The sequence below is a fragment of the Juglans regia genome, chromosome 11, assembly GCF_001411555.2.
Source record: "Juglans regia cultivar Chandler chromosome 11, Walnut 2.0, whole genome shotgun sequence".
Lineage (NCBI taxonomy): Eukaryota > Viridiplantae > Streptophyta > Magnoliopsida > Fagales > Juglandaceae > Juglans > Juglans regia.
In genome coordinates, this window is record NC_049911.1 from 20,528,637 (window position 1) to 20,600,725 (window position 72,089).

Below are 72,089 nucleotides of genomic sequence, written 5' to 3' on the forward strand. Positions count from 1 at the left end.
ACGTCGTTTCAGGTCTGTCTCTCATATTCTCTCATCTCACTCTCATATGTCTTTCCGTTTCACCATCTATCATGTCTGGCTATGTCTCTCGCGTCTCATTAAAGTACTTTTTTTTTTAAATAATCCCAAACAGTTCTTATCCCATGTGTTAAGTTCTTTTGGTTTTTCGGCAAAAGTTTTTCAATTGATCCTTCAGTGTGTTACTACGCCATGGTATTCGGTGGTTATGAATGGGACAGCTAAAGGGTATTTCAAGAGTGGTAGGGGTTACGTCAAGGGGACCCTCTTTCTCCATACTTGTTCATTCTTGTGGAGGCAGTTTTCTCTCGGCTTCTTAAACAAGGTTTTGTGGGGGGAAAGATTGGTGGTGTCACGCAGCCAAGAAATGAGCCATCTATTTCTCATTTACTCTATACGGATGATATGGTGATATTTGCAAATGAGAGTAAACAATCGGTTCAAGAAATCAAAGCTACTCTTGGTTTATATGCCTCATGGTCGGGACAAAAAGTGAATGCGTCAAAGTCATCAATTTTCTTCTCTAAAAAAATTCCGGCTCGTAGGCAGCGTGAATTGTTGGATCTAACGTATTTTTTGGAAGAAAAATTTCCGGCTAAGTACTTAGGGGTGCCAATTATATCGGGGAGAATGAAGAGAATTTATTTTGAGGAGTTGGTGCAACGTATTCAGCAAAGGATAGAAGGGTGGAAAGTTAAGTTTCTTTCTTCGGGCGCTCGATTGATTTTATTGAGAAATGTTCTATCAAGTATGCTGGTACATTTGTTGGCTGTCACTAAGGTGCCGAAATCGATTATTGCATCGCTAGATAGAATGTTTAGTTCCTTCTTCTGGGGCTCGGTTGATGGTAAATCTAAAAGAAAATGGGTGAGATGGGACAACATTTGTAAACCAGTTGATGAGGGGGCGTAGGATTGAGGAATTTATTGGATGTCCAAAAGTCTTTGCATTTGAAGTTTGCATGGAATCTGATTAATATGGAATTTGATTAATATGGAATCTTTGTGGACAAGGTATTTCAAGTCCAAATATGTGAAAGGGCAACATATTTCTCTTGTGTCTCAATCGAGAGGTACTTGCTTTTGGAAGATGGTGATGAGTGAAGTACAAGTTGTACTAAAGAATTTTAAATGGCTGGTTAAGGAAGGCCATCTTTCTCTTTGGAGGGACAAATGGATGGATTTTGGTCCATTATGTGACCATCAGAGGGTTGTGGCAGATCCGAATTTAATTGTAAAAGACTGTATGAAAGGAATTCGATGGATGTGGATGGTTTAAGGCAACTGGTAGGGCAAGAAAAACAAGAGTTAATTGTGTCAACAGTTCCTGGAATACGAGCTAGAAAGGATAAACTGGTTTGGATGGCTACATCGAATGAGTGTTTTACAACAAAGAATGCATAGAGCCTTGTTCGTGAGGTGGCCCCGAAATCTCTATGGTCTGAGTGGATCTGGCATGCAGCATTACCAAAGAAGATTTCGGTGCTAATGTGGAAAGCTCTGTCCTAGAGTCTTAGTGTGGATGAAAGAATCAGACAGCTTGAGATTCTGATGGTGTCTAAGTGCAAGTGTTGTCCACAGGGAGCATTGGAGGATTTGAATCACGTTCTTTGTGGGAGAGAGATAGCTACGGCTATTTGGAGATTTTGCTCTCATGTTCTAGGTGTCCCATACGTAGTTAACAGGTCATGGAAAAGAACGGTTGAGGCTTGGTTTAGACATTCAACGAGGTTGTCGATGGTTGGGAATTTACTTGGTCTAATTCTGAATATCATAACGTGGAAGTTGTGGTGTTGGAGATGTTTGACCATAATGGAGGGAAAGAAGGACTCAATTGGTGTGTTGTGGAGGTCTGTCAAATTTTGGATCAACTGGGTTGGCTTAAAAATAAAGGAGAGCTATCGATTGGGACAGAGGGACATTCAGATCCTTACGTTGCTGCAATTGCCGATTAAGATAAGAAATAAGGGAAGAGTCAGAGCAGTTTCTTGGCATAAACCCGCTACTGGTTGGGTCAAATTGAACACTGATGGAAGTTGTGTACAAAATCCAAGTGAGTTGGGCGCTGGTGGCATATTGCAAGATAAACATGGAAATTGCATTTGCTGCTCGTTTGGGCAGGAGACTAATACACAGGCGGAGCTTCAAGCTTTATTAATGGGTTTACGTAAATGTCGAGTTTTGGGTGTTGATAACATTATTTTGGAGCTTGATTCTTTATTGGTGATCAATTGGCTGAAAGATGGGAAGTGCAACTTATGGTATTTGGAGGATTTTTGGGAGGAAATTAGTAGGATTTTATCAAGAATAAATTTCCGATTTCAGCATGTGTTCAGGGAAGGAAATAAGGCAGTAGATTTTCTAACTAGGATGGGAAGTAGTGGATGTAATGAAGAATGGTTTTCACTAGAGGACATTCCAATTTCGCTTAAGGGAATCCTTCGAACTGATTGCAGCGACTTACCTTATTTGCGTAAGTCTAAGAAAGTTGAGTGAGGTTCACTGAGTTGATGTTTTACTAATTGAGTTATTTCTGGATTTATTTGTTGGCAGTCTAGTTGTGTATAAGGTATTTTTCTGCCAAAAATGAGGGTTTTTTAATAAAATGGAAAATAGGTCACTCTTGGACATGTGACATTCGACTATTTCTTAAAAAAAAAAAAAAATCCCAAACAAGTACTAAGTTATTTGTTGAGCAGTTCTTCTAGGTACAGTTGGGCCGTGCAAACGGTCTACATTCGGCTATGCCACGTCAGCCATTACATTTTTTTTTAAAAAAAAAAGAAGAGAAAAATGTGGAAAAGAGAAATCTGAAAAGAGATTTTGGGTGGATTTTGGCTTGTCTTTCAACTAGACGAAATACACGAAACCCAGATTGATGTTCAGCTTAGGAAATTCAAAGTTCGTGGAAGTAGAAGAAGCTAAGAAGAAATTCCAGGCCATCCTGTACCCATCATGCATTAGTCAAGGAAGTTGAAAGTTTTCCAGGTTTGAACCCAACAAGGCAACAATTACGTGTGAAGTCTCTTTGTATCTTCTCCCTCTTTTTCTTCTTCTTCTTCTTGCTTTCTAGCTTTTCCGTGTTCCCAGCCCTCTTACAATATCGACTTGACTGAGAGAGAAATGGTGCATCATACGATCATGAAACTACTCACAAAAAGTTTTATTTACATCGGTGGGTCACAACTAGTGAAAATGGCTCCTTGTTGCAGACTCATTTCACCATTCCACTATTATGCTCATGTTCATTCGTGTTGAAGATCATTTCACCATTCCACTATTATGCTCATGTTCATTCGTATTGTTCTTCAACTGCTTTCTTGCAATAGCTGTGAAAGGGCATGTAATTAAGGAAGAGTGAGGAAGGGAAAGTCTGAGGGAGGGAGCTGGTCTTCAAAGGGAGCTCGGGGAGGGAACGATTCGTAGAGGGAGAACAGGTTCAAAGAAGAATGGGGGAGAATGGGGAAGATGAGGGAGGGAGACTGGGAGCTCTGGATTCAGAGAGAGGGAGAACGGGAGCCATCCAAGTCCAAAACGAGCAGTTTCATTTTCCACTTGGATACCATTTGCATAGAGATTACGTATGCCGCTTGTATCCAGCATTTTTCTTTGTTGAGAGCCTGCGCTACTTCGCATCTAACATATACATGCACACACACCAAGAAAGAAAATAAAACACAATAAAGGAAAAATTACAATGATGGTATTAGCTTTTGATTGTTTTCCAAAGAAGTACATGAGGCAAAAAGTATTTCAAAACAATTCTAGAATTAACAAATCTTTTTTATTAATATTTTGAGGTTTTTTTTAAGATTTTTCTAATGTTCATATTTTTTTTATTTGAGATTTTTAAACTTTGAGCCGTGTTGTGTAGCACGAGACAGTCTGATAAGGGTAAAAATGTTTTTTTTTTCATTTATTTTTTATATTTTTAAATATTTTTAAAAAAAATTCACAATATCATTAAAAAATATTTCTTTAATTGCTAAATAAAACAAAAAAATTGTCGATCATATCGGACCCAACTGTGATGAGAGTAGCATTTTTCTTAAACTTTTTACTTCTTTAGTTTGAGTAATGCTAGAGAGAAGCTACTATAGCAATGCACACTTTGCACTCACTGCATGGCTGCTTCTAGTTAATTATTACTAACACTCACTTAGGGAGATGTGTGGTATAGATGATGCCATATCATATGTGCAAAATGGATGCTCCCAATAGTGGCTTCTATCTATATTTATTCATTGATAAATCATAAATACTTTTAACTTCCTTTTTTAAAATATTGATGAAAGAGTCTATCATAAATAATTTTAATTAATAAATTGATAAAATTTGTAAACAAGTTTTTTATTTTATTATTATATTGGGAGAGGGGGTCCATAATCTCTATTTTGAAAATGTGAGTTTTGAAAAAGTTATTCATATAATGTCAAGAGAAGGCTCAAATTATATTTTTGAATTTTGAAACGTAATTTAAAAGCACTAATTAATTGTAAAATAAAAATTGATTATTTGAATTCTGTATTTTAGAACTTTTTTAACGAACCCACAATAACGAATTTTAATAAAATTCCGAGTAACCACTGCAGTAATTTTTCATAAAATAATAATAATAATAATAATAAAAAGTTAATAGGTAAAATCTCTCTCAATCTTAAACGGAGCTCAGCTAAGCCACTGAGTTTTCAGCCTCCAGCGTCTACGAAACATGCTAACCATTTTTGCTGCGGATTTTGATTTCGAGATCTAAACTAGACCACTCAGTTTGATTCACGAGGAAGCAAGGTAGTCTCTGCGATTTGTTTCTGTGTCTTCTCCTTGTTCTTCTTCTGTATCTTCTTATAGGGTTTTAAGCCTCTTCGATTTGTGATTTTGTCGTGTTTTTTAAATTCGATTTTCCGCCTTCATAGTTGGATACATTTCTACGAACTTTATTTCATGCAAATTAAGTTTCTTGGGCTGAGAGACAGCATGGTTGGGTAGTTAGGGTTTAGGGTTTTGTGGGTTATGTCGCTATAAGCTTATTAATCAAACATTCAAATTTTTTTACCAGTATTTCGAGGAGCTTTGGGATCCGCAAGATTGTTTTTTAAGTGAAAATAAATTTCTTGAGTTGATATGCAAGCTTGAATGAAGATTAGGATTTAGGCTTGCGTGGGTTTTATTCCAAATGCTCTAATCAATTGAAAAGCTTTAAAGTGGTTAGATTTAGTTTTAATGCGTTTTATGATAATGAAGTCTATTTAGCTTGGATAAAGATCTGTGGGTTCTGTTTGTGGTTACATATGGTACGGAGTATTTCCAAATTCGAGCCATTCTTTCTATTTGATTAATATGTAGGTGTTAGATAGAAATCCTCGGGGAATATAGTCTATGCATTTTTTTCCAAGGAAAAGCAGAACCTTTGGATTCATTGAAAAGCAGAACCTTGGAATTGTATATTGTATTTTTCATCTCATTTTTCTATTGTTGAAAAAAGAAAATTATTCGTAGTCATTTTGTGAGTGTATCTTTGTTTGAATTTCGAATGCCATTGGTCATTGGTCAGTCTCATGTTTACTTCCTCGGGAGCTTACTTCCTTTTCTTCAGATGAAAATGAACACTAGTGTTGATCAAGACTCATGGTTGAAATATCTAGACTTATCAAGTCTAATGATAATGAAAGCATTCCAAATTAACCTTTCTCAAGTCAATATGAGTGGACAGTTTTGGTTGTATAAAATATAGACTTGAACTTCATATCAAGAATCACTGAAAATAATGGCTGTATATTTGATGGTGATTTCTTTCTGAAAATCCAGTGTTTTTGAAATATTTGAAATGACGGATGGCATTCCAAAGCATAAAATGATGTATGAATTTATTTATGCTGCAATGTGTATATTATATTAACTATAGCCTTTTGTTTTCTTGTACCAAGTTTACTTGAACTGAGCAGATATGAGTGAGAAAAAGAACCCGTTTGTGTTCTTAGATGTGTCGGTTGATGGGGACCCTGTGGAACAAATTGTGATTGAGGTGATGAAATACCCCAGACTTGTCTTGTCTTTTCTTTCTTGTTTTGCAACTTGAAGGTTCCATTTCAGTTTTGGATGGAGGTAAAAATTTTTTATAATGAATTGTGCAGCTTTTTGCTGATGTTGTTCCTAGGACGGCAGAGAATTTCCTGGCACTCTGTACAGGTATGATAGAATTTCTCAATTTTGATTATGATTTAAGCCCTCATTCCATGGTTATGTATGTCGTGTATGGAGTTGAACACTTCTTAAACTAAGTGGTTGCTATTGCCATGTGATGAATAATTGGCTCTGATTATATTTCAAGTGGCTGGGTTCATTGGGTTTGGAAGACTTATAATTGAATAATCTTGAGTCATGTTATTATGCTGTTCTACTGTAGGAGAGAAGGGCATTGGAAAGTCTACTGGGAAACCTTTGCACTTCAAGGGATCACATTTTCATCGAATAATTAGAGGATTCATGGCCCAAGTATGTAATACCTTTTATCTATTGATCTTTTTAATCATCAAACTTCACTTCCAATGATGGATTTCCCTTAACATTTGTTGGTGATTAAATTCAAGATGCTTCTAACAGTTGCAATCTTGTAACGATCAATCCAATTAGCAGTTAATGTTCCTTGATTCTTCATGGTCCCAATACTATCTCCATATTAATTACCTTTGCATGTGAGGACAAGAATCAGCTCTCTTTGCATGGGCCACAAATGTTTCTTAGAGGCTGGCAATCAATTATATGTGCCTCATCAAAAGAGATCATCTCAAAAGTTGACCTGGTTAGGACTTATAGATATCCTTACTGTCCCCTTATTACAGTCAATGGACTATGGATATCTGAACCCTTTAAATGTCATTCTGAGGTTTGTTTTGGAGTTAATCTCAGAGCTGCAGCCATAATCTTTTCTTATATACGATAGACCACCAAGCTCCTATATGACGGCAAAAGACTTTACCTTCTAAGCTACTTCTCCCACAAATAAGTAGTTTTTCTTTTGAATTTATGATGCATTGATGCTTGGGGCCTCATGTCATGCTGCCTTCATTTTGGATAGTATATGACAATATGTTAAGACCTTTGATGAGGCTTAGAGGTCCTTTGATATGAACAAGTTCTACTATGTTTTAAAGGGCACATTTCTTATGATACATACTTGGCAGTCTCCCTGTTTCCTGTTCTACACTTTCTATGCTTTGTCCTATTCCTTGCCAGCGACCAACTAAAGCACTGTGCTTGTTTTTTCAGATGTAGTTCCTTGTAGTTACTTTCCTCTTTTACACCACGTTGAATCTTGTGTGAACCTTTTTTCTGAGAGACTAAAATTAAATTGCATTGAATATTATAAATTAAAATTTTATAGAAATAGAGGATCTCACTAGAGTTTGTCGAAATAGAGAAGGATGAATTTTTATATTATTCCCATCTCTTCACAATAGGGCAATTTTTTAATTATCTTTTTCTTCTTAAGTATAAATCTATTCATATGCAACTTTATTCTCAAACATATATCTGATAATAGATAAATTGTTAAATTTCTTTTGTTGTCCTTACAGGGTGGTGATTTTTCAAAGGGAGATGGTATGTTTTTTGTTCGCTTGATTTATCTCTCTTGATTAGTGTGCATTTCTTGTGTTAACTTCTATGTTTATGCCCAGATATGTAATGAACGACCTTTAATTGGTTTGCAGGCACTGGTGGAGAAAGTATATTTGGGGGAAAGTTTGCTGGTAATTTTCTGCATTTGACCAATTTTATGCATGCCCGATGAGTTAGTTTCGCAATTAATCATCCCAATTAGCATTCTACATGCAGATGAGAATTTTAGGCTGAAGCATGATGGAGTAGGTCTTCTCTCTATGGCAAATTGTGGTCCAAACACAAATGGGTCCCAGTTCTTTATAACCTTCAAGCGCCAACCCCATCTTGATGGGTATTTCACATTTGTTTGTTATGCTCCTCTTTGTGTTACTCATTACTACCTAAGCATATTTCACCTGTCATTCCCGCTCGTCAATTTGCAAAACTTGATAATATGTTAGGTGGGTGCTTCATACATTGAACTAATGAGATCCTTATTCTCTCATAAGATACTTTCACCTATTTTGTAGGAAACATGTTGTTTTTGGAAAAGTTGTGAAGGGAGTAGAAATTGTGAAGAAAATTGAACTGTTGGGAACAGCTGCAGGGAAGCCTGCTCGACCTGTGAAAATTGTAGATTGTGGGAAAACTTCAGAACGTAAGATTCAGGATGCAGTTGGGAAAGAGAAAGGTAATTCTAGTTCTCATGGATGATTCCACTGAAAGGATCTTGTGATTTAGTTTCGACTTCATTGAACAGTGTATTTGATTTTAGTTCCATTTGTATGCTGTATGATGTGTTTTGTTTCAGGGAAAAAGAAGAAATCAGTGAAGGTTCCATCTTCTGCAGATAGTTCCGAATCTTCTGATGTGCAAGTGCGAGGAAGACACAAGAAATCTCTGAAGGACAGAAGAAAGAAAAGAAAAAAGAGATACTCTTCATCTGATTCTTACAGCTCTGATACAGAGTCTGATTCTTTTTCTTCAGATACTGATTCGGCATCTGATTCAGATTCATCGCTATCTGATTCAAGTTACTCTAGTGATGGAAAGCGTAGGAAGAGAAGGTCCGTAAAAAGAGAGAAGCCCCAACGTGGGAGAAAAAGGAAGGATGGGCAAAGAGAGAGGAAGAGAGGCCGCCGTGAAAAACGATCAAGGCAGAAGTCCAAAAGGCGCCCTCTACGGTTAACTGCTGCCTTTCTTTGTTTCTCCCATTATAATGTCCTGACTTATTTTTCCATATATTAATAACAGCCTTATTGTCAGCAGTTCAAGTTCAAGTGATGCAAAAAGAGAAAGTGATGATACTAGTAGTAGCAGAAGCAGTTCTGATGATGAAAAAACTGATAATCGTGTTTCTGCTCGGAACACAAAACATGAAAAAAATAAACAACCAAGGAACCTCGGTATGCCATCTATTCCATTTTTCACATATAATTATTGCTCATAGTTTGTCCATGTTTTTATCCCTACCTTATATATTACTGTGACTAAGAGGGATTAAGGTGTGGATTTCAGCAGCACTCTGTCATTACATTGATATTGTAAGCTTAAATTCTTGGCTTCTTGTGACATTTCAGATACTGGAAAGGAATCCTCAGCTCCTCTCTCATTACAAAAAGGTATTGTAGAGCAACAGAAGGATCGTGAGATGAAGACGACTGAGGACAACTCATCACATGAAGAAGGTGAATTGTCTCCAAAGAATGACAAACTTTTGAACAATGGCCATGGCAAAGAAGCTAGATCTGATAAGCATGCTAATAAGCATTCCTATTCAGATGACTCCAGTAAATCCAGGTTTTTGCCATCTCCCATATCCAGCTATAATTAAATTACCAAACTCCCAAAACTGGGATGGTAACCTTTTTTGTTTAATCATCCCTGTCATGGGATACTTGTGTTCCTGCCTTTTCTGAACCTATAAAAAAAAATCCAGGTTTTTGCTCTCGATCAACTCCATCTGTGTATATTGTTTTTCTTGTGACTGGGTACTTTATACTTCTATAAAAATGTTTGTAAAAGTTTCTTTGATTATTTAATTATTAGGAGTCTGACTCCCAAAAGAAGGTCAAGAATCAGCCCGAGGAGCAGTCCAAGCACAAGTCCAAAAGGAGTTCCCAGTGGAAGTCAGGCTACGAAGTCCAGTGAGCAAAATCAGGGAAAGGCTTCAAAGAGTGCATTGGGTAGTCCTGCTCTTAAAGTCCGTGAACCTTCTTCAACTGAGCATGACCAAGGTATGTTGAGAAGCTCATCTCCAAATGGTGCTCCCAAGCGCGTCAGAAAAGGGCGTGGCTTCACTGAGCAGTACTCCTTTGCACGTCGGTACCGTACTCCATCTCCAGAGCGTTTGCCTCGCAGTTCCTACAGTTATGGTAGAAGAAATTTTCTTGGAAACAACCAGGATAGGTAATCTCAATTAAATGTAAGTTAAGTAAAATGAACACTAAAGTTATGTCTTAAGTTCTTTTTTCTCTTTGTAAAGGTATTCAAGCTACAGAAGGAATTATGAGCATGCACCACATGGACGTTACCGAAGCCCACCTGGAGGTAGAAGCCCTCCAAGGTTCACTCTCTCTCTCTCTCTCTCTCTCTCTAGGGCATAAAGAATATGTCTGGTTGTGTTTTTTGTCATGGTCAGAACTTCTGCATTTAATTATTGTGTTGTGTAGCAACCTTGATCTAGAAGAGAGGACAGGTAAACCTCTTTTTCTTGGCATACCCTTTGTATGGTAGTAGTGTCGTTGGGTGGTATCCGCCCCCCCCCTCCCTCTTGCACTTGTAGGCAACATAAAGGATTGATGTTCTATCTCCTTCCTTTCTTTCTTTTTCCTCTCCAAGTTGTACCTTTTCCTTTTTGTTATCAACTAATCACATAAAAAATGCAGGAAAACATTTTTATTATTCTTCTTGCAAATTAAACTGTGCATTTGGAGAGGTTGGAAAGGCATATAATTGGTTCAGCCTGATTCTGAACTTAATGTTAAAAAATACCAGTTCCCTATTTTCAAACCTAGTTCATTGTCTTTCCTAATTCCATGGCTGTTCAGTGTCTAGTGACTTCAACTCATCTATGTATTTAAGTGGCCTGACCTAAGTGTTGTTTTCCCCCGCCCCCCAAAATTTTTTTCCTTTTATCTTCTTGCAGACTGAATCAGTTCATTAACCTATATTTCCCCTATCATGCAGACACCATAGCCGGAGAACTCGAAGTAGGAGTGTTTCCCGAAGTCCAGGTTATCGTCACTATTACAAGGACAGGAGCCGGAGTCGGAGCCGAAGCAGGAGCCAGAGTCCAATAGATAAGAGACCTCCTATGAGTGATAGATTAAAATCTCGTCTCGGCCCCAGAATTGATGATCGGCGCTCTCCAGCCAGAGGAAGGTTGAGATCCAATTCGAAGAGTCATGGTTCCTCTCAGTCCAGATCTCCCGATGCTGCACCACCGAAGCATCTTGAGAGAATGATTTCTGCTTCTCCCAGCGGCTCTAGATCAAGATCAAGCTCCCCATCTGGGCAAAGAGGGTTGGTTTCCTATGGAGATGCCAGTCCTGATTCGGGGACAAGATAGCTGTTTATGGTATCTTAGTCACGGTGGAGTATTAAGGATCTAATCTGAGTAAACCCGTCTCCATTGTGTATCAATCTGATTGGATGACATCAGAGAAACTGTTCCTTTTGGTTTATTGGCATCTAACTGTAATATGAAGTTATGAACTGCCATGAGCTTGACTGGTCATATTTTTTATTCAGTCGTATCGTCATCTATGACTGCTATTGGAATACCTGGGTAACAACTGCAATGGAACCATGATGTACGGAAGCTTCTTTCCGCCATGTATGCCTATTGATGCTTTGCGGGGGAGGCATAATCTTTGGGGCATGTGGCCAAGCACAGCCTTGTAGTAGCAAGTGTTAGAATGATGGAGGGATTCTTGGTGCTAGATACACGTACGGTTGGACTTTGCAATGTTGCACTGCATAATTCAAATCCTCTAATCCTGTCACTTCACTAGGATTAGCTGCCCCTGGTCGATTCAAACTCTTTTAGACCTTGTTTGCTTATGTATAAAAAGGGAAAACATTCCAACTCTTTTAACTACTCAAAAAATTGTATAGGGATAAGGTGATACTTTCATTTATTTCCATACATTTCCTTCCTTGTTAAAGAAGATTTTGGGAATGTGATGGGAGTAAGATGTGTACTGTAGAAAAGTGAGAATTTACATGGTAATAAGTTTTATTTCTTTCTAATTTAAAAATAAGCACTAATAATCAGTTTGAGAACATTTGTATTTTCGTACACCTTTTATCATACCAAGAAACAACAATGATAATCATGAAGATTCTAAAAAGCTGGCTTGTCTAAAATTATTTTATGGAATTTATTATAATAATTTTTTAGGAGAAAAAAATAATTTTAAACTCATTATTCCTTTAAACTATTACTCTTTTTGCAACATTACAATTTACCTCAAAACTACCAAAATTATCATTTACTCTGAAAGAGGTTACAACTTCCAATAGCACCTCCACGGCTGCAGATCCTTTTTTTTTTTTTTTTTTTTAAAGCTGTTAGTTATGTATAAAATATTTGAATCTTTTCTTCTATATTGTCATTTTTTTCTTTTTTAATCTTAAAAAAAGGTTTGAAAATTTAAATTAAAAAAAATGTAAACTAAGGGATGGCTAATCAACAACAAATACCAACAACCCGATTAAATATATTAATCATTTTAGTTTTAAATAAAATTTATTTACTTAACTAGATATATTATTGTTTATATAATTAATTTAACTTAATTGCATATCAAATATCATAATGATACTAAAATTATCCAAGTACCCTGTAACGCAGTGAAAATATCTACTAATTCACTCAACAAATTGGTTAGTTGTTAATTATGCAATTATTTAAAAATTAAGCAATAACGTAAAGTAAATAAATTACATAACATCAAAATTGGTTTCGAAGGAAAACCCTTTAAAGAACTCTTTAAACGTAAAACCCTGGGAGACAGCCAAACCCAAAAAAGTCAATTACAAAACCTTTGTCAATTGACATTCTTAATTGACTAGACAAATGACTCATTGGTCTTCTACCACAGTTACAGCCAGAACCTCTGAAGATTTTCAAACATTGACTTTTCTTCTGGGACTCCAGTGATTGAAACTTGATCAATCAATTCTCCAATATGGAGCACGATCATACTCTTTGAGAGAAACAATATGAAAATTCCTATTTTCTTACCAAAATATATACTTGAAAGTGTTCTAGAATATATCCAAATCTGAATCTCTACAGATCCTAACCAATAAGATTTTTTAAATAAACAATCTGAAGGAAGTTTTAGTTTCAGTAGGAATCTGTTGACGGATTGTCGCGAAGACGTCTATTGACAGAATGCTGACATTTCGCGATAAATCTTCTCTGCAGTAACAGATTTCAGTTCAACCTCTTCTCTGGATAAGTGCAAATTCCTTGGGACTCGATTTTCGCACTTACGACTTATCTAAATAACTTCTAATACCTCATAGATAAACTTAATATAGTTATAGATAAAGTCAATAAATAATTTACATTCATCCAAAATTACAAACTTAATGATATGATAAACTCTATCATTTTAGTCACCTAATCCTATCCAAATTTATCAACTTAGTCACCTAATCCTAGCTAAACTTTTACATCTACATATACAATTGGAGAATTATATGGCTTAAATGGAATACTTCTCATTTAGTACGTAGAAAAAATGAGATAGTAAATGATCATGTGACTTCATGATTATGCTTTGAAAGTAATTATTGTGTATAAATTGAGAGAGAGATACATATAATAGGTTTCATGACAGTACTTTACCACTCCAATATTTTTCTATCTGTAAAGGATTTTAAGTTTTCCTAAATTTTAATTTGTAGCATCTCATGATCATGTGAATCAAATTACCTCGTGCTAACATTATGGCCTTAATTAGTATCAATTTAAAACATGCATGCAGCGTTGTCTTAATTAGACTTTTGATCGGGTAGTGGCTAGCTGCTAGCTAGCTTGCTTCTTTTGAAAATAGAGTACTCCCTAGCTATGAGGTCGACACGATCAGATGTATTCGTCTTCATTTATGTCCTTTCATTTGTAGCTTTCAATTATTTTCATTTTTTCAATAATATCAGAAGATTCTGATAACCCAATCTTTCCATGCAAGACGTATATATGCCACGTGAAAAAAAGAAAAAGAAATGTAGAAAGATCAGAAATTGAAGTGTGGACACAACTCCACGAATTTTGACTTAGGGTGAATCCTTTTTCCCAAGTTCAAATATATAAAGAGCAAATTATCAAAGTCATGATCATGTTGACATGAATAAGATCAAATTAAGATGGTTAAGATCAGAAGGCCAAAAATCATGTATTTGAAATTTCTCATTTTTAATTGTTCGAAAATTAATTGATCAAAAATGACTTTTAGAAAAGTTCCAACGTTGAATGGGGAATTTTTCTCCCTGCATGCGTGTCTCTTTGACTTTTGAATATTAATGCAGAAACCTGTTATATTACAACTTCGCTAAAACCCACTTTCTACTAAGTACCATTTTGTCTGCCTTTTATTTCACTCTCTCTCTCTCTCTCTCTCTGATTTTGATTACATTTCCAAGCATGGCAGATGCATTGAAAGAAGATCAGGTTGGCGAATTCCGGGAAGCCTTTTGTCTCATTGACAAGGATTCCGACGGTGTGTTTCTCTATATATAACTTCGTTTTGTTCTTAACTCATGCTTATAAGAGTACGTACGTAGGCTGTAGCAAACTTGTTTTATTTTGTTTTTGTTTTTGTTTTTCTTCCAGAGAGAACGTTCATGTTTCCAAGAAACACCCCACAATGAAAAGAAAATAACCAAAAAGAAAAAAAAAAACTGTTTCGATATCATAAGGGAAACAAGTTCTTTTATCCTTTTTTTGTTGTTTGAATTATTGGTAATGCTGTAGGCCATATTACAATGGAAGAACTGGCAGCGGTGATTCAATCATTGAATGAAAACCCCACAAAAGAAGAAGTTAGAGACATGATTGGTGAAGTTGATGCTGATGGGAATGGGACCGTTGATTTTGAAGAGTTTTTAAATATTATGGCAAGAAAAATGAAGGTATTTATTATCATTCATGTATAACTTACATGATGTAACGTTTTCTGGTTAATATGGGGGACTTAGCTAGCTTGGGGTTGGCTCTAGATTTTGCTATAATTTCTTGAAGTATAATCTGTCAATTAGAGGATGATGATGAAGAAATGATCATGATCTGACTGTATTAGGAAAATGTTGCCGAGGAGCTGAAAGAAGCCTTCAAAGTATTTGACAGGGATCAAGATGGATATATTTCAGCTAATGAGGTAAACCTAATTGGCCCATTTTCATTTTCGAATAACGTTCCAACATATTATATGTCTAAAGCGTTTGGTATATCTCATTCTAGTGTTCCTTTTTGGGCTCATATCTAATTCTATCTAGGGAGAGAGAGAGAGAGAGAGAGAGAGAGAGAGAGAGAGAGAGAGAGAGAGAGAGAGAGAGGTGTGCAAAAATGGATGAGGTCAAAGTTTATTTATAGGAAGCTGATTTCTTGCCAAACGTCCGTATAAATGGTATTGATATTGTTCAAATAATTTAGCATATGAGAAATGATATTTGTAGTCTTAGAGTTTGCAAGCTACACGTGCTTATTTTCAATGGTGGACCTCACTTTTTTCAAAGAAAGTGTGCGGTAGTTACATAGCATAGGACTATATTTAGCATTAGTACTCCTAGCCTATTTTACATACACTCAACTGTCCCTAATTCAATGGGTGCATGCCCAACAAGGTGCTTAACGTCCGGACAATAGGCGTATGTCACTCACATAACATTATTTCGCTTTGTCTAACACAGCATGCAATGGTCTTAGAATGTTTAGTACGCACGTAGTTCTTAGATTTTCTGATGTAATTAAGGTGGTTATAAAACATTAATTATCACGCCACTATATATAATAGCATGCATATATAGTTAATTATAAGGTCGATAAGTACTGGTGTGATCTGTTTTGGCATAAATTTCTGATCCATTCATATAGCTTAACTTTTTTTATATGTAGTTGAGGCTGGTGATGATAAATATGGGAGAGAGATTGACAGATGAAGAGGCAGAGCAGATGATTAAAGAGGCTGATTTGGATGGTGACGGTCACGTTAGCTATGAAGAGTTCGCAAGGATGATGATGCTGAATTGATTTCGAAATCAAGTAGAGTGATGCATCCACCTTGACCAATTATATATATATGGTCAATGGGAGCTGTGAGTCCCTTAAACATGAGCCACAACAGATCATGATCACTAGTCTTAACACAAGCTCTCCTATTAAATTGGTTATTTTTTATTTTTCTTTTTTCTTTTCTGATCTGATCAATATGCAATTAATATTGTATTAGTAAATTAAAGATGAGTATGTTTAGAGGGTATGGGAGTGACAGCTCCCAAATCGGACCTGAGGTTCAATGCCAAAACATCTCACTTTCACTACTCTCTATTTTAAAGCACTCTAGAGTTCTAGATCTGGAGCTCCGATTTTGGAGCAATTGGAGTTCTAGTTTTACAGTACTTCACAATTAGCTTTAATTTTATGGAAGTTAGCTGCTTCAAGGGTGAAATATCCTCTATGATCAGTACTTAGTATGTATAAGCTTAACTTAGGTTTAATATATATATATAATTGGAGAGTTATCAACAACATGTTTAATATATAATACTTGACCTTAGTATGTATAAGCTTGTCATAGATATCTGCTTACTAAGGTTTGATAACTCACCCCTTATCTCCAATTATTTTGCACCAAGTAACGCCCTGACCCCGAAGATCCGGAGAGTTAACTCTTAATACCTAAAATCAACTTAAATAACACAACTATAAAATCCAGAAAATTCCATAAAATATTAATCCATTTAATCAATCCAAAAATCTAAGTTCCTCCATGGCGACATTAAAGGAATTCCCAATAACATAAATTAGAAATTCTCCAAAAACTCGAAAACATCCTTAACTCATCAAATCAAATACCTGAAAAATAAATCAGTTTACTAGCTACGACTCTCAAATAAGCATTTGTACCCTCAGACACTTATTCCACTACGATCATCACACCTTGCTAAACTTTCTACTCTTGTTCTCCAGCTGAACCATCAAAATTATCTGAAAAATAATTGGAGATAAGGGGTGAGTTATCAACAACTCAGTAAGCAGATGACATATACTGGTATGTAAACATGAGCATTTACAGAGTTCAGAATGCAGAACAAAAATATTTTCTTTCAGAATGCAGAATCAGAATAATGTTTTCAAAATGCAGCATCAGAACATATTATCAAAAATATCAGAGCGAAAGTTCGAAAATATTCATAATCAAAATCCCTTTGGCATAGCAGAAGCTGAAACATCACATCTTATCTTATCATATCAGAACAAATACCATGTTTAACTCCCGTGGTAGGGTTGTGCAAATCCCGGTAGCTAACCGAGCAGAAACAGAATGTAAATCTTCCCCTTATTCATTCTCGGAGCCCTGAGTGTGCACAAAGGAAAGACCACGCAGAAAACCACTTTATTTCCAGAGTGGGTGTACCAGAAACAGAAAAGTTGGTACCAACCTAAACATAAGCCACTATTAGCACCCGTGGTAGGTCAAATAGGTCACCATCCACAAACCACATCCTGATTCAGAATGTCATGCAAAAATTTTTCAGAAATCACATCATATCAGAATACGGAACACCTTCAGAACAGAACAAAGTTTTCAGAAATCATATCATATCAGAGTATAGAACATATTCAGAACAGAACAGAGTTTTCAGAAATCACATCATATCAGAGTACAGAACATCTTCAGAATATAACAGAGTTTTCAAAAATCACAAAACATAATTTTATGCACAAACTTTCATATTCGCTCTCTTTTTCACAGTTCAGAAGTAAAATACAAAATAGCTCATGTCTACACCAGTCATGCTAGAAAATACTTTATTCTTAAACAGAATCTCATGAGTAATGTAGAACAAATAACTGAGGTAGTTCAAATTTCTTTTCATAACAAAACATGCTTATTTTCAAAAGTCAACCTCAGTCCATTTTATTTTTATGCAAATCTAGCATAGGAACCCAGCTTACCTGGACTTCTTAGTTTTTTTTGAAAATTCTTTCAAAATGTCGAATAATAATTAATCGTCACCTATAAAATAATCACATAATTCTCGTAAATTTCCAATTAACCTCATACTTCTATATTCAGTCATACGCTTCTAAAATAACCTATTAAAATTCTCAAAACCTAAAATTTCAAATCATCACTTTCTAAAATTATCACTGATGATTTAATAACTATGAAAAAAATATTTAAAAGTCAGACCTATTTATTATCGGAAAATATAATACTGGATAATATAATTATCCCAAAATATTTTTAAGATAAACCATAACTATTTTTTTTAAATAGACTAAATCATATCTAAAGTGTAAAAAAAATAATATTACACGAATATTGTTTACTCTTAAAATAAAACTTTACTTAATAACATGATAAAATACATAAGTGATTTTCTGTAATCATAATTAAAATGTTCAAAATAAAATTTCACACTTACTGTAAAAATAATATGCTACTATTAGTACAATTTGAAAACCCTATTTATTTTTTGTAAAATGTCTTATACTTCCCACATAAATCATGTAAAAAAAACAGATTTAATAACAGCAAAAATCCCAACTACAACCATCCAGTAAAGGGGCAATATTAGAATTATTAATCAAAATATTTCCTAAAACTATGAAAGTTTAAGGAACAACTAAAATCATACTAAAACAAGGCAACGTTGCGCGGTTGGAGAGTAATGGAGGACCTACCAAGAGAGAAGATGTGCGGCGCTGGGTGAGGTGGGAGGTGGTGCACTCGGCGGCTATGCACTGGACGAGAGAGAGAGAGAGAGAGAGAGAGAGAGAGAGAGAGAGAGAGAGAGAGAGAGAGAGAGAGAGAGAGAGAGAGAGAGAGAGAGAGAGAGAGAGGTGCACGATGAGAGAGAGAGACAAAGTCAAGATATACAGAGTGAAACACGGCGTGTGCATTGAGGTGTTACCGAGAGAGTTACGCGTGACAACGGCCCGGGTGGCTAACGATGGTGGCACGACTAGGCGTGGCTGAGACGCTGGACTACAGTTTCCCTTTGCGCCGCGGAGGAGACGTCTGAAAGGGTTGGTCAAAGAGCAAAAATTTCCGTGCTTGGAGGAGCAACCAATTGCTCTGTTTTTGGGACCCAAAACAGTGGAGTTTCGGTCTACTAAGCAGGTGGTTGTTCTCGGCAAATGGTGGTGGTGCAATGGTGGTGAGGAAACTGGGAGAAAAGGAAGAAAATTGAAGCGGCAGCTCTAGCTTTAGGTGGAGGATGGGTACGGGTCTGTGTGCGACAAAGCTTCTACTTTGGGCGGCTTAGTGTGGGGTAGGGTGGTGCAGAACAAAGTCTTGTGTGAGGCATTGCTGCGGTGCACTACTGTTGTTGGGCGTTTCCTGGACGTGGAGGCAGTGGCTGTTTTTCGGTGTTGGTGGTTAGCGGTGGAGGGGGGTCTGGCAAGGTTGATGAATGATGAAGCTAGAACGCGGAGAGGCAGTGAACGAGAGGTTACAATGGGTGACGGAGGCTGAGGCGTGAAAAAGAAGAAGCGGCAACTCTAGGTTTTCGTTGAGGATGAAGAACGTGCAACTATATAGATGAATGGATGACCAAAAAAAAATAATACCCAAGAGAGCGAGAGAGAGACGTGTGCGCAGATGTGTCATGTGTGTGCATGGAGTGGACGAGAGGAAAACTTACGAGAATTAAGAAATATAGACGGAAAGAGAAGAAAACAAAATAAAACATGCCGGAAAAAAAAATAAACGTGTGAAGAAAAATAAAATAAAATAGAATAAACTAAAACAAAATAAATAATAATAAATAAATAAATAAAAATTGAGCTTGATTGGGTCTCGGTGTTACACACCGAGCCCCCTTCTCCCCTCAACTGACTCCAACAAAACATACCTCATGCCCCTATCCTTGAGCTCTATCCACTCGAATGTTGTTTGGTACTTCTGTACTACATCCAATATTATGTATGTAGAGTTCCATCGAGTTGGAACGTCTAGTTGCAACATACTAGAAGATGGGATCTCGAGTTGTTCGGCTATTGCCTTAAACTGGCGGAGCCGTTGGGGGGAAGCCCTCACATATCTTACTAGGTTCCGGACTTTAATAATGGATTCATCAACCTCTTTGAATCCTTCAGAAACTATGAGGTTGATGATATGGGCACAACATCGAACATGAATAAACTGGTTCTCACGAATGATATCCTTATTTACCGTCGTATTTGGCCTGAACCAAATTTCAACCAATGACAGTGTTTTTTCTCACTGACATTATCAACCGTGATACCAAGTACTTTTATGATCCCTCAATCCTTTATATAGTCATCCATCTCCTTGCCAATGGATAAAACCTTGTGATCAACAATTTTGTTGAAGATAATAATCCGCTTCTGCAGCGTCCACTCACTATCAATAAAGTGGATTGTGATACACGTATAGCCCACATTTTGTATGGGGGTTCATGTATCAGTCGTAAATGACACTCTTTGGTCAGTGGCGACAAAAATTTCCTTCATCGCTGCCTTCTCTTTGGCATGCCTTTTCAAACAGTCGCATATCATAGTATACCGTGAAGACATGAGAAATTGTGGCTCTAAAGTGTACTCAAATTTGCGGATGCCTGTATTGTCAACCGTGGTAAAAGACATCTTGTCAGTGGTGATCATCTCTACAAGAACATCTCTCAACATCTTCTCATTGTATTGAGGGATTGATAGCTTCTTAATCTACATGCCATTAGTGGCAATAGAAGTCTCGTAACTCAACTTCGTTTGATCAGTTGCTACTAGCCCTTTGTGTATCTTATACCGCTGACAACCCTTAAGATGTGCTATTAATACTGATGTGCCTTTCTTCTTCGAATGACAACCGTATAGTTGCCCATAGTAGTGGCATCGAGCTTGCGGGTTCTCACGATCACCAAGAACTTTGGTGAAATGTTCCCATGTCCATGACCTTTTTTTACTAGGTCATGCTGGTGGATCGGTCTCAACATTCATAAACACTTCCTCCTCATTAAGCGTATCAATGTCTTCTAGTCTAATGAGACTCGACTACTTGCACAAGAAGTAACTGCTCTAGATGGGGGTCCACTGCCTGAAGTACCAGTTGGTGACGCCAATGGTTATGCGTCATCCTCTTGTAGAGAATTGCAGTGAGAATGAGATGGTATAGCATCCATAATCTGAGCAAATAATCTGAAACAATTAAAAAACAACCGTAATTTTAAATGTTATGATAATTATCTACAAATTGGTAAGTGGAAACACATTGAAAAGGAAAAAACATGTGTCTAGTCGTGTTTGTGGTTTTAAAAAGAAATAAATAAAAATGAAAGTCCTCTCGAGCCACACTCGAGCGAAGGCTGGAGCAAACAATCTGTGTGATATTTGCTTTACCCACACTCGAGCGAAGGCTCGATCGAACAATTTGTGTGACTTTTGCTCAAGCCACACTTGAGCGCCACCCAAGCGAACGTCATCTGGAACAAAAAATTCAATTTTTACAAAATCTAATCCCTCAATTCTTAAATTTAACAGCCTAAAAATTGAAATCATTGAAATGAAAACAAAAAAGAAGTTGAAATGAACAACAAATCATACACATTTCACAAAGGGAGTTACAAATCACATTTCACATTTTACATTTCTCGGAGGAACAATAAATCTATTGGAGGAGAAAGTTACAAATTATTTTTACAATTACTCCAGTGACGACAGAGTCGTAGACGGCGGCCTTAGGTGACGACAGCCGACATTCGAAGCTCAACTGAGTTGTGCGAAAGTGACTCACTAGGGGCTATTGTGCGAAAGTAAGGGGGAAGAATGGGGTCCTGTGTTTTGGACCCTCTTCCATCATGAAATGACGTTCAAGCGGAACGACATTGTTTACTTACCTAATCAAGAAAAAACGTCAGCAGGGCCTGCGAAACAACATCATTCCTCTTGAAGTAGAACAACGTCTTTTTGATCATGTGTATTTTTTTTTTAAAATCGAAGTTCGGAGCCTAGATGGACTCTGACTCCAAACTCCAGCTGCTGGAGTCAAAGTAACTCTGACTCCGACTCCGAATTTTGCAAACTCCAACTCCGTTGGAGTCGAAGCCTCATCAAAACTCGGACGAAGTTTGGAGCTCGAAAATTTTGCCCACCCCTAGTTAAACCCATGCTCCTCTTACATGCCCCTACCACTCTTACACGCCCATACCAGCCCTAAAAGGTGTCCCCTCACCTCAGGTCCTTCCTTCCTCCGTCCATGCTTCTCTCCCTCTCCTTTGATGCTTCTCTTACAATATAGCTCAAACCATCATGACCCATACCTCTCTTACAAGGGCCTTACCTCTCTAAAAAAATGCATGCCCTGACTTGCTGCCCCTTGTACCAGTTCTAGTTAGCTCCCCACTCCCTTGGAATTCACCTTAAAAGCCAGCCACTCCCTCACCACCCGATTGCTTGATTCACACACCTACACAAGCCTAAACTTGCAAGCAACCCCTCCATGTCAGGCCATTCCCTGCACTGCACGTCCATCCTACTCCAAGGACCTCTCCCCCTTTCTTTTCAGTCCCCTCATATCCCAAATGGTAGCCTAAGTCAAGTTCTACACACTCAAAGTCAAAACAAAGCCCGTAGTGTGCAACTGGGTGAAGGAAAAGAAAGGTTCCTTTCCTCTAGCTTTCTCAGGCCCACATTCACTTCCATTTCCTTTAGATTTTCCTCACTCACTCACGCGCGCGCGCGCACGTGCACACACACACACACACTTACTTTAGCCCTTCTTCACACAAGGAAAAGAGAGCAACTCATGTTTTAGTCACAAATTGAGAGGGTCAAGTGTGTGTTGAAGTGGAGAGTTCTTAACCCCTAGCAGAGAACCTCATCTTTTGGTAAGCAAGTTTTCTTCCATATACTTTGATAAGTGTTATATGAATAATTTAGTAAATTATTGGAAGGTTTATCATGAAGAAAATGGTTGGTTTTGTGAAGTTGAGTGAAATAGAATTTTTTGGTTAGCATGCTTTTTGTTAAGTGATGTGTAGACAAGTTTAAGTTTTGTAAAAGTTAGATTTTTATGACTTGAAGGGTGATTGCAATTCTTGTTTGAACTTGTAAATGTAGTATATTACTTGGTCGTATGATTTTTATTTGAAATTCATAGTATTGGAATTTAGAATGCCATATAGAGTTAGTATATGTCTTGGTTAGTGTCTTTATGTTGAGCATGGATGACTTTGAGTTTAATCTTTGTAAGTGTTGGAATTTTATGAACGAGATAATGCTCTGGGTTGGATTAGGCTTATGAATGTTTTCATGGGTTAGATCTAAAAAGAAATTCCTTTGAATAAATGCACAAGCATGCTGATCAAGAGTACCCAAGCATATCTTCGGTTCTGGCCGCCTTAATTGTGTATATCGTTTTCTTTCCAAACATGTTTCGGTTTACTAAGTTTACTGGAAGTGAGAATCTTCAAGAAGTGATTTTGATCATGTTGAGGTTAGAACATTTTAGTAACTTTGACGATTTATTCATTGACTACTCGATGAGAACAAGAATCACTAAGTGAGGTCACGATTTGATGTTTGATTTCCATGATTGTGTAAGTTATCATTTCATTTGCAAATCTTATCCTTTATGAATTGAAACAAGTTCATATGAGCAAGGAATAGGTTATTGAACTCTCTATTTTAGAATATGAGCAAAGAATAAACTTGGTTAAATGGTTGCAAGTGAAGGGCTTTAGGATTAAATTTTAAATAGAAAGATGTTTACACTAGGGTTTTCGGGTAGGCAAAACTTTTTGGGTGTGACATATGGAAAACAACATTTGTAAGTTAGAAATGGATTCAGAATAGAAAATATATGAGATTTACGAAGTTTGGGTTGAAACGCAATTATGAAAAGTTTATGGGTCAAATTGCAATTTTCGCAAAAATTGAAAGGACTATATGCAAATTTCTATTTTTTTTGTAGTAGTAGTTTTGATGAGTTTTTATGGTGCACTAAATTTTCCCTAACATTAGTGTGTATTTATTTCAGCTGTGAGATTTTATGTGAGAAAAAAGTATGTAAGTTAGTTTCTAATTTACTTCTGGTTTATGTTAGTATGTTTAATGATAAATGCCATGTTAGACATCAAGGTTATTATCCTGAGTTTCCATTAATATATGAGACATTCATGTTATATTATATTTTCATGTGTTATGAAACATGAATATATGTCATGAAGCATGAGTCAATCATGTAATTTTCTCTTGTCACAAATCCAATGCTAGAATGAGGTATTATTCTAGTGGAACTCCCTTATCCACTATGGAGTGGAATCTCCTGGGTTGACGAAGAACAATCAACAAGCTTTGAATGAGAGTAAAATGTTTCCGGAGCGAAGTCTTAGCACCTAACGCTAGTGGGAGTGAAATAAGATGCTTTTTGGTGAAGACAATTCTATCTGCCAAAAGCTAAAGTGTACTTATGGTGAAAGCATTATGATATGCCTGAGTATTCCTTCTCTGGATGACGTATTCACAATTGGTCTAGAGACTTGTGATGTGGTGCGGTAACGAGCAGGAGCACACGGTTTATGGGGAACTGTGAGGCATCCACACTCCATAAGAACAAGAACAAGAATGAATTATATCTTATGAAAGAAAGTATGTAACGCCCCGGTCCCGCAGGGATTGAAGAGTTACTCCCTATAACTTAAAACTCACAATTCATCAATAAATTTATAAACTCCAAAATATAATGTCATCAGAATACTACAAAGTCTCTTAATAAAATCCGCCACTTCTCAGAAATCTTCTATGAGTAATCCACTTTGCTTAAATAATCATCTCACTGATATTCCATAATCCTGATCCTTAGCTGGTCTATTCAAAAATCATCTGAAAAATAAATGGAGATAAGGGGTGAGTTATCAACAACTCAATAAGTAGAGGACATATACTAGTGTGTAAACATGAGCATTTTTACAGAGTTCAGAATGCAGAAACAAAACATTTCAGTATCAATATGCAAATCTCAAAAAAATACATCTTATCAGAAAATCAGAGTGACTTCTCAAATATTTCATATTCAGAAACCAACTTTTCATATTCAAAGACTCCTTTGGCACAACATGACTGAACAACTTCGTCTTATCATATCATATCAGAACAGAGACCATGTTTAACCCCCGTGGTAGGGTTGTGCATCTTGCGGAAAGTCAAGCAGAACATAAATCACCGTGTTACCAAAACGATTGCACTCAGAAAAGAAAACCACTATTATATCCCATGATGGGCCAGAGGTCACTATTATCTCCCGTGACAGGGCCAGAGGTCACTATTGTATCCCGTGACAGGGCCAAAGGTCACTATTATATTCCGTGACAGGGCCAGAGGTCACTATTATATCCCGTGACAGGGCCACATATCAGAGCAAAACAGAATCAGAATCACCATATCAGAGTCAGAATCAAAGTTAGAAAGTCATGCCAAAGGTTTTTCAGATGCCACATCATAACAGAGTACATAATAGAACAGAATCAGATCACAAAATATATTTTATGCACAAAATTTCATATTCGCTCTCTTTTTCAAAGTTCAGAAACAGAATGTCAAAAATAAGCTCATGTCTACACCAGTCATAACAGAAAATACTTTCTTCTTAAACATAATCTCATGAGTAATGCAGAACAATTATCTGAGGTTGTTTTCAGATTTCTTTTCATAACAAAACATGCACATTTTTCAAAAAGGATCTCAGTTCATTTTATTTTAATGCAAAGTCTAGCATAGGAACCCCGCTTATCTGGACTTCTTAGCTTTTCAAAATTTTCCTAAAAAATGCCGAACAAATATTAATCGTCACCTATAAAAATAATCACGTAACTTCCATAAATTTCCAACCAACCACGTATTTCGATATTAAAACTTAAAAATGCTAAAAGAACCTATTTTAAGAACCTCAAAACCTAAAATACCAATCTTTTCTAAGACCATCAATATCCACTTAATCGAATTCGTACTGAAGAAGAAAATTTATCGAATAAGTATTATGATAAATATAGAACTCAAAAAAAATTAATATTCAAAATATCTAAAATACCAACAATATTTTATAAATAAAAAGAATACATTGGTTACTAAACTTTTCCTAAAATAATTCATGAAAAACTCACCTCTTAAGAAAAATAGATTTACTTACTTTAACTAACAATATTATTAAAATACAATACAATATTTATTGAAACTTAAAGCAAAATTCTATTTAAATATAAACTCAACACAAAAATACTTCTCAGCCGAAAACTCAAACCGTGAACTTTCCTAATATATATTAGGTTAAAACTAGTAAGTGCCCAAGTTAAAACTTTACTTATAAAAATACACACACATGTATATATATATATATAAATATATATAAACACCCTATACGTAAAACAAACGATAAACATACAACAGAATAAAAGAAAAACATGCAGCAGCGGCAGGGACTCACCGAGATGGTGAAGTGCGACGGCGCGGTGTACGACGGGAGGTGGTGCACTCGGTGGCTATGCACTAAACGAGAAAGAGAGAGGGAGAGATGCACGGTGAGAGAGTGCTTACGGGAGAGTAAACCGAACGTGAGAGACAGAGAGAGCTGTTTATGGTATCTTAGTCATGGTGGAGTATTAAGGATCTAATCTGAGTAAACCCGTCTCCATTGTGTATCAATCTGATTGGATGACATCAGAGAAACTGTTCCTTTTGGTTTATTGGCATCTAACTGTAATATGAAGTTATGAACTGCCATGAGCTTGACTGGTCATATTTTTTATTCAGTCGTATCGTCATCTATGACTGCTATTGGAATACCTGGGTAACAACTGCAATGGAACCATGATGTACGGAAGCTTCTTTCCGCCATGTATGCCTATTGATGCTTTGCGGGGGAGGCATAATCTTTGGGGCATGTGGCCAAGCACAGCCTTGTAGTAGCAAGTGTTAGAATGATGGAGGGATTCTTGGTGCTAGATACACGTACGGTTGGACTTTGCAATGTTGCACTGCATAATTCAAATCCTCTAATCCTGTCACTTCACTAGGATTAGCTGCCCCTGGTCGATTCAAACTCTTTTAGACCTTGTTTGCTTATGTATAAAAAGGGAAAACATTCCAACTCTTTTAACTACTCAAAAAATTGTATAGGGATAAGGTGATACTTTCATTTATTTCCATACATTTCCTTCCTTGTTAAAGAAGATTTTGGGAATGTGATGGGAGTAAGATGTGTACTGTAGAAAAGTGAGAATTTACATGGTAATAAGTTTTATTTCTTTCTAATTTAAAAATAAGCACTAATAATCAGTTTGAGAACATTTGTATTTTCGTACACCTTTTATCATACCAAGAAACAACAATGATAATCATGAAGATTCTAAAAAGCTGGCTTGTCTAAAATTATTTTATGGAATTTATTATAATAATTTTTTAGGAGAAAAAAATAATTTTAAACTCATTATTCCTTTAAACTATTACTCTTTTTGCAACATTACAATTTACCTCAAAACTACCAAAATTATCATTTACTCTGAAAGAGGTTACAACTTCCAATAGCACCTCCACGGCTGCAGATCCTTTTTTTTTTTTTTTTTTTTAAAGCTGTTAGTTATGTATAAAATATTTGAATCTTTTCTTCTATATTGTCATTTTTTTCTTTTTTAATCTTAAAAAAAGGTTTGAAAATTTAAATTAAAAAAAATGTAAACTAAGGGATGGCTAATCAACAACAAATACCAACAACCCGATTAAATATATTAATCATTTTAGTTTTAAATAAAATTTATTTACTTAACTAGATATATTATTGTTTATATAATTAATTTAACTTAATTGCATATCAAATATCATAATGATACTAAAATTATCCAAGTACCCTGTAACGCAGTGAAAATATCTACTAATTCACTCAACAAATTGGTTAGTTGTTAATTATGCAATTATTTAAAAATTAAGCAATAACGTAAAGTAAATAAATTACATAACATCAAAATTGGTTTCGAAGGAAAACCCTTTAAAGAACTCTTTAAACGTAAAACCCTGGGAGACAGCCAAACCCAAAAAAGTCAATTACAAAACCTTTGTCAATTGACATTCTTAATTGACTAGACAAATGACTCATTGGTCTTCTACCACAGTTACAGCCAGAACCTCTGAAGATTTTCAAACATTGACTTTTCTTCTGGGACTCCAGTGATTGAAACTTGATCAATCAATTCTCCAATATGGAGCACGATCATACTCTTTGAGAGAAACAATATGAAAATTCCTATTTTCTTACCAAAATATATACTTGAAAGTGTTCTAGAATATATCCAAATCTGAATCTCTACAGATCCTAACCAATAAGATTTTTTAAATAAACAATCTGAAGGAAGTTTTAGTTTCAGTAGGAATCTGTTGACGGATTGTCGCGAAGACGTCTATTGACAGAATGCTGACATTTCGCGATAAATCTTCTCTGCAGTAACAGATTTCAGTTCAACCTCTTCTCTGGATAAGTGCAAATTCCTTGGGACTCGATTTTCGCACTTACGACTTATCTAAATAACTTCTAATACCTCATAGATAAACTTAATATAGTTATAGATAAAGTCAATAAATAATTTACATTCATCCAAAATTACAAACTTAATGATATGATAAACTCTATCATTTTAGTCACCTAATCCTATCCAAATTTATCAACTTAGTCACCTAATCCTAGCTAAACTTTTACATCTACATATACAATTGGAGAATTATATGGCTTAAATGGAATACTTCTCATTTAGTACGTAGAAAAAATGAGATAGTAAATGATCATGTGACTTCATGATTATGCTTTGAAAGTAATTATTGTGTATAAATTGAGAGAGAGATACATATAATAGGTTTCATGACAGTACTTTACCACTCCAATATTTTTCTATCTGTAAAGGATTTTAAGTTTTCCTAAATTTTAATTTGTAGCATCTCATGATCATGTGAATCAAATTACCTCGTGCTAACATTATGGCCTTAATTAGTATCAATTTAAAACATGCATGCAGCGTTGTCTTAATTAGACTTTTGATCGGGTAGTGGCTAGCTGCTAGCTAGCTTGCTTCTTTTGAAAATAGAGTACTCCCTAGCTATGAGGTCGACACGATCAGATGTATTCGTCTTCATTTATGTCCTTTCATTTGTAGCTTTCAATTATTTTCATTTTTTCAATAATATCAGAAGATTCTGATAACCCAATCTTTCCATGCAAGACGTATATATGCCACGTGAAAAAAAGAAAAAGAAATGTAGAAAGATCAGAAATTGAAGTGTGGACACAACTCCACGAATTTTGACTTAGGGTGAATCCTTTTTCCCAAGTTCAAATATATAAAGAGCAAATTATCAAAGTCATGATCATGTTGACATGAATAAGATCAAATTAAGATGGTTAAGATCAGAAGGCCAAAAATCATGTATTTGAAATTTCTCATTTTTAATTGTTCGAAAATTAATTGATCAAAAATGACTTTTAGAAAAGTTCCAACGTTGAATGGGGAATTTTTCTCCCTGCATGCGTGTCTCTTTGACTTTTGAATATTAATGCAGAAACCTGTTATATTACAACTTCGCTAAAACCCACTTTCTACTAAGTACCATTTTGTCTGCCTTTTATTTCACTCTCTCTCTCTCTCTCTCTCTGATTTTGATTACATTTCCAAGCATGGCAGATGCATTGAAAGAAGATCAGGTTGGCGAATTCCGGGAAGCCTTTTGTCTCATTGACAAGGATTCCGACGGTGTGTTTCTCTATATATAACTTCGTTTTGTTCTTAACTCATGCTTATAAGAGTACGTACGTAGGCTGTAGCAAACTTGTTTTATTTTGTTTTTGTTTTTGTTTTTCTTCCAGAGAGAACGTTCATGTTTCCAAGAAACACCCCACAATGAAAAGAAAATAACCAAAAAGAAAAAAAAAAACTGTTTCGATATCATAAGGGAAACAAGTTCTTTTATCCTTTTTTTGTTGTTTGAATTATTGGTAATGCTGTAGGCCATATTACAATGGAAGAACTGGCAGCGGTGATTCAATCATTGAATGAAAACCCCACAAAAGAAGAAGTTAGAGACATGATTGGTGAAGTTGATGCTGATGGGAATGGGACCGTTGATTTTGAAGAGTTTTTAAATATTATGGCAAGAAAAATGAAGGTATTTATTATCATTCATGTATAACTTACATGATGTAACGTTTTCTGGTTAATATGGGGGACTTAGCTAGCTTGGGGTTGGCTCTAGATTTTGCTATAATTTCTTGAAGTATAATCTGTCAATTAGAGGATGATGATGAAGAAATGATCATGATCTGACTGTATTAGGAAAATGTTGCCGAGGAGCTGAAAGAAGCCTTCAAAGTATTTGACAGGGATCAAGATGGATATATTTCAGCTAATGAGGTAAACCTAATTGGCCCATTTTCATTTTCGAATAACGTTCCAACATATTATATGTCTAAAGCGTTTGGTATATCTCATTCTAGTGTTCCTTTTTGGGCTCATATCTAATTCTATCTAGGGAGAGAGAGAGAGAGAGAGAGAGAGAGAGAGAGAGAGAGAGAGAGAGAGAGAGAGAGGTGTGCAAAAATGGATGAGGTCAAAGTTTATTTATAGGAAGCTGATTTCTTGCCAAACGTCCGTATAAATGGTATTGATATTGTTCAAATAATTTAGCATATGAGAAATGATATTTGTAGTCTTAGAGTTTGCAAGCTACACGTGCTTATTTTCAATGGTGGACCTCACTTTTTTCAAAGAAAGTGTGCGGTAGTTACATAGCATAGGACTATATTTAGCATTAGTACTCCTAGCCTATTTTACATACACTCAACTGTCCCTAATTCAATGGGTGCATGCCCAACAAGGTGCTTAACGTCCGGACAATAGGCGTATGTCACTCACATAACATTATTTCGCTTTGTCTAACACAGCATGCAATGGTCTTAGAATGTTTAGTACGCACGTAGTTCTTAGATTTTCTGATGTAATTAAGGTGGTTATAAAACATTAATTATCACGTCACTATATATAATAGCATGCATATATAGTTAATTATAAGGTCGATAAGTATTGGTGTGATCTGTTTTGGCATAAATTTCTGATCCATTCATATAGCTTAACTTTTATTATGTAGTTGAGGCAGGTGATGATAAATATGGGAGAGAGATTGACAGATGAAGAGGCAGAGCAGATGATTAAAGAGGCTGATTTGGATGGTGACGGTCACGTTAGCTATGAAGAGTTCGCAAGGATGATGATGCTGAATTGATTTCGAAATCAAGTAGAGTGATGCATCCACCATGACCAATTATATATATATGGTCAATGGGAGCTGTGAGTCCCTTAAATATTTTTAGAGGGTGTGGGAGTGACAGCTCCCAAATCGGACCTGAGGTTCAATGCCAAAACATGATCTCACTTTCACTACTCTCTATTTTAAAGCACTCTAGAGTTCTAGATCCGGAGCTCCGATTTTGGAGCAATTGGAGTTCTAGTTTTACAGTACTTCGCAATTAGCTTTAATTTTATGGAAGTTAGCTGCTTCAAGGGTGAAATATCCTCTATGACCAGTACTTAGTATGTATAAGCTTAACTTAGGTTTAATATATATATTTACATATAGAAATATATATATATATATAATTGCAAAGGATTGCAACCACAGATAATAATCTATTTATCTTCTCCACATGATCCCCCAAATATTTATTATATTTGTATTTCATCTTCGTAGCCATTACATTCAACAAACTCATACTGCTAGCACAACTCTCTTGCAAGTGGTTATAAAGTCCCGAGAGCTCCTCGAAGTACATGTTCGTAGTATGATATTTTGTCATAGATATCTACATAGTTATGTCATAAAATAACTTCAAAAATTGAACAAAATACTTGACATTGGCCCAATCAATTGTGCCTGGAGCACCGAGCCCCCTTCTCCCCTCAACTGACTCTAACAAAACATACCTCATGCCCCCATCCTCGACCTCTATCCGCTCGAATGTTGTTTGGTACTTCTACGCTACATCCAACATTATATATGTAAGTTCCATCGAGTTGGAACGTCCAATTGCAACATACTGGAAGATGGGATCTTGAGTTGTTCGGCTATTGCCTTAAACTGGCAGAGCTGTTGGGGGGAAGCCCTCACATATCTCACTAGGTTCCGGACTTTAATAATGGATTCATCAATCTCTTTGAATCCATCAGAAACTAGGAGGTTGATGATATGGGCACAATATCGAACATGAATAAACTGATTCTCACAATATCGTATTTTGCCTGAACCAAATTTCAATCAATGACAATGTTTTTTCTCACTGACATTATCAACCGTGATACCAAGTACTTTTCTGATCTCTCAATCCTTTATATAGTCATCCATCTCCTTGCCAATGGACAAACCCTTGTGATCAACAATTTTTTTGAAGATGATAATCCGCTTCTGCAACGTCCACTCAGTATCAATAAAGTGGGCTGTGATACACCTATAGCTCACATTTTCTATGGATGTTCATGTATTATCCGTAAATGACACTCTTTGTTCAGTGGCGACAAATATTTCCTTCATCGCTGCCTTCTCTTTGGCATGCCTCTTCAAACAGTCGCACATCACAGTATACCGTGAAGACATGAGAAATTGTGGCTCTAAAGTGTGCTCCAATTTGTGGAAGCCTGTATTGTCAACCATGGTAAAAGACATCTCTTCAGTGATGATCATCTCTGCAAGAACATTTCTCAACATCTTCTCATTGTATTGAGGGATTGATAGCTTCTTAATCTATGTGCCATCAGTGGCAGTAGAAGTCTCGTAACTCAACTTCGTCTGATCAGTTGCTACCAACCCTTTGTGTATCTTATACTGCTGGCAACCTTTAAGATGTGCTATTAATATTGACGTGCCTTTCTTCTTCGAATGACAACCGTATAGTTGCCCATAGTAGTGGCATCGAGCCTGCGGGTTCTCACGATCACCAAGAACTTAGGTGAAATGTTCCCATGTCCACGACCTTTTTTTACTAGGTCATGTTGGTGGATCGGCCTCAATATTCATAAACTCTTCCTCCTCATTAAGCGTATCAATGTCTTCTAGATCTAATGGGACTCAACTAATTGCATAAGAGGTAGCTGCTCTAGATGGGGGTCCACTGCCTGAAGTACTAGTGGTGATGCCAACAGTTATGCGTCATCCTCTTGTAGAGAATTGCAGTGAGAATGAGATGATATAACATCCATAATTTGAGCAAATAATCTGAAACAATTAAAAAACAACTGTAATTTTAAATGTTATGATAATTATCTACAAATTGGTAAGTGGAAACACATTGAAAAGAAAAAAACATGTGTCTAGTCACGTTTGTGGTTTTAAAAAGAAATAAAACACAAAAAAAAAAAAAAATGAACATCCGCTCGAGCCACACTCGAGCAAAGGCTCGATCGAGCAATTTGTGTGATGTTCGCTCAAGCCACACTCAAGCGCCACCCAAGCGAACGTCATTTGGAACAAAAAATTCAATTTTTACAAAACCTAATCCCTCAATTCTTAAATTTAACAGCCTAAAAATTGAAATCATTGAAATGAAAACAAAAAAGAAGTTGAAATGAACAACAAATCTTACACATTTCACAAAGGGAGTTACAAATCACATTTTACATTTCTCGGAGGAACAATAAATCTATTGGAGGAGAAAGTTACAAATCATTCTTACAATTACTCCAGTGAAGACAGAGTCGTAGACGACGGCCTTAGGTGACGGCAGACGGCGTTCGGAGCTCAACCGAGTTGTGCGAAAGTGACTCACTAGGGACTATTATGCGAAAGTGAGGGGGGAAGAATGGGGTCCTGTGTTTTGGACCCTCTTCCTTCACGAAATGATGTTCAAGCAGAACAACATTGTTTACTTACCTGATCAAGACAAAACGTCAGCAGGGCCTGTGAAACAACATCATTCCTCTTGAAGTAGAACGACGTCTTTTTGAACATGTGTATTTTTTAAAAAAAAAATCGAAGTTCGGAGCCTAGATGGGCTCCGACTCTGACTCCGACTCCTAATTTCGCAAACTCCAACTCCGTTGGAGTCGGAACCTCGTCAAAACTCGGATGGAGTTTGGAGCTCGAAAATTTTGCCCACCCCTAGTTAAACCCATTCTCCTCTTACATGCCCTTACCCCTCTTACACGTCCATACCAGCCCTAAAAGGTGTCCCTCACCTCAGGTCCATCCTTCCCCGTCCATGCCTTTCTCCCTCTCCTTTGATGCTTCTCTCACACACTAGCTCAAACCATCATGACCCATACCTCTCTTACAAGGCCCTTACCTCTCTTAAAAAATGCATGCCCTGACTTGCTGCCCCTTGTACCAGTTCTGGTTAGCTCCCCCACTCCCTTGGAATTCACCTGAAAAGCCAGCCACTCCCTCACCACCCGATTGCTTGATTCACACACCCACACAAACCTAAACTTGCAAGCAACCCCTCCATGTCAAGCCATTCCCTGCACTACACATCCAGCCTGCTCCAAGGACCTCTCCCCCTTTCTTTTCAGTCCCCTCATATCCCACATGCTAGCCTAAGTCAAGTTCTACACACTCAAAGTCAAAACAAAGCCCTTAGTGTGCAACTGGGTGAAGGAAAAGAAAGGTTCCTCTCCTCTAGCTTTCTCAGGCCCACATTCACTTCCATTTCCTTTAGATTTTCCTCACTCACTCGCACGCGCGCGCGAGCGCACACACACACACACACACACACACACTTACTTTAGCCCTTGTTCACACGAGGAAAAGAGAGCAACTCATGTTTTAGTCACAAACTGAGAGGGTTAAGTGTGTGTTGAAGTGGAGAGTTCTCAACCCCTAGTCGAGAACCTCATCTTTTGGTAAGCAAGTTTTCTTCCTTATACTTTGATAAGTGTTATATGAATAAGTTAGTAAATTATTGGAAGGTTTATCATGAAGAAAATGGTTGGTTTTGTGAAGTTGAGTGAAATAGAATTTTTTGGTTAGCATGCTTTTTGTTAAGTGATGCGTAGACAAGTTTAAGTTTTGTAAAAGTTAGATTTTTATTACTTGAAGGGTGATTGCAATTCTTGTTTGAACTTGTAAATGGAGTATATTACTTGGTCGTATGATTTTTATTTGAAATTCATAGTATTGGAATTTAGAATGCCATATAGAGTTAGTATATGTCTTGGTTAGTGTCTTTATGTTGAGCATGGTTTACTTTGAGTTTAATCTTTGTAAGTGTTGGAATTTTATGAACGAGATAATGCTCAGGGTTGGATTAGGCTTATGAATGTTTTCATGGGTTAGATATAAAAAGAAATTCGTTTACTAAGTTTATTGGAAGTGAGAATCTTCAAGAAGTGATTTTGATCATGTTGAGGTTAGAACATTTTAGTAACTTTGACGATTTATTCATTGACTACTCGATAAGAACAAGAATCATTAAGTGAGGTCACGATTTGATGTTGGATTTCCATGATTGTGTAACTTATCATTTCATTTGCAAATCTGATCCTCTATGAATTGAAACAAGTTCATATGAGCAAGGAATAGGCTATTGAACTCTCTATTTTAGAATATGAGCAAAGAATAAACTTGGTTAAATGGTTGCAAGTGAAGGGCTTTAGGATTAAATTTTAGAAAGATGTTTACACTAGGGTTTTCAGGTAGGCAAAAATTTTTGGGTGTGACATATGAAAACAACATTTGTAAGTTAGAAATGGATTTAGAATAGAAAATATACGAGATGTACGAAGTTTGGGTCGAAACGCAATTATGAAAAGTTTATGGGCCAAATTGCAATTTTTGCAAACATTGAAAGGACTATCTGCAAATATCTTTTTTTTTTTTTTTTTGTAGTAGTAGTAGTAGTAGTTTTGATGAGTTTTAATGGTGCACTAAATTTTCCCTAACATTAGTGTGTATTTATTTTAGCTGTGAGATTTTATGTGATAACAAATTTTGTAAGTTAGTTTCTAATTTACTTCTGGTTTATGTTAGTATGTTTAATGATAAATGCCATGTTAGACATCAAGGTTATTATCCTGAGTTTCCATTAATATGTGAAACATTCATGTTATATTATATTGTCATGTGTTATGAAACATGAATATATGTCATGAAGCATAAGTCAATTATGTAATTTTCTCTTGTCACAAATCCAATGCTAGAATGATGTATTATTCTAGTGGAACTCCCTTGTCCACTATGGAGTGGAATCTCCTGAGTTGACGAAAAATAGTCAACAAGCTTTGGATGAGAGTAAAATGTTTCCGGAGCGAAGTCTTAGCACCTAACGCTAGTGGGTGTGAAATAAGATGCTTTTGGTGAAGACAATTCGATCTGCCAAAAGCTAAAGGGTACTTATGGTGAAAGCATTATGATATGCCTGAGTATTCCTTCTTTGGATGACGTATTGACAACTGGTCTAGAGACTTGTGATGTGGTGCGGTAACGAGCAGGAGCTCACAGTTTATGGGGAACTGTGAGGCATCTACACTCTATAAGAACAAGAACAAGAATGAATGATATCTTATGAAAGAAAGTATATCATAAAAGTATGAAGTTTCGATGACTAAGTTATTTTTACGAAAATAAGCTTGTCATGAAGTACGAAGTCCTTGGGGATGATGATGTTTCTTTTTAAGCAAGTTCATGTTAAGCATGCATATAGATTATGTTTATTATTGTGCATACTTTGTAACCTATTTGTATATTAGTAGTATAATTTGTTGAGATTTGTAAAAATCTCACTATAGTAGTCCCAACTACCATTCTCATCCGGAATGGTAAAAGTTGTGCTAGGTCATCATGAATGAGGAATTCTTGCTTGGATGAAGTCGAATAAAGAGGGACTGGACCTGGATGAGCTCATGGAGTTCATTCTCCAAATTTTTAATGTTGTATTGTTGTTGATAGCCGAGCTGCATGAGCAGCTTAACCTTTTAGACTAGAGAATATGTAGATGTTGTAATTAAGAAGTTCTACTCCAGTACAATATTATTCTGTCGTTAAGGATAAACCTTTTGATGGATAATGAACTAGCATATAACTTTAATGTTATGAAAAGTATTTTTGGATTTTTACATTTTTTTGGGTACATTTTATAATTGACCAAATTTTTTGCTGCAAATAATGCATACTGCTAGATACATACTAAATACATTGCGTATTAAGGGTGATACCTGCATGGTGCGGAGCGAGGTGGACCCATGCGGGGGAAGGTTTTGGAACCCAGCACCCGGCCCCGATGCCGGGGCTAGGGTCGGACACCTCGTTTTCCTCGCCCCTCGCATAGTTCAATACTATCCTTGCCCATGGGGCCTAAAAACTATTTTTGTTTCCAAAAAAATATTTTTGGACCAAAATTATCACATAATTTAAAGTGTAAATTAAAATTTATATATACAACAAAAATTTAAAAACTAATAACATAGTTTTTAAACTCATTAGAGTCGTATTCACTTCATTGCCTTGGCCTCTTAGGCCAACCTTTATATAAGAGGTCAAAGCAATACAATACTCACACTTAATTAATGCGGAACTTAATAGTACACTATATTATACACGACAAACTAATCATCACTTACACCAGGTACAATGAACCGAATATGGTTTGTCGCCTAACTAAATAGTACATATTAACAAAATACAAATAACTAATAATAGAGACAGAGTTCCATTTTTTATGACTCAGGCAGGACCGGTCCTTCTTCCTTAGAAAACTCCTCTTGGGCTACGTCTGCATCAAGGTCTATGATTCCGGTAAATGAAACTGCATGTAGGTTAAACATTTATGACAGTACTACCAATGAGAGACAATATTGATGAATATGCATGTACTATTTCATGTAAATGATCTATGAAAACATATTTATGCATGTCGAGGAATCACCATTTGACAGGAACACATGTATTCATAGTTAACACAAGTATACAAGCATGTCGAGGAATTACCCTTTGAGCAAATCTCATTTATGCAAAGTTATTATCAAGCCAAGGAAACTCCCTCTAAGAGCAAATCACGTAAAATTCATCATATCTTATCATATAAATACGAAGTAGGGAACCGCTCACCGTTCGATGTAGAGAATCACTCTACCCGGTCATCATGCAAGCCGATTCACCAATTTTAAATCATTCGATACGGGAAGCCACTCAACCCGGTCAACATGCCTAAAGATACCACATATGATCAACCTGGGGAATCTCTATACTTGTCTATCAAGTGAGGCCAATACGAAAATGTCCCTCCTCGATCATCACTGGAACTCTCTTTACTCGTATGAAACTCGTGGCAATGTGCTATAGGAATGATGCAGGAGCACCTCGGCCCGTCCATGATGATCGACACAAGATAAGACTCCACACACACCCCAAACGAAGAAAATCTCAAAACCATAGTGTAAAGACAATCCATAACCATAATGAAGAAAATATATTATTTTTCATATAAAAATAGGGAGTTACAGAAAATGCGAAACCTAATCTTACAATATACTCACAAAAATTTAGCCCACATTCCTAATATGGTGGCTTTGGTGCCGCTACTCCCGCTGCACCCTTGGAAGTCACTACTTTCTTGGAGACTCTAACTCCAAAGAAGATCAAATACAATACAATCTCAAAAGTGAGATTTTGTCCCTTGTCCAACGCCTTTCATAGGGCGAGACTGTCATTCATCCTTCTAGGTCTTTCTGACTTCTTATATGCTTGAATAGAAGCTTTTCGATCTTGACTTTCCATTTGTCATCTGGACTTGAAGATTTGTAGAGACTAAGTGACTGATGGGACAAGGCACGCCTATTCTTGTTGCTTGCCTTGGGCTTAGTCTTGCTATCCTTCCCCTAATAAGAGTCTCCCACGTGGCGCTAGACCATACTTATGAGATTAGACGATATGTCCTACATATTCGTAATCCTTTTCCTCCATGCTCACTTTAGACATGACATCTCTATGGAGTATGTGCCTCTATGTATGACACCTGCCGCCTCTGAGTAGGGGTGCTACCCGCACCACCCAGACGGGGGGTGCCCCTATCCCACCCCCTGCCCCCACATGGGCCCCCGAACCCTGGCACCACTCCCTGTGGGAAGGTGCCCCTGTCCAGATGCCAGAGATGGATTGGGCCCCAGCTCGTCCGCTACCTCGTCTTACAGATAAAAAATTCCAAAGAAATTTATAAATCCAACAAAATTGAAAAAAACAATGAAAACATTATAGATCTTAAGGATCCAAGCAAAAACAAAAAAAACTAAACTTACAACCAAACAAACTTTGTCTTACATATCAGAAAAAATCAACAAATCGAACAAAAAACCTAATTGAATAAATCCCACGAGCCATGGTCACGGTCATGGGTCATAGATCTTTTGGATTCGATGTCACCCATGGTTGTCACTAGACGTTACCCATGACAACGATGTCCACTCGCTAGCAAATCTCTGAAGATTTGTTGTGACCCACCTCAACTTCTCTCTTCTATGCCGGCTTGGAGGAGGAGAAGAAAAAGGAAAAATTGAGAAGAAGATAAATGAGAGAGAAGTCGAGGGGCCAAGTATGTGGTCGTGGCCACTAGCACTGTAGGAGAGGAGCAGAAAAGAGGGACTAAGGGGGGAATGGAGGTGGCTGGGAGTCAAATGAGAGAGAGAGAGAGAGAGAGAGAGAGAGAGAGAGAGAGAGAGAGAGAGAGAGTGTGTCATGTAACAGCCCGCTAGAAATTCACTGGTGGAATTTCTTTTGACTTTGGGAAACTCGTGAAAAACTCATAAGTTTTTATGAATCGACCAATCACACAGGTTTTAGTCTGTCAACATATTCAGTTTTATCACTCACTATGATGTTAGAAATATGAGTTTTATTGTTTGAGATAGTTAGAAGTGTCAGAATACGTTATGATCTAGGCCATTAGACTCAGTTGATTATTTATGATTTTCTGGCACAATAGCCCATTTTCATAATTCCAGATGAAACACTTGTTCGAAATTGTGAAATTATTTTTAGGGGCACTTCGGAATTGAATTTCGGTAAACGATTTTTCACTATAGATTAATATGAATATTTAGGATTTTTCAGTACTAAGTTTATTATGCATTTCTTCGGAGTGAGTAGTAACCTGGATAAGCGCACCTAGTGCAGTGTTTTCAAAATCATAATGTGGAATGTCCAAATTAGGTTAGAGAAGTTTTATTTGGACAATTGGCAAGATCTTAGCCACACATAGTGAATAATATTAGACACTTGACACCATGAGGAACCATTAGATACATTTGTGAAGGAAATCAAGGTGTGAGATCATGCCACCTAAACAAAAATTTATTTCATCTGATCAACCAAATTGTGCCAGACCAAAGAGGGTTTCAATCCTAGCGAAACCCTAAATGGTTAGAATCCAATTGAAACCCCAAAACCATGGTTGAAACCGAAACTCTAAACGGTTTCCCAAACCGTAAAGTTGGCTTCCAAACTCTTTTTAATCCGATTTCTAGCATTATGTTTAATCACTTGATTAAATTACTTCCACATGCTATTAATTAATCAAACCCTTGTTATGACATCATTATCCAATCTTTTAAACCTCTAAAATTTGATTGGGCCAAGAAAAATTAGATTTGGGCTTGATAGCATCTCAAACCCTAACCAAACCTCCTTTAAACCCCAAATTAAAGCCCACTTAGTTGAGGCCCACCAAGGCCCACGAATTTGGCCACCTTGGCAAAACTACTTGAAGAAGTTTCCTCCCTCATATGGCAGACCATTCACTGCCATTGGCTGCACCCAATAGTGCCTTGATGTGAAGGAGAAATCCACCCCATCAACCTCCATATCTCACAATTGCTGTAGGCAGGCTTTGCTCCTCTCTATTCTCCACTTTATGTTACATAGCCACCTCCAATTAAGGGTCATTCAAGCCCATAACTTCCCCCTCCAGAAGTCTAAAGTGGTGCAAGACACATTTTACTCCATTTCATCACTTATTCACCCCGTTCTTAGAGAAAAATTCAAAAGAGCTCTCTCGGACAGATTTTTGGGTCTTTTTGCGTGGAGATTTTTGATCCATTGTACATCTTTTCGCACGATGACTTATTCATTAAATTTGTTCATCTTTGAATTTAGTTTCTGTGGATATCTTATTAGTCTCATTCCGTTCTCATTGGGTGGTCAAAAGTATTTTTAACCATGAAAGGGTCATTCTGGGCGTGAAACTGGAGAGTATGTTATGTTTTGGAATTTTTGACCTAGCTAATGGACATATCTTGGTCCAAAAATTTTATGGAGTGTTAGCATGTGTTTATAAATTTTCATTGAGGTTTTGTTGCATGAATAAAGCTTTTGATGATAGATTTCCTTAGATCTAAAAACTTAAAAATTGGAAGTGGAAAAACAGTTTTTGTTTTGTGAAAGTTTGAATATTTTGTGGTTTAATCTTATTCCAAAGGCTTTGATATTTCTATGTGATGATACTAAGCCTCTTATATACATGTTAGGATGTTATTTTGAAGATATTTAGTATTATTTTTAAAAATATGATTTTTCTATGCAAGAGGATTTCGGTTAGGCCTAAGATTTGATGTGGTTGGGTTAGATCTATGTTTCATTGAGTTTTAGCCATGTGATTTTAAGATTGATAGTTGGATCTTCTTTAGGACACATTTTAAAACCCTGTGATGTGTTAGTTTGAAGATCACATGTCTTTAAGCCATGGATCAAGAGATTGATCGAAGTTAGTTAAGAGAAAAGTTTCTGTTTTTGGACCAAGTGTAAAACCGAAAACTTCAAGTGTTGTTTTGAGATTTTGGTGACTTTTGTTTGATGATTTAAGGGATGGTTGATCTTAGGATGATGATATGGATATGGTAGAAGTAAGATTTGATTTTTTTGAAATTCTTGGAGATGTATTTATTAAGGTCAAAACTTTTGTTTTAATGGTTTACCTTTTGTTAAAAAGTTTGGGTCTTCTTACAAAAAATTTGGTGTTGATCATTAGCTTTTTCTTAATGGATTTGTTAAGTGTATTTTTAAAATTAGTATAGGAAGGTCTTTGTTACAAAGTTTTGGTTTAATCATGGGTTTTGAAGATGGAAGAAATTGCAACCAAAATCAAGAGAAATGACCCATGAATGTTTAGGCCATAGTGAGTTTTCCATAATTGTGAATGATTTTAAATTTTTCTGAGTTATATTTGAGTTTAGGACAAAATTTACATGAGAAATGTAAATTTTGGCAATTTTTGGAGTTAGGATGTGAAATCCTTAAGTTAGGGGTAAAATGATCATTTTCCCACATGTAAAGGGTAAAATGGTAATTTTACTCTAAGTTGTCTCTTTTCACATTTTTAATTGTTAGTAATTAAGTTTCTAACTTTTAGAATACCATCTTACAGTTCCTCATGTTTCGTGCTTTATTATCGTAGAATGCAACAATCGAGATAAGTTAACTCTTAACTTACTATCAGTTTACTGTGTATGTGTGATGGGTAAGGGAACTACAATTTATGTTCGTATGTTGTTATATATGCCATGCCATGCCATGTTATCACAATATACTTTGTCTCATGTTACTATTTATTGCAAGTATGTCACATTACGTATGCCACATGTTACATGTATGTTATGTCACGTAATATTCACTGTCACATGTCATGCTATGTTACAAAATATTGTTTGTTACATGGTATGCCATGTTACAAAATATTATTTGTTACATGTATGGCATGTTATGGAATGTTGTCTGTTACATTTATGTCTCAAAGTATGTCGTGTCTGTCATCTTACGTTCATGTCACGTTATGCTACGCCATGACTTTTGTCTTTTATGTCATATTCACGTCACGTCACGTTATGAAATGTCATGTATGTCAGTTAAGTTATTCATGTCAATTATGACCCTAAGCGTTAGGATAAGATAATATCCTAATAGAACTCATTTGTTCATGCTGGAGTGTTTAAATAGGTGTGAAATTTTCTGGGTTGACGAAGTACAGTCAACAAGTTGCGAATGGGGCCTAACTAGCTGGTCTCTGAAGCGTGCCAGGCACTAATACCGATGGAGCTACACTTTATGTTACGTGTGTCCACAACAAGTGTGACACAAATAATTCAAGGGGTCACAACAATTGTGACACAAATAATTCAAGGGGCCGCAACAATTGTGGAGCATGAAGTATGGGGCCACAACAACTGTGGAGCATACATTACGTGAGACACAACAATTGTGACACTTAGAATACGTGGGGCCACAACAACTGTGGAGTACGTATTAACACACTCACAGCTGGAATAGACACCTGTATTATGATGCGGTAATCGGCAGGGACACACAGCTCAAGGGGACCCGTGTAGCACCTGTATAGTTACTTTATTAGTTAAGTCTATTGAATAAGATCCCAAAGTTCATGTATTGCACGTTCAAGTTATGTTTCACGTTATGTTATGTTCAAGTTTACGTTCATGTCAAGTTTCAAGTTCATGTCAATCATGATAACCCCATGAGATAAGAATACGCAATCATGGTAACCGCATGAGATAAGATTACCCAATCATGGTGATCCCATGAGACAAGAATATGTTTCAAGTTCATATTTATGTCATGTTATGTTCATGTTATGTCATGTCAAGTTCACGTTTTTGTTATGTTATACTCAGGTTCATGTTATGTTCAAGTTCATGTTCAAATTATGGATGTTCACGTTCATGTTATGTTTCAAGTCCATATTATATTTCAAGTTTACGTTCATGCTATGTTGCTAGTCCATGTTATATTTTAAATTTACGTACATGCCATGTCACGTGAAGCTAAGTTTCAGTTTCAGTTCAAATTATGTCATTTATGTCATGTTATATGTCAAGTTATGCTATGCTTACTTACGACTTTGATTATGCATTCATGCTTTTACTGCCATGCATGCATCATTAATCAGTGTGCAAGTTTTCTATTAACTTGCTGAGATTTGTAATTATATCTCACCGTGGTAGTCTCAACTACCATTCAACCCGAATGGTAGGCGATGTGTCAGGATCAGAGCAGGGAACATACACTGGCAGACTAGTGGAGGTTGACTAGACGCCGTAGATGCAATGCGGAGCTTGCAGCCTCTATAGTTAGGTCTTTGGATAATATTCCGACATTGTTAGTCAAGTTACGCGAGTTACTCAACGAACTAGCCCAATAGTATATCTTGGCAATGTAATTATGGAGCTAGGCCTCTGTTGTTTTGAGATTACAGTCTTCTGAGACCGTGCTGTAATCGTGGATGTTTATTTAATTAAGTATGCATGGGTTATGTTTTAACTATTTGGGATATTATAAGTTTGGTGCATAGTATTGCTAAAAAAAAAAAAAAATTATCCATTGTGAATATTGCATAATGCTAAATGCATGTTAGGAACATTGCATTTTATATGTCATGAATGGGGGCAGGTAACCTTGTGTTACATGTCCCGATGCTTCAGATGTCTATCCTATCCCAAGCGGAATCTGGGGGAGTTACATGTCATATTTATACCCGTAGAGGTAGGGTTTTGTAACCTTGTAATGAAACGACGTCGTTTCATTATAAACTTATTATATAAATATGTGAGGGCCAGACACATTATCTCAAAGAGCCCCCACATCCATATCGGTCTTATCTTTGACCGATGCTCGCCCTTTGACCATTATTCTCCCTTGCCCGTAGTTCGCCCTTTGCTATGGACATTCCTTTCCAGAGCTACTAGCCTTTTCAATTCTTCATTCTCATCCGAATACGGTTAGCACAGTTCTTGCTTGCCGGTCACATGGTGAACAATCCTTTATCACCCGGTGTGGGACTGTGTCAGTCAAGCTTTCTACATAGTATTGCCCGCCCTCGTTTGGACTAGCTGAACTTTGCTTGAACCGTTCCCTCATCTTCCACAGTACCTTGCCTGTGGGAAAGGATCTATTCCCTTGCTTCGGCGTGGTCCTCACAATAGCAATATCTAGAGAAATCATCTATAAAAGTCACAAAATATTTTTAACCTTCTCTAGTAGGCATGTTTTGCATGTCACATACATAACTATGTATTAATTGCAATAAAGATGTAGTTTTATCCACTCCAGAAAATGTTTTTCTTGTAATTTTCGTTTGCAGGAATATTCTACACTTATCTTTCATATCTTTAGCATATTTAGGAATTAAATTTAAACTAACTATGTCATCAAGTCTCCTAGCATGAATATGTCCTAAATGACAATGTCATAAAGAATATGAATCAAGCATATAAGCAAAAACATTAACTTTATTATTATGTAAATATCTGACTCAGATATCCCTTCCCCACAAAATTTCCTCCCTTTGGTCAGCACAAATCTATCTGACTCAAAGACTAACTTAAACCCATACATATTTAGAAGACTACCAGATACATGATTTTCCCTAACTTCTAGTACATGATACACATCCTTAAAAGCATTGGTATTGACTTCATCAAAAGTCTAGCCAAATGTAAAATTTGATGAATTTGACCAAAATCCAGCTGCATTGGATTCATCAAAGGGATAGATGGGAAGTTGTGAGCTACAGTAAATCCATAGTATCTTCAAATTTGAAGTGTTACTATTCATCAAGCAAATGAATTTTTATTGTGTTTTAATCCCGCAACGACCTTTTCCCCCCCCCCTCTCTCTCTCTCTCTCTCTCTCTCTCTCTCTCTCTCTCTCCCCCCATTTTCGTTCTCGCGAACCGCAGTGCCCCTTTCTCTCTTTCTCTCATTTTTGCAAATCGCCATTTCCATTTTCACAAATCGCCATTTCTCTCTTTCTCTCGTTCTCGTAAATCGCCATCTCTCTTTCTCTCATTTTCGCGAATTGCAGTGCCCCCTTTCTCTTCACGATTTAGGTTCACCGAAGCAGAGTGCAAAAGAAACAAAGCAGAGCCACATTCAGGTTTGCGCGAGCTTCTTTCAACTGTTTGTCTCCTTTCTTTTCAAGTCTACCATTGTTAATATCCATACTACACAACCAACCTTTTATGCGTATTACAGGTTACTAAAATTTCCTAGACTGTATCATAGTTCAGTTCACTACACATAAGAGTTTTCTTCCTTTTCTGTTTTTTCTTTGCTTTCCTTTTTAGATATTGAAATTAGTTTTCCTCATGAGTAATTATTGTCATGAAAGTAATTATGACAGAAAATGTATGTGCTGCCTTGTCTATTTTATGCCTTGTATGTGCTGCCTTGTCTAGTTTCTGTCTTGTACGTGCTGTCTTGTCTATTTTTCTACCCTATATGTGCTGCCTTATCTATTTTCTGACAACTTAAACATTACAATTCTTCAAGGATGGACACTCCATTTGAGGAGGACCCCTTCTTCACCACTCTTTTACAAAGTGGAGGAGAAGGTTGTAATAGCACTCCAACATACACGCAACATTCTAATGTTGTGGTCCAAACAACCCCCCTTCACGGTGAAAAGAGGCCTCCAACAAAAAAAATTCAAAGAGGTTCATCTTTCACTGTTGAGGAGGATAACTTACTTGTCTCCGGTTGGCTCAACATTAGCATTGATGCCATACAGGGTACTGATAAAAAATCCACTTAAATGTGGGACAGAATTTCTGAGTTTTATCACGAGTATAAAAAACCAAATACTGTGAACCGTTCAGTAGGGTCATTGATCAATCGTTGGTCCATGATCCAACAATGCACAAATAAGTTTTGCGCATTTCTAGCGCAAGTAGAGTCATTGCACCCAAGTGGGACCGAGCAAGATAAGGTATGTACCATTTTCCTTTAATAATGTATTTATTTATCTTAGATTTATTTATCTTGCCAATTTAAATAGAGGACCCTGCTGCTGAATGCCATTGGAGTGTAATGACCTGACACTCTTCCTCCCAATTGTCATATTGTATTGAAAATGTTACTTGGACTAATGATTTTGACCGAAAGTGTAACCGAATGATTTTTTTATATATATATTCTAAATTTATGTTTGAATAAGAATTAATGATTTTTCTAACTGATTTTCCATCTCAAGAAAAAATCGATTGAAAAAATGTGTTTGTTGGATAATCAAGTTGAGGAAAAAAATTAGTTGGAAAACAATAATTTAAGTATAAATTAAATTATTAATTAACATATAGTTAGTGTAGTTGCAAAAAATGAAAAAATATTATTATTAAAAAAATATTATTATATTATTATTTTGATGAATCAAATGACTAATCTAATGTGAGGTTTTGGCTAGGGAGGTTTTGGATTTATAGAAAACATGTAATTTTCATCAAATTTTGAAGATGGCTTTGATGAAGGCAATGCCAATGCTCTAAGAGTAAGCACTTTTCGAGAGGTAAACTTCAAATCTATTATGTGTTTGCCTTTAACTACAGTAGTGGATGAAAATCTAATGGAGATAACATGCCATCTTCCGCTAACTCCCACTTTTTGAACAAACTCTTGTCTTTGCAATTATGCCTTGTTGCTTCTGAGTCAATTCACCAAGAGTTGTCTTGTTCGAGAATATTGACCTAAAAAATCATGGCCATAAAATTCTTTTCGAAGTTAGAGTTTTGTTGATTCTTTTTAAGAAAATGAAAATCTTTTATGTAATTGCCCAGTTTGCCACAATGGAAGCAACTTACTCTTTGTTTCTTATGATTCTTGCCTTGGGAGTGACTTTATTTTCTTCCAAAGTTATTCTTTCCCTTTCAGTTTTTATATCTGGGTTGACTGGATTGTCCAAGTTTGTGAGTCTTACCTTTCTCTACCAATTGCATATAGGAGGTCAAAGAGTCACACTCTTCCTTGCCATCTCTAAGCCCGATTTATTCGTCTATACGAAGATGTTGGCCTAGATTTTCCAGATACAGTTCCTCATTTCTATTTTCAAACTTCTTTTGTAGTCTTTCTATAACGGATGAAGTTTATCAATAATGGATAAAACCAATATAGAATAATTCATTCTCATATTGTGTTGAGTAAATTGATAAAAAAAATATGCATAATTTCGTTGAATTTTTCAACAATAGGTATAGAGTCTATCATTTTATAACTGAAAATTTTGGTAGTTAAAAATTTCTTACTTGTAGCATCTTCTAAGAGATATTTAGCCTCAAGTGCATCCTACAAATCCTTGGTGGTTGCTTTGTTCTAGTAAGCGTCAAGTAATATATCAGACATTGCATTGTAATAATGTCTGTTTGAGATGTAGTTGTCTTTTTCCCATTTGATCATTGCCCGACTTTGAGCCATTGTCTTATCCTCATTTGCAGAAGGTATAGGAGTAGTTAGAATATACACCACTTTGAGAGTAGCTGAGAGAAAGTGCATGTTCTTTTGCTAGCGTCGAAAATTGACTTCATCAAAACGTTCAAGTTTTGTACAAACAAAATTAGACCTGAATACCCTCAAATTTCTATTCTACTAAGAGATTATACTATTTCTGCAGTTACACAGACCCTAATAACAAGTTTTGAATAAAATAAAAACTTGTGTGAGAGTTTTGAGATTGGCTTATGAGATTATAAATTTGCAGGCCAATGAGTCTATTTCTAGACGATCAAAATATGCCAACGAAAAGTTATAACTTTTAATCTGAATAAAATTGGTTTCGTATAGTATATATATTGCACTTGCTGCCAAGTGACACAACTCTTGAACTTGATACAACGGTCACTAGCACCTCAAAATCCCACTAGCGCACCCTTTGTTATTTATTTTTAAAATAACTTTTTATGCACCCTGTGGCTAGCTGAGTCGCAAGCCCCAGTCCGTGTGGAGGCCCATCCTCTGAATAAATCATTAAAACTAGGGGTGTGCAAAATTCTGAAAATTTCGACTTCGACCGACTTCCGCTCCGACTCCAACTCTGACTTCATCGGAGTCATCGGAATTCGGAGTCGGAATTCAGAGTAGCTCCGAATATCTATTCGGAGTCGGAGTCGGAATTCAGAGTAGCTCTGAATATCTATTCGGAGTCGGAGTCGGAGCTCCAAGAAGCTCCGACTCCAACTCTGAATTTTTTTTTACTGAAAACTTGCGCTCGAGCGAGGTGTCGAGCGCAAGTCGAGCACACGTTGTATTGAACATTGGCTCGAGCGACATGTCGAGCGGAAGTCGAGCGAACCTTTCTGGAAGAGTTCTGCTTGAGCGACATGTCGAGCGGAAGTCGACATGTCGAGCAGAAGTCGAGCGAACCTCTCTGGAAGAGTTTCGCTCGAGCACCACGTCGAGCGCACGTCGAGCTCTAATCTTATGTCGGAGCTCCGATAGGAGGTCGGAGCTCCGACCTCCGATCGGAGTAGGACTCCGACTCCAGTTCGGAGTCGGAGTCAGAGTAGGAGCTCCAATTTGGCTCCGACTCTTGTCGGAGTCGGAGGTCGGAAACGAGCACTCCGACTCCGTCGGAGTTGGAGCCCAGCCCTAGTTAAAACCCTTCTTGAGATAAGAGTGGTTTAAACCACCATCGTTAGGGTCAATAGTGGTGCTCAATACCAATGTGCCATGCAATAACATAAGCACAAACTTATAAACTTTCTATAATTTCTCTCTTTACAAAATAACTCATAACTTTTAAAATAAATCCTAAAATATTATTAAATATAATATATAATTATTTTTAAAATATTTTCAACAATATGAATACGATTTTTTTTATTATTTTTCTGCCTAAAGTACATACGTATTTTGATATTCCCATCTTGAAATCCCATCTTTATTTCAAGAAAATATCACTATGAAAATTGAGTTAAAGTGAACTTTAGAAGTTGGATGCATGATAACATCATGTTCTTGACGAGGTACTACTACCTCTTAACTAATTGGTCGGGGATGATCTATATAGCAAATCCAGTGGTCAAGTGGGGAAAATGTGCTTAATGATCAAAACCTATAAGCTACTAAGTACAAGACTTATGTTTAATTAGCAAAATCAATGGCCATGTAAAGGAAGAAATTAATACTCTTGGCAAAAAATCAGCAATTAATTGGGGGGAATACCCCTTACTATCGAAAAGTTGCAATCGTATAGCCTTGAGCACAAAATTAGGCTAATTAGCTATCTTATTTTCTGCGAACTATTTCGACGGAAAAAATTACATTAATTGCGGCCAATGCAAATTCTTGCCAGAAGTTTATTTTTTAGAGGAGTTATTTTGGACCAGTCCGAATGGTCCCTCATAAACAGTGGGCCAAACCCAAGACCAAGAAAGGCCCTTGGGGTAGAGAGCCCAAGGCCTTTGACCCAAGAGGAAGGGGCCTCCAGCCACAACGCGCTAATACATAATTCAATTTTGTTCATCTTAATTAATGAAGGAATGGGTAGGATTATGACCCGCACAATACGCACCCACGATACTCACTCGGGGTATTACTTCCCCTTGCATAATGACTCATTTGGAGCTCTAATAATTTACATCCCAGCGAAAGTCGGAGAAGATCAAGCCGTGAGGCAAGTCCTCTCACCACACACCCACTCATATAAATTGAGGTCAAAGGGCCCACCTATGGTAACTTCTGAACGCCATATATTCACAATACTTTATAAATACACACTAGCTTAGGCATCGAAGGTGTTCCTAGACAAACCGAACCCCATCTACTTTTTTATAACATGTTACTGGCAAAAATGTGCAGGATAAGGCCAGTATGATAGGTGTCACGCCCGTGCTTTTTCTTTTAAAATATTTTTATAAAAGGGACGACGGTAATTACCGTCCTGTTTAAAATTTTTTCACTTGCATCCCCAGGGTGCGAGACTCTACGTTTATAAATAAAATGTGCTTTGATCATAAAAGAGGGTTACAGCGGAAAACATAATTCTCATAATAAAAAGGCCTCGTACGTTTAAAACTCGTGTCTAGACTTCCGTGCTCTTCCCCGTGGGCCGTGTCCGTCCTGATCGTGCAGTTCCTGTGAGGGGGAGGGACATGCATAAAAACTAAAATGAGTCGAAGACTCGTAAGCATTACTTCATACGGTTAAAATATAACAACATAGGTTTTCATTCATGCATTTATCAATCGTACATACTATTACGTGCGTACCTACGTGTCTTGTGTGCGTTCGTTTGAAAACGTCACTGGACGGGGCTTTTCTTTTGAAAGGCTTTCCTCCATTTAAAACGTGTCCCCCGTCACTGCCTTCATTTCTTCAAGAGTCGGTGTACGGGGTTTTACTTTAAAAAGGGCTTTCTCGCCGTAAAACGTTTCCCCCATCAGTGCCTTCATTTCTTAAAGAGCCCGTGCTCTTGTGCTCTTGTGCATACATGTGCGTTCGTGCGTTCGTGCGTGCGTACATCCATTCTTTCTTATCTCTTTCATAGGCCAGTACACACAATTACGCCCCGTGTGTTTGGGGTTAGCGGTCTTCCTTTGGACCCGGATTCCGCCCGTGGCCATGGGTTGGGAACCCCTTTTCATAGGGGGCAGCACTGGGTGCACTTCCAGCGCTACTTACCCGGCATTGCAATCTGCCCATTCATCGGTACCCTTTCGTTCATGTATTCATGTGGCCGTTACGTGTCTTCATACATTCATGCTTTCGTTTCTTTCTTTCTTTCTTTTTATTCGTTCGTTCATGTCAGCTCGAAGGAGCTGGAGCTTTCATTCAGTTCGTTCTTTCATTAAATAGTCATTTCTTTTTATGAGAAAACATTTCTTTTCGTGAGAAAATATCGTTTGGGGCGTAAGCCCGAAAATGGTCTTTCCGTCTTCTTTTTCAATTTCATTTCAGTTCTATCTTCTCTTTACAAAGAACATACATGGGCATAAGCGTCAGCTTCCGTGGCATCCTATAAGTGTCACCTTTAACTTCGTCAATCATGGCATCCGCGAGTATCACCTCGTGGCGCACATGAGAGCGTCGGTTCGTAGGATTCACAAAAGCATCTGCTTTCATGCCCTTCATGCATCTTCATCAGTTTATGGGTTTTTCTTATAAAATACATACAATAGATACAGCGTATAGTCATCCATTCACATGCGTACAATTAATACTTTGGGATGCGTAAAAAGGGGCTGCCAATGAGGGGCCATACATACTTATGCTTTTGAACATTTAGCATTTTCTTTCTTAAAACGTCTTTAGTCTTTTCGTGAGCATTTTAAGGGAAAAGCGTTTCTTGTATCTTTGATAACTCTAGAAGAGTATGAATGTAACACTTACCTGGACTCCATGCTACTTGCATGTCATTCAGTCCATTCACGTGCTTGTCAGACGGCAACCTACATGCATACACATAATCTTAGCATCATTCTCTATCTAATGCATAAGTAACTTAAACTATAAATAGAACTACGCTATACTTAGAACACTCTCCTTCTATCCCATGCACTTACGTGCCCTTCACTATGTTAGACCCTTCGGGGACCACTTATGGTCACCACAACTTCCAACTCAAAGTCTTGCCTCGAGTGCTCATCCACTAAAGTGAACCCCTTATTCACCTTAGGATTAAGACACTAGGACATTCGTCTTACTCTTCTTACAACCACATTCGACGCATGATTCCGACCGATAGAATCACACATCTAAATCCTAACGATGCATCCGTCACTATCTTCATGCATCTTGGCCCACACTAAATCCTCATTCCCATCCAGCAAGACACATGGCTCTAAGCCAACTCTGAGGCTTAGTTCCGTGCAACTATGCTCATGACAGATTACCCATTACATACGGTGAATCCGTCCGGCACGTGTCTCTCACCATATTACACAGGTACCTTACCCCTTTATCACCTAAGATCAACGTATATAATACGTATATAATACGTTGATCACCTGTTCGTAGGGACAAGGGCCATATTCCGATACCAATCTTCTCTTGACCCAGCTAGCATGACACTTCACGCTACCCGTCCCTTTTGACAGTTCATCCCAACACTTAACACGACAAGACTCCATCTATGACTACGTTTCATGTCACGTTATATAGCCCGAGATTGTTCCAGTGCTACACTGTGACCTTGTCGTGTTACCTAGCATTCTACTTCGTCACTCCTGACTCATTACGAGTACGGTTCCTCACGTACTCCCGTCACATCGTGACATCTCGTCACGTTCCCATTACGTCATTTCTACACTTTAACACTTCACCTATCATAAGCATGACTTCCAATAACCACGTCACTTCATGACGTTGCCCAGTCATGCTTCCGCTGCGTACTCTTACACTTATTCCACTACTTCACCCATCACAAGCACGACTGTCAATAGTCATGTCACTTCGTGACATTTCCCAGTCATGCTTCCGCTGCGCACTCTTATACTTGTTCTACTACTTTGCGCATATGCCTGGCCATAAGTCCATCACAGTGACACTTGTCACCTCAGACTACAGGCTACGCCATAGCTACTTCAGGACACTGTTTCACAGTTCCCGACACTATCCATCACGTTCCACGCCCATCAATCACATAATCATCCTTATCTCTACGGCACGCCACACGGAGTGTCGCTGCTACGTGGAGTACACTCCACGTATACTCCCTTCATACACACCACATCACCATTATGACATACCTACCATATGGTACATCACTCCATCACAGGGAATACGTTCCACTCGTACTCCCTTTACATAAGCTCCATCACCACTATGGCCTACACGCCATATGGTGCATCCCCAATCATATAGAGTACATTCCACACGCACTCCATCCATACTCACCATATCACCACTATGGCATACCCGCCATATGGTACATTATTACATCACATGGAGTACACTCCCCGTGTACTCCCTTCGTACACTACGACACATCACCATTATGGCATCCTTGCCATGTGGTGTATCACCCATCTCATGGAGTACATTTCACATGCACTCCATTCATACACACCATATCACCACTATGGCATACCTACCATATGGTGCATCACCATATCCCATGGAATACACTCCTCGTATACTCCTTTCATACACACTACGGCACATCACCACTATGGCATACACGCCATATGGTGTATCTCACCATCTCATGGAGTACATCCCACATGTATTTTCCACATACATACCACATCACCAATATGGCACACACGCCATATGGTGCATCGTCCACCACATAGAGTACATTCTACATGTACTCCTCTTACACGCATTACGCCACTGAGTACACTCCACTTGTACTCATCCCGTTTCACAATACGCCAGGAGGGTATATTTTACATATATTCTCCTTGTCTCGCATTACACCACACATAAAGTACACACAGCGTGTACTATTCCCATCCCATATGCCACATCACCATTATGGCATATCCGCCACATGGTGCATTACTCCACCACATAGAGTACACTCCACGTGTACTCTTTACATATACTATACCCCACACAGAGTACACCCATCGTACACTCCATTCATACATATTACGGCATGTCACCACTATGACGTACCCGCCATATGGTGCATCTCACCATCACATGGAGTACATCCCACATGTACTCCCTACATATACAACACGCCACAGGCACACAGAGTACACTCAGTGTGCACTGTATCCATTCCACATACACCATGTCACCATTACAGCACATATTCCCAATCACACTGCACAGCACACTTCCCAATTACGCCCAACACATCACAGTACACTACACGGCACAATGCACCTCCATCCAATACAGATAAGCCCAACACTTCACTACACAGAATGCCCAACACTTCATCACAATGCCACAACTCCACATATACTAACAGCACAGTCCACAACCTAGTCAACTAATCAATATCCAGCATAATTAATAAGAGATAGAGGGTTATACCATCGACGGGATAACCCGTGCGTTGCTTGTTGACCGGCATAGCCGATGATGTCGGAGGAGTCGCACGTGGCGGCTAACTCACGTACGGTGACTGTTTAGGTGTTTGGATAGCTAGGTGTGGTCTTGGAAAGGCTCGTGATGGCCTTGTGATGATGGTAAAGAGCATAACATGGCGGATCTAGCCATGTACAGTGGCGGTCAATCACACGCAGTGACTGTCCATCACGTGCAGTGATTACCCATCACATAAAGTGATGGTTTAGACCTAGGGCTTGGCTAAAGGAGGTGTGGTGAATCTCGTGGTGGCGTCGAGGTGGCGCCACAGTGGCTCACGGTGGCAGATCTGGCCATTCCATGGAGGAGAAGCCGTGGGAGAGTGAGAGAGAGTGTGCTCTCGTGGGTGGCAGATCGGGGCCAAGGGAGGTCGAGCTAGCTTGGTGGCGGCCTGAGGAGGCTGGACATGGCGGTCATCAGCCATGGGTGGCGGTGCACGGTGGTGCACGGCGTGCAACCCGTGCGTGCGTGAGTGAGGAGCCGTGAGGTGGAGGGAGAGCTTCTGGCCATGGGTCACATGGAGGAGCTCGGGGAAAGGGAGAGGAGGTCCATGGTGGCCATGGGTGGTCGTGGGTGGCCGCGTACGGCGGCGCACAGTGGGAAATGGGCTAGAGACCCATTTCGGGTACTTGTCGTGGAAGGAGGGGGAGGACTGCTTCGTAGGGGTTGGCTTCGGTGGAGGATGATGGCCGGTGGGAGAGGAGCTCGCCGTGGGAGCGGTGGAGCCATTGGGCGGTGCACGGCGGCGCTACGCGCACAAGCCCGTTCGGGCTGTGTACTTCCGAAATGGAGAAAGGGAGAGCGTGAGGGGGAGAAGTCGGCATGGATGGACTCGCCGGCGTGAGGAGCAGCCGATGGTGTCGGCGGTGTGGCCTGGCGACGCACGGCGGCGCCGGGCTGAGGCCTTAAGCCGTTCGGCGTGAGGTGATCTGCGTACAGCGTACGCCGAAGGAGAGAGGGAGGAGAGAGAGGGTTACGGGGAAATGAGAGGGAAAAGAGAGGGGTCTGGGTATTTAACCCAGTCCTTTCGTCTGGGGGTCTACATGATGATCTAACGACGAGGAATTGAAATACTGATTTGAAGATGCGTAAAACATTAACTTAATTAAAAGCACTTAGAGGAATTAGGGTAGATATTATTTTAAACTAACTTTAGTTTATAAAATAGTATTCTTCATCATTAATAAAATGATGAAGTCTCACTTAACATATTTAAAAGGGTTAAACCATTTAATTAATAAAAGTTCTCAACATAATTTAAATCCATAATATCTTAAATAATTGAAATCATTTTAATAATAATATTAAAATGATTTCCGGCAATTATAATATTTTTGGAGCTCTTCAATAATATTATGATTGTCGTATTTAAGATCAAATCTTAATTCAACAATGATGGAAATACTCCTTATAAATATTTCCAACATATTTAAAACACTGGACGTGCCCTAGAAGTCACACGATATCTTTCGAGACACGCTATCATGGTTCGACACGCATAACGTGACTCGCAGTCGGTAGTGAGAAAGGCAGATGATCACATAATCTCTGCCTTTAGGGTTTGCTTACGTCATCAAGACGAAACATACGTTAGAAAGGGAGAAGCGTACGTAAGAAGAAGGAACTGGGTGTTACAATAGGAGATGAGATAGGGGTTCATCTTCTCGAAACCCCAAGTCAACGCACACAAACTTGAATGTGTAGTCGGGAAGCGAGGAATGCACACGGGATGATGGCAATAGAAATCGGAGAAATTACCATTTTTGTTCCTACCACCAAGTAGAAGGGTACAAAACGAACGATTGCTACACCCTGGAAAAGAAGATAGAGACGATAAAGGAAAATGGGGAGTTGGCGTGGCCAGTTGCTCAGCAACACCCAGAGGGCAATCTTTGGGCCAGAGAAGGGAGCCGACTCGAAGGCCGCATAGAAGCGAAAGCCCAAAACGATGTCAAACCATGTGGGAAAATCCAGAGGACATCCCTTACCAAAGCCTAGCTAGGGGAAATACTCTTTTATGTGAGATCCAGGCGATAATAGGACAATTCACTAGAGGTGGCTCCACTTCCTCCAATAGAAAAGCGTATGCGCGGAGGGCTAGATACGAGGAAGTCTTCTAGGTGGAGAGGCCCCAAAAGCAAGCGAGGAACCAGAAGATGGTTGCCATACTTTTGGTGATGAAGACTGTGAAGGGGTTATGTACCCCATGATGACGCACCAGTGGTAAGATTTCTAGTCACCAACTATACCATCAGAAGGATTTTAACCGACAATGGCAGTTTGACCTATACATCCTTTTTTGGGATGCCTTTAAAAGAATGGGGATTGACCCAAGCTGATTACGCCCATCGCCCACACCGCTAAATGGATTCTCAGGAGATGTAGTTTATCATGGGCACCATAACGCTGCCTGTCTCTATTAGAAAAGACCCTACACCGTCGCCACCATGACTGAATTTCTGTTGGTAAGGACTCCTTCCTCTTATAATGGTATTCTTGGACGCTTGACCCTGAACAACTAGAGGGTAGTGGCCTTCACTGACTACCTAAAAATAAATTTCTCAATGGAGGCGGATATAAGAGAAGTCTGTGGTGAGTAGGTACTAGCACGAGAGTGCTATGTACAATAGCTCAAAATGGAGGAAAAAATGAGCGGATGGCGAAAAGCTCAGATTTTGGCAAAGTGCCGCCACTGCCACCTGAGGTCTTTACCACGAGGTAGAAATGAGAGACGAGCAAAACCTAAAACAAGTTGAGGCGAATAAACCCCTAGAGTTGGAGGCCCTAGACCTGAACCATCCTGAGGCTACCACGAGGATAGGGACCAGAATGGGGTCCGAAATAAGGCAACAACTAAAACAACTTTTGATTGAACACACAGAAGTGTTCGCTTGAAGTCATGAATACATGCTCATGATAGACAATGAAGTCATTGAGCATAATCTTTGTGTAAGTCTAGAGGCCAAGAAGGTCCATAGCCGAGGAAGTTGATCACTTGCTAGCTGTGGGGTTTATCAGATAAGCCCATTACCCCGAATGGTTGTCCAACATAGTGTTGGTAAAGAAGTCAAATGGCAAGTGGAGGATATGTGTTGACTTTATCGACTTGAATAAAACTTGTCTGAAAGATAGCTTCCCGTTGCCTCGTATAGATATGATAGTAGACTCCACGATGGGACATCGCATGCTGAGCTACATGGACTCCTACTCAGAATACAACTAGATCCAGATGAACCTAGACGATGAACAGAAGACATTATTCATAATGGATAGTGGGTTGTACTACTATCAAGTTATGCCCTTTGGACTGAAAAATGTCGAGGCCACCTATCAAAGGCTAGTGAACTGCATGTTCAAGAAGCAGGTAGGCCAGAACATGGAGGTTTACATAGACAATCTACTTGTAAAAGCCCAAGAACCTGAGCAACATATAGCCGACCTACAAGAAGCTTTCACTATCCTCCAGCTGTACAAGATGAAGCTTAACCTGGAAAAATGTACTTGCAGTGTAAGTTCGGGCAATTTCCTCCGTTTCATGGTCTCCGAAAGAGGGATAGGGGCCAACCAAGAAAAGAACAAGGTGATAATGGACATGAAGCCAGCTTGGAACATAAACGAGTTTCAGAGGCTTGCCGGATGGATTGTAGTGCTCAATATATTCGTCTCTAGATCAATTGACAAGTGCATCCCTTTCTTCAAGGTGTTGCGAAAGGCTCAGTCCTGGAACAACGAATCCAACTAGGCGTTTCAAAAGTTAAAGGAGTATCTATCCAACCTGTCGTACTTGAGCCAAGTGAGGTAAAGGGAGACCCTATACTTGTATATATTAATCTCCCCTGACGCAATCTCGGCATCTTTGGTGAGAAAGGATAAGGGTACCCAAAGATCGATGTACTACACAAGCCGAGCCTTTAGTGGAGCTAAGGTGCATTATCCTCGGATGGACATGATAGCATTTGAACTAGTGACGATTGCTCGATGACTAAGGTCATAGTTCCAAGCTCACCCCCTATCAAGGTTTTAACAAAGGCCCCCTTAAAGAAAGCACTCCAAAAATTGGACAACTCTAGTCGCCTATTGAATTGGTTAGTCGAGTTAAGTAAATTCAACATCGAATACTACTAGAATTGCTAGCAGGACTCGCCATGGTTGCTAGCAGGACTCGCCATTGAATTGGTCAGTCAAGTTAAGCAAACTCTTAAACATCATGAAAGGATAGATTCTGGTAGATGTCATAGTTGAGCTCACTAGCCTCCCAGAGGAAATCCAAGCTACATTGGTAGGGACACCCTGCCAGATCTTTGTTGATAGCTCAACCTGTCATGTTGGCGAGGAGGTAAGGCTGCGTATCACGACTAATTCTGGAGAAGAGTACTACTATGCAATAAAGGTCACTTTCAAAACCACCCATAATGAAGTGGAGTACGAAGCATTGCTAGCAAGACTCGCCATGGTTGAAGCACTAGGGGCAAAAGAGGTTGATATAAGGACTACTCCCAAGTGATCATCAATGAAATCATAGGGGAGTACGCGATGAAAGGAGAAAAACTAAAAATATACTTCCAGCTAGTATGGGAAAAGCGCGACCATTTCCACTAATTTAATATTAAACAAATACCACGGGAGGAAAACTGGAAAACATACAAACTAGCACGAATCGCCTTAGGCATGGAAGAATCTGCCCTACCATGGGAAGTGGCGGTCTGGAAGTTAGAAATTCTTGCCATTAGGATCAAAGTCTCAAAAGTAAGATCAGAAGTGTCAGAGTGTGCACTGCACGTGATCAACTACTTATACACCGAAGAACATCCCAATGAAAAATGGGAGGCGAGAAAGGTTAAGAACAAAGCTACACATTCCATCCTGATAAATGGGGTGTTATACAAGCAAGGTTTCTCTGCCCCCTCTTGAGGTGCATTTCATTGAAAAATGTGCATTATATATTGGCGAAACTATACGAAAGAGTGTGTTGGAATCACTCCGACAGGAGAGCTTTGACAAGGAAAGTCATGAGGGCAAATTATTACTAACCACAAGCCCTCAAAGACGCGGAAGCATCTGTCAGAAAATGTATGAAGTGTAGGCTATTTGCACCAATACCACACTGCCCACCAAAGGACCTAGCGTCAATCATGTCACCTCGGTCACCTACGCCCAAGCAAATAAGGCATAAGATTCATAGTTGTTGCCGTGGATTACTTCACCAAGTGGGTGGAAGTAGAAGCACTGTCACTCATAGCAAACAACATAACCAAGTTCCTATGGAAAACCGTCGTATGCCTATTTGGCATCCCTCGAAGTATAATTTTAGACAACAATCGGCAATTTGACTATAGCCACTATCGTGACCGGTGCACAAAATTGGGAATCAAATTTAAGTATTCCTCCCCAAGCCACCCATAAGCCAATGGGCAAGTCGAGGCAACCAACAAAACCTTGCTCGGGATTCTCAAGAAGAAGAAACTAACAAATAAGAAAGGTAACTGGGTAGAGGAACTACCAAGAGTCTTGTGGCATATTGGACTATCGTCAAGCCAATGGGAGAAACCCCTTTCGCCTTGACCTATGGGAGCGAGGCAGTTGTACCGGTGGAAGTCGGGATGCCCAACTACAGAGTCCAGCACTTCGACTGAGACTGCAATGATAAGAAGCTAGAAGAGCATCTCGACTTTCTAGAGGAAAGAAGAGAAAAGGCTAAAATCCAAACAACAATCAATAAAAAGAAGGGAGAACACTACTTCAACTAGAGGGTCAATCCCAAGTCATTCAGAATTGGCAACCTAGTCTTAAAGAAAACATGAAAGACTACACAAGAAGAAGGAAAACTCGATTCTCGATGGGAAGGACTGTATGTTGTGGTTGCCAACGACCAACCAAGATCATATCGCTTCAAAGATGCACAAGGAAATGAACTACCTCACCTATGGAATGCTGAACACTTAAGTAAATGCTTTGTCTAATTGTATCATATACGTTGAAAGTTATGAATAAAATCATCTCCTTTCCAAATTAGGTGTCTATTATTTCAGGACGTTCCTCTCCTAATTTGCAAAAGCCGAGTGCCCTTGCATTCACATGGTGACTAATGAGCGATAACAATCCCTTAACTGCTTCGTCCCTCGCCCACTTAACCCGAATGCCCCTACACTCACATGGTGACTAACATGTGATGATAGTCCTTTAACTGATTCGACCCTCATTCACTTACCCAGAATGCCCTTACATTCAAATGGTGACTAACGGATGATGAAAATCCCTTGACTAATTCAACCCTCACCCACCTACCCCAAATGCCCTTGTATTCAAATGGTGCCTAGAGAGCGATGATAGTCTCTTGACTGCTTCGACCCTTGTCCCTTAAGCCAAACCCCATTGCATTCGCATAGTGCCTAACGGGCAATGACAGTCCCTTCACTGCTTTGACCCTCACCCACTTAAGCCGAGTGCTCTTGCACTCGCCCATGTAGACTAAGAGATGATGACGCCCCTTTGAGCACAACATCCCTCATCCATAAGTAAGAAGAAGTTACAAACAAAGGCTATAATAAAAAATGTCCAGATATTCAAATATCAATATAGAGGCACGAAAAAAACATCAAAAGTCAAAACAAGCACACCAAAAGTCCAATCCAAAGAATGAGACGGTGCAAATTGCTATAAAACATAGTTACGTAAGCAATTCAAAATGTTAACAGAATACAAGAAAAACAATGAAGGGCTCTTAGGTAAAGGTGGAAAAGTATCAGTCATCACATCTTGGCCTAGGGAGTCAGTGACGTGGAAGACGACACGACTATGGCTGAGAGAGTCCAAGTTCGGTGACCGCATATCTGTACGCGGTTTCTTCAACAGGTGGCTCTTCAACCTCTGCATACCATACTTATAATCCAATCCCCATACTTAGTCACGAACATCTCTAGCCACCATAAGCTAAGGGGAGAGGCGAATGACCTCCTCGCGGGACACTGTCAATTCAGCCTTTACCTGGGTTGCTTCCTCTTGAACTTTATGGACTTGTGCCTATGGGTCTCTGTGACTTGATTGAGCTTCAAAAATTTTTCTTGTGCTCCTTGAGATCCTTTTTGGTCACCGCATACCGAGTTTCCATCTCCATCTTACCACAGGTGTAGTCAAGAGTCACACTGAGTTTTTAACAAGCATTCAGCGAATCCACCAATGTGCCAGCATACTCTGTGGCGTTCTTTTTGGTTTGCATCAGCTTTTGCTCTAGGCGTTGAAGTCTATCTCATCCATTATTTCACTCATCTTTCATAAGTGTGACACCTCACCACCTCGTACTCAGACTTCTGCAAGTATTGATGCAGACCGACCACCTCGTCCCGAAGATTGGCAGCTACTTCCTTTAACATGTGGTAATGAGCTTCCAGTATGAACATGCTTCTACCAGTTCGTCTCGCTCTGTCCTCGCTTTGGAAAGATCCTGGTGAGCCTTTCCACCATAGACATAGAGAGCATGAACCTCATCCTCCAAGTGGAACTGGCAATCAACGATCCAACTGACAAGTTAATCAACCCTCTGAGATGCAAAACTGGTTAGTGCTACAAAAGAAAAGACAAACAACAAAGAGAATGGAAAAGAAAGGAAGAACTCACCGTGGAAAAGAAACCTCTTAGAAGACGAGTGGTATTTTGAACCGACTACTCAACACGAATTTGGGCCTGCGGGGTAGACCCTGAAGAATGAGACCCAAATGGGCTAGGTAACCCCAAGAAAACAAGCTCCCCACCCACAAATGAAGGGCTAGAACTACTTGCTGGTTTGGAGCTGTAAGGTGGCAAAGGCGAGCGAGGTATGGAGGCACGACCGACCAGGATTGCCTACTTGCCTCTTAGTGGCCCAGCCTCGCTCACAGGAATGACCTAGTCTGGAACCCCCTCGGGTTTAACAAATGGGGAAACTTCCTCACCAAGGTGGAAAAACTGAAAGGCAAAGAGGGGATCAAAACCTGACCGTCACTAAGCTCCATACTCGAAGGATCACCACGAGATAACTCCCAAGGATCAAATGGAAAATTAGGAGTTTCCCCGTCAGAGGCTGTGGAGGCAATCGAGGATGTGGAAACACCTCGACCACCCTGCGCAGGCACCTTCTCACCAACTTTTCATATCTCAACCAAGTTTTCTAGGCCCAGGAATGTGTCCTCCGTGGTTTCAAAGGGCACCCCAAAAAGATGATCTGCAGAATCCTCCAACATGGACTCTAGAAATGCAGAGTTCATAGCCACGTTGATATTCTCCTCTTCTTCCTCCCCCTTTTGATCAAGGACTTCAATCATGCGATCGGGAGGGGACAAAACCTAGCTGATCAATTCCTGGTCGCCTGATTCAAAAGACTCGACCTCTAAGACTAAGGCTTTTGCCCATGGGGGTTAGGCAAGCCTTTCAAAGAATTGCGCCTGTTAACATGTTAACAATGGGGCGTGACTAATAAACGATCAATTTTCTCCTAATAAACTGCCTCAGATTTCTGTTCAATCTAGGAATAGACTTACTGAAGAGGACCCTCCTCTTGCACATAAATCACCACGTCAAACTCATGATCTTCAGGAATGACACTCCATACTGCCCAAACGAGAAACTCCTGGAGACTAGTTTCTCTTGCGGGGTACTCCCAACCAGTTCCCAACACAAATAAAAACTTCTTATGCCAATCCTTGACATGAGAATAACAGGACTCTAAATGCGCCACCCTGCACTTGTTCCTTGAAGTGAAGCTGCACAAATTTCCTCCAGTACGTCGAATACCATGGGTATGGCGAACTCCCGGGCAATGTGGGCTCTAGTACTCGACACCACATGACACAACATGAAAATAACATCCTCCAAGCATTGGGATGAAGCTGAGTCGAGGCTAAATCTAGGTAATCCAAAACGTCCCGAATTGGATGGCAAAAAGGGAGATGTAACACCATCAGAAAAAAGCTCATAAAAATGGCCACCTTTCCAACCAAGCCTTATATGGCGCCCCCATCCCCCCGCTTGGGATTTGACAAAAATTGAAACACCGGGACATGCAACACTAGGGTTACCTACCTCTCGTACATGACAAGATAAGATGTAATGCAGCTACTGATACCTAACAGTATGTAGTATATCACAGCAGAAAGTCAACTTAAGTCAATTTAAAGAAAATATTAGTCATGGTACTGAAACATAAGATCTCAATACTTTTGCATAATTCCAAAAGAGTCATAAGAGTTTATATGAGTTTCTAAAGAACTCGCAAAACATGAGACCAAACATTTAAAAACTTAAACAGACGACCCTTTCCCAAAACTGGAATGGGTTAGAACTAGGGTCCCATCCTCAAGCAGACTTAAGAATATTCCCCTAGACGGGCGAACACCTATCTCCAAACCCAATTCCTTGGCTACCTCCTTAGCCTCTAGGCAGAGTTCTTAGCTTATTCTAAATGTCTTGACACAAAACTCATATCCTGCTTGAGTCTCAACATCTTCTGAGGGTCCAGTGACAAAATACCAACATCGGACTCATTGATAAAAACTACTATCTTTTTGAGTTGTTGTGCGAACACCTTAAGCAACTTTGGGGTGGATTGACGGCGAGCCTCCACACTGAACTCGTCCTCAATTATTTCACTAATTCCATCCATACTCAAAGGTCTCGAGTACTTGGCAAAACTTCTATCATTCAAAGTGAGGAAGGATAGTGGGTAAAGACAACAATGAGATTTCGAGAAATCTCCGTAAGTAAACAAATAACATGCAACAGATATCATAAGCATATGAAACAAACTTAACAATGAATGCATGGACATGAACATGTACATATGCTCTTGACCTTTCAAGACTTTGTATAAAAACATGACATTTCATAACTTTGACTTCGTAAACATGCTTTCATCGTTTTCATACTTATGAGCTCGTAGCGTTTCTTGACTTATAACATAACATAACATAACATTGGATACCTCACGGCTCTCCTATGCACCATGAGTTTCCTGCTAGTTATCGCATCAACCATTGGCCACTTTGACCAAGGTGACTACATCTTGACTTTCATATATGGCAGCTCGCATTTTGCCTTCACCGTAGGTGCACCCACTAGCTTTAGGTGCAATCTCACTCCGATATCCTTTTCTTTTAGGTACCATTCGGGATCCGCCAATAGTACTTCATCGACCCAGGGGTATCCTTCCATTTAAACACTCATGAGAGGACAGAGTACTTCCACTAGGACATTCTCCCGTCCCAGCATTTGGGGTCGTGATAAAAATTTTACTTTTTAAAAAGACTCTTTTTCCTTTCATAAAGGGTTTTCACAATTCCAATGCATGTGACATGACAATGGACTTTAGAACTTTCATGAGACACATGAAATACTAAAATGCTTTATCATAGCCATGAGATGTTGAAATGCTTTATTATAATAACCATCAAAGATTCATTCATGAAATACATATCGCGTTACGGCTTGAAAATATTAGAACATACGAACATGTTCCTTTATACTTACTCGAAGGCATGCATATCAATCAAAGGCATACATTCCAATTATCATCATGTAAGGGCCGAAACACATAAAATCCTAACCTAACCAAACATCATTCGTAACTCACCAATCTTAAGACCCCAATGATCATGCTTCATCCATAGGGTTGGCCGAAACCTCTTATCTAATAAACATGCATTTCAATAAATTTTCATGAACTTAGAATCTTCTAATGCATTGAACAAAAACCTTTAATAAGAATTTCTCATGGGTGGCCGAAGCCCTTCCTTGTGGTCATGGACAATATTTTCATGAGTTTAGTCCCATACTAAAACATTTGAGTGACAACCATTCATGTGGAAACAAACAATGTAAAAAATTGAACCCTAGCATGGCATTCTTACTCCCTTTTTCATTTCAAATACATTTTCCTTAAATCATCTCCGTCATGCTTTAAAATAATCATAGCAAAAGAAGTTCATAACACATGGAAGAACATCAAGTCCCAAAAAATCATACAAAACCGAATCAACCAACAAGTTCTCAAGCCATATGCATAAAATATCCAAGTACAAGTTAGAGGTGTACTTACAAAAATCCGAATATGTGTTTAAAGCAAGCAAGCTTAAAATCACATGTAATACTAGTTAGGATCTTTGCTCAAGAAAACCCTAACCCATGTGTTCATGTGTAGTGCTTCTTACACCATTTTCTTTCCAAGAAAAACCCTACGTTTTCGGACCCTTCCCTCTTGAATCCGAAATTTGCCTTCCAATAGAAGCCCTAGCTACCACTCACTAGTGTCGTGACCCTCTTTCCTCAAAACACCATGTTTTTAGAGCTTAAAGACAAGTAGGGTTACATTATCTTTCTTGAAGAAAAAAACTCTAATCTATTCGTGTGTGTGTAAGCGTGTTTCATGTGGAGTAACCTTTCAAAATACAAGTTAAATCCATCTAGCTCAAGTGTGTGTGTGTGAGAGTATTAGTTCTAGATGAACTTTGACTTAAACCGAAACTTCCTCTCCCTTCAATCTGTGCGTGTGTGTGTAATAAGGGAAAAGTTGCTTCATACCTTCTAGTCTCTCCTCTTGAAAATATCTTCTAGCTTTGCTTAACTTCCAAGTGATGTTTGAATGAGAAGAAGGTATAGTGGAGAGTGTTTAGATGGTGAGAAAAATGATGAAAACTTGGGAGGAATTGCTTAGTGACCGAAAATCACAAGAGAAGCATAAAATGGCCAAAGGTCCTAGGGTTTTCGATTTGTCCCCTTTTATAGACATTTCAAGAAGCCTTTTGCATGAAACAAGCTCATGCATTGATGCCATGTGGCGCCTCCCTCTTCCAAAACTGAATTCATCTTCCTCATTTGCCCTTCATTTCATGTCTTGGTTCAATATATCTAGTGGCTAATAAGTCCTTTCTCCACTCAAATCCTTTTCAATCTCTTACATGTGTGCATGAATGCCAAGTGGCATGTGAAGAGTGTGTGTATAAGTGCATGGGCTGCCGAACCCCTTTCACTTCCCAAGGAGATCTTCTTTTCACCATATTTTTGGACAAGGATGTGATTGGAGATAAGTGTGATTTTTATGTGATTTTTATTACTCTTTTAATTATAAAAAGTGTCAGTTTTCCTTCAATTCTATTAATTTTATTTTATTTCTATATATTTTTCTTTATTTTCTTAGATTTGAAGGAATGAAAAGATTTAGTGTGAAAGGAGAGCATTTTTGTACAAAATAAGAGACTATGGATCTAGACTGACGAGAGGCGACGAGATCTGAAGAGAACCGAGGAGATTTAGGCGAGGAGAGGGCCGTGTGGTCTTTATTACCTCCACGCCAGTTATATTCAGAGCACACGGCAGCTACCCGGTGGGACCGTTTTGAGTTTCACAATCAATTTGATGACCACCAAATCCCCCTGAACTTCGTAAATTGAGCCGCTTATTACTGAATCTTCCATTTTAGATAATTTCATTATTCTTGGGATAATTTCTTTTATGTTAACTTTTATCTTTAGAAATTAGTTTCCAGATCTTTAGGCTAGATTGTTGCCGGATTTATATTATTTCCGGATTTAAATTTTGACATCTATTTAATCTCATCTTGTGGGATGAAAGGAGAGCATTTTGGTACAAAATAAGAGACTATGGATCCAGAGTGACGAGAGGCGACAAGAACCGAGGAGATTTAGGCGAGGAGAGGGTCATGTGGTCTTTGTGACCTCCATGCCCGTTCATTTGTGACCTCCATGCTAGTTATATTCAACGCACACGGTATCTACCCTGTGGGATCCTTTCGAGTTCCGCAACAATCTGCTGACCACCAAATCCCCTTGAACTCCGTAAATCAAGCCGCTTATTACTAAATCTTCAATTTTAGATAATTCCGTTATTATTGGGATAATTTCTTTTATGTTAACTTTTATTTTTAGAAATTAGTTTCCAGATCTTTAGCCTAAATTGTAGCCAGATTGATATTGTTTTCGGATTTGAATCTTGATATCTATTTAATTCCTTCTTATGGGATGAATAGGGGTCGAAGTTTGAGGGATTTTTTGGAGTTTTTTAGAGAGTTTGAGTTTAGATTTTGATAGTTCAGAGTTTATTATTTGAGTTTCTTTCAAGGAGGCAGATAAAAGGGAGCAGAGGTGAGAGCCGCATGCTTCATCAACTGACTTCAACAAAGAACACGTTCTTACTTTTAATTTCATTAAGAACTAATTTTATTTTCTACAACTTTGATGTAGCCTAGCAGTGAACACACAATTTATATTCTAAATTATTTTATTTTCAATATTTCCATGATTGAGTGTTTATTCCTTGTTCTTAATGCTTGTAATTTTCTAGCTAACTATTGTTCGATCTATAAAATCACAGTGAGACCGAGAGGTGATTTGTGATTAAAGCTCTAGGATTAAGTATCATTAGTTGAGCAAAAGTAGAGATACTTTACCACGATTAATGTGATTTTCAAGAAGAATCTAAAAAACTTAATGAGTTTCCAATTAGTTAAATTTACATAAAGATATGGAGTTATTAATTGGAGATATTTTTGGTATTCTTTGAGAGAAAATATTGAATAGTTAAGGACTTTTTATCATCAACTTGGGATAATTGGAATTCTATGACAAGGAAGAATAATTGTGTGGGATTTGCTAGGTAAAATCAAACGCTCTATACTATTCTTATTATCTCTAAAAATCTTAATTTTAATACTTTTGTCTTTAGTTTAATTTAGATAATCCATTTTTCAAATTTTGGTTTTCCAAATAGTAATTAATTTAGTCAATTTCAATACTCAATAGCATAATTATTCTCTGTGGGTTCGATATCTGTTTTCTTTAAAACACTTTACTACTTGTTATGATTCTGTGCACTTGCAGATATTTTATGCGAACAACTGGTCCTCTTTTGGCACAAAGATCTTGCCCTTAGCCGACCACCTCAAAGGTACACAAGCTTCTCTTCTAGAAGCCCTTAGGCGTGTAACCCTTTTCCCTCCTTGTTCTTGCTCAATTCCAATGCAACCTTTTATCTACATTCATGCATGGAAGACACATGGCCAAAAGCAATCCTTTATCCTCTCCTTGTTGTCGTCCAAGGCCTATTGGCCTTCTCTTTTTTCTTTTTCTTTTTTATTTGAAGAAAACTGATTTCATTAATCAAAAACAGAAGCTTACATAGACTCAAGAAGTCTCATGAGACTTTGAGCTAGGGTATTACACCATTTCTTTTGCTACAATGGGAAAAACATATGCAGGGAACATTTCAATGTCATACATATCTTCTACACAATCAAAAGCAGCTTTGGCTAGTTGATGAGCTGCCATGTTTGCCTCTCTATAGACATGCCTTACTGTCCAGGTGGCAAAAGACTCCAAAACCTGTCGAGCATCTTCTATGAGGCAACCTCCCAAACTCCAATTCATGACCAAACTTTATAGGAGGTCCATAGCTTGTTTTGAGTCCCCCTCTAAACATATATGGTATAGACCTAGTTCTTTGCAAAAAAATAGTTGCTAGTAGCAGTCCATATGCTTCAGCATCAAAAGGGCTGCCCCTGAAAGACCTAGTATCACGAAGGGTACCCATTACTAGACCAAGATGATCTTTGATAATAACTCATATCCCAATTTTACCCTCCCCAAGTTTTACAGCCTCATCCCAATTGACCTTGAACCAGCTTTCCTCAAGTCCAGACTAGTTGTGAATTATTGCTGGAGGTTTAGCATTGGTTGCCCATGTATCTTTGAGTTCCTCTTGGTGAGAAACAACCTCTATTTTTGGCAGTTGACATACAATTGTAGGATATTTGAAACCTTTTTGGTGGATAAACTCATTTCTCCTCGTTCATATACCTCTTAAGATGGCTGCCACCTCTGTTAATTCTATAGGGTCAAGATGATCAGTAAGCACTAACTAGACATCAATGAACATGTCACTATGAATAGACATATTTTGCACCCTTTTAACACCTTGGTTCCAAACATCTTGTGCAGCAGGGCATCCCCATAATGCATGACCAAATGTTTCAGGGCACTGCATACAAATTAAGCATGAATTGTCTTCAACTATCTTCCTTCTTCTGAGGTTTGCTAAAGTAGGGAGAGCCTCGCTACATGCTCTCCATATGAACATCTTAGTGGTAGGTGCTACATCAAGTTTCCATAGATTTTTCCAAACCATTTTGTCCCTGGATCTATTTGATGTCTCCCCCTTCCAAGTCCCTTTCCATTTCTCTGCTGAGGTGGTATCCACTTTTCACGGTATACATGCCATTTTTTGTGAGCTACCAAACCATTATGTCTTCTCGTCCACCCAGGCTAATTGGTATTTCCTTGATGGCTTCACATTCCTGTTTGGAGAAAAGCTCATGAAGTATTGGTTCCTTCCATATTTTCAGGTGAGGATCAATGAGATCACTCACTTTTTCACACTGGCAGTCAATATCTCGAGGTGACAGGATTTTATGTGAGGAATAGTATGGAATCCATCTATCTGTCCATATATTCACTTTGTGCCCATTCCCTACCCTCCACATAAGCCCTCTTTTTAGCAATTTAATCCCTGCATGAATGCCTCTCCATGCAAGAGAAGGCCTTGACCCTAACTGAGCTTGTAACAAATCAACCTTACTAAAATATTTCTGTTTAAGGATCATGGCCACCAGAGAGGTTGGGTTCTGTTGAATTCTCCATCCTTGCTTTGTGAGCAAATCTACATTAAAACTTTTAAAGTCTCTGAAGCCTAAACCTCCTGAGTCTCTGTTGTAGCTAAATTGTTTCCAATTGACCCATTGTACCTTCGAGGTATCTTTATTATAGCCCCACCAGAATTTCCTGAGCATCTGATTTAGTTTTTTTTGTTATTGAGAAAGGTAGCAGAAACATGCTCATTGGATAGACAGGTATGGCTTGAAGGACTATTTTGAGGAGGGTTTCCTTTCCTACAACAGAGAGATATTTGGTCTTCCAATTGGTCACTCGAGTCCAAGTTCTATCAAGGAGAGAATGGAAGCAGCTATTTTGGCTCTGCCCACCAAAACAGGAAGCCCCAAGTACCTCTCAAAAGATCCAGATGGTGTTACTCTTGCCATCTCCAGGATTTGTTGTTGTGTAGCCTGCTTAGTATTTTTACTAAAGAAGATGGAAGATTCTTCTTTGTTCAATGCTTGTCCCAAGGCCTTTTCATACAAGGCAAGGATGTTAAAAACACAAGAGAGTTGCTCAGTATTAGCTTGACAGAAAAGAAGGCTATCATCTACAAAGAAGAAGTGATTCACAGTGATTGGACCCCTCCCTATTGGGCTAGAAGGCAAAAACTTCTTTTGAGGCTCACCATTAACAAGGATTGAGTAAGAAACTGAGGTGAGATAGGTTTGGATCAGATTGATCCATTGAGGTGGAAATTCCATCTTAATCATAACTGCTTCCACAAAACTCCATTCGACCATATCATAGGCCTTGCTCATATTAAGTTTCAAAGCCATGAATCCTCTCTTTCCTTTCATTCTTGAATCCATAGAGTGGAGGACCTCGTATGCAACTAATATATTATTTGTGATAACCCTTCCAGGTACAAATGCACTCTGATTCAAGGAAATAAGTTTGGGGAGGATGACTTTCAACCTATTAGCAAGGGTTTGTAATCAGCTACTTTCTTTGGACTTTTGACTTTGGGGATGAGAGAGATGTAAGTATCATTTACCTCAGTTAAGGAGCCACCTTGATTGAGGACTTGGAGGGCATAATTGCTCACTTCCTCACCCACCACCTCCCAGTGTTGCTGGTAGAATTGAGCTGAGAATCCATTAGGGCCAAGTAAACCTAAGGGGTTCATTTGGAATACAACAGTTTTAACTTCCTCTCGGGTGAAGGGGTGCATGATCCAATCTTTCATCTCCACAGCAGTGTGGTATCCATTGTTGATATACATTCCTTGAGATTGGTAGGTAGAGAAGTAGTAAAAAGGGAGGAGAAAAAGCCAATGAACATCACCAATTGCTGCCTGTTCAGTAACCTCTCTTCCCTGTGGATCCTCTACACACTTGATAGTATTGTTCTTTCTTCTTTGGCTTGCCTACATGTGAAAGAACTTGGTATTTTTATCACCATGTTTAAACTAATGTTGTTTTGCCCTTTGGCACCATTTCAAATCATTAGTTGCAAGTGAGGTATCCACTTCTTTCTGTAGCTGCTGCATTTGAATTAAGTGATCACCAGTACCTGTATTTCTGAGATGGCTAATACTAGCCAGCCTCTATGTTAGTGCCAAGTGATTAGTCTGCTTGTGTTTCTATTTCCAAAACAACAGGCCCTTTTGACAACCTTCAAGTTTTTTCCTCATTGACTTTGCCTCACAACCTTGTACATTGTCCTTTTTCCATTCCTCAGCTACAACTTGCTGACAGTCTTCTCTAGTTTCCCAAGCAACCTCATATCTGAAACATGTCCCTCTACTCATCCTCCCATG

General features: G+C 38.4%; 4 protein-coding genes across 5 annotated transcripts in view; 3 read left to right on the forward strand and 1 right to left on the reverse strand.

Annotated features, from left to right (window-relative positions):
• The first annotated feature begins 4,672 nt into the window (after positions 1-4,672).
• LOC109018775 (peptidyl-prolyl cis-trans isomerase CYP63) lies at positions 4,673-11,718 on the forward strand. The gene is made up of 14 exons (XM_019000957.2): positions 4,673-4,805; positions 5,942-6,039; positions 6,149-6,203; positions 6,421-6,509; positions 7,592-7,616; positions 7,727-7,765; positions 7,851-7,968; positions 8,147-8,307; positions 8,428-8,800; positions 8,886-9,022; positions 9,197-9,416; positions 9,666-10,025; positions 10,102-10,182; positions 10,806-11,718. Exons 2-14 carry the CDS (start codon positions 5,962-5,964, stop codon positions 11,185-11,187), a joined length of 2,118 nt encoding a protein of 705 aa, XP_018856502.1. The 5' UTR covers positions 4,673-4,805; positions 5,942-5,961; the 3' UTR covers positions 11,188-11,718.
• Positions 11,719-14,221: 2,503 nt separating this feature from the next.
• LOC109018060 (calmodulin-like protein 11) lies at positions 14,222-16,275 on the forward strand. The gene is made up of 4 exons (XM_035682829.1): positions 14,222-14,350; positions 14,605-14,762; positions 14,930-15,007; positions 15,745-16,275. The coding sequence occupies exons 1-4, from the start codon at positions 14,275-14,277 to the stop codon at positions 15,877-15,879; spliced, it is 447 nt and encodes a 148-aa protein (XP_035538722.1). The 5' UTR covers positions 14,222-14,274; the 3' UTR covers positions 15,880-16,275.
• A 13,197-nt stretch (positions 16,276-29,472) lies between these two features.
• Positions 29,473-31,439, forward strand: LOC109018782 (calmodulin-like protein 11). 2 transcript variants are annotated; one of them, XM_035682825.1, is made up of 4 exons: positions 29,473-29,603; positions 29,858-30,015; positions 30,183-30,260; positions 30,994-31,439. In XM_035682825.1, exons 1-4 carry the CDS (start codon positions 29,528-29,530, stop codon positions 31,126-31,128), a joined length of 447 nt encoding a protein of 148 aa, XP_035538718.1. In that variant the 5' UTR covers positions 29,473-29,527; the 3' UTR covers positions 31,129-31,439. The 2 variants fall into 2 exon arrangements, with proteins under 2 accessions (XP_035538718.1, XP_035538719.1); XM_035682826.1 differs by having other exon boundaries at positions 31,003-31,439.
• Positions 31,440-70,596: 39,157 nt separating this feature from the next.
• LOC109018053 overlaps positions 70,597-72,089 on the reverse strand; it is a 2,712-nt gene continuing 1,219 nt past the window's right edge. The window contains exons 2-3 of the mRNA XM_019000246.1: positions 71,325-71,696; positions 70,597-71,205 (exon numbers count right to left, since the gene is read on the reverse strand). Coding sequence (XP_018855791.1) covers positions 70,597-71,205; positions 71,325-71,696 — 981 coding nt within the window. The remainder of the gene's footprint in view (positions 71,206-71,324; positions 71,697-72,089) is intronic.

Excerpts from the sequence above, each read along its gene's own strand:
- LOC109018782 (XM_035682825.1), top strand. The coding sequence starts at position 29,528 with ATGGCAGATGCATTGAAAGAAGATCAGGTTGGCGAATTCCGGGAAGCC. Across the intron at positions 29,604-29,857 it reads CATTGACAAGGATTCCGACG|GCCATATTACAATGGAAGAA; the intron begins GTGTGTTTCTCT and ends GTAATGCTGTAG. Across the intron at positions 30,261-30,993 it reads GATATATTTCAGCTAATGAG|TTGAGGCAGGTGATGATAAA; the intron begins GTAAACCTAATT and ends TTTATTATGTAG.
- LOC109018775 (XM_019000957.2), top strand. The coding sequence starts at position 5,962 with ATGAGTGAGAAAAAGAACCCGTTTGTGTTCTTAGATGTGTCGGTTGAT. Across the intron at positions 7,766-7,850 it reads ATTTGGGGGAAAGTTTGCTG|ATGAGAATTTTAGGCTGAAG; the intron begins GTAATTTTCTGC and ends TTCTACATGCAG. Across the intron at positions 10,183-10,805 it reads GGAGGTAGAAGCCCTCCAAG|ACACCATAGCCGGAGAACTC; the intron begins GTTCACTCTCTC and ends CCTATCATGCAG.
- LOC109018060 (XM_035682829.1), top strand. The coding sequence starts at position 14,275 with ATGGCAGATGCATTGAAAGAAGATCAGGTTGGCGAATTCCGGGAAGCC. Across the intron at positions 14,351-14,604 it reads CATTGACAAGGATTCCGACG|GCCATATTACAATGGAAGAA; the intron begins GTGTGTTTCTCT and ends GTAATGCTGTAG. Across the intron at positions 14,763-14,929 it reads TTATGGCAAGAAAAATGAAG|GAAAATGTTGCCGAGGAGCT; the intron begins GTATTTATTATC and ends TGACTGTATTAG.